This window comes from Vigna unguiculata, chromosome 8 (genome assembly GCF_037176805.1).
Source record: "Vigna unguiculata cultivar grain cowpea cultivar isolate G323 ecotype 2 chromosome 8, ASM3717680v1, whole genome shotgun sequence".
Lineage (NCBI taxonomy): Eukaryota > Viridiplantae > Streptophyta > Magnoliopsida > Fabales > Fabaceae > Vigna > Vigna unguiculata.
In genome coordinates this window covers 37,929,803-38,001,891 of record NC_140799.1, presented here as the reverse complement: position 1 = coordinate 38,001,891, position 72,089 = coordinate 37,929,803, and the positions used below count along the sequence as shown (strand labels likewise).

Sequence of the window (72,089 nt, the reverse complement as noted above, 5' to 3'; positions counted from 1 at the left end):
CTGAAAGATAATTACCTCTCTATCTATATATACATATGTATCTTACTCTTCAAAATACCATTTTGAAGAGGAAAAAATTATGATATGTAAAAAATTAAATTAATTTTCTTTATATTCATATATATAATCAAATTGATTGGAAATCTAAAAAGAAAAAAACTAAAACCATTTAGATTACACATCTCTTCAGATTCTTAGAAATTCAATTGCATAAACTCGCTTTCAATTTATGTCTAGGTTTTCATTTTGTTTAATAAAAAGAGGAACGAATCCTTAGGATTTTGTTTATATAATCGGATTCTTCATAATCTATCTGTCCAACTATATCTAAATAAATTAACTACTCGAAATCTGATTTTAATTTTGCAATGATATAAGATGGAATTTAAATAAATACTTCTAATTGTACCTCACAAAAATTAAATTCCCAAGATTATTGCTGCTGATTACTTCCTATTTCAAAGAGGCATTTAAGATTTCCGAGAATTTGCGTAGACGTAGATGTAGTTGACGAGAGAGGAGTTCACCAAGAAAGATGTTGACGATTCTGATGATTCTCCTTATTTTGTTAGGGTTTTGGTTCAGCTCAGTAAGACAAAGTAAGAGGGAGAATATGTAATGATATATGATTAGGTAGGGTAGACAACATATTTTTTTTAATTCAATATTTATTCTTTTATAATAATTATTTATTTTTTATGAAATGTAATTGTAATAAATGCTATTTTTTTTATCAAGGGACAACAAATATATTCATAAATACTATTAATTATACTTCAAAAAAGAATTAAATTATAGAAGTTATCTTTATTTGGAATAATTGAACATTGAATAACTCTAATATTTATGATTGTCTTTTATAATCATTGATAAAGATATCAAAATATTAAGTTTATTAATTTTTATAAAAAGTATTTAAAAATAATATATAAAATCATTTTTAATTCATTAAAAGTATACAAAATATTTTATATTAATACATAAAGCCATAATTTATATTTTAAAAAATTAATAATTTATATTTTAAATAATATCAACTTTAAAGAATTTTAATCATAGCATATATGTTCAAAATATTTATTATTAATCTTATTTATAAACATTTACCTACATTTCATATACTAAAAAAAATAATAAAGATATCAAAAAGAGTCTCATATCCAATATACTATCAAATCAAACTAAATTGTAAACATGTTGTAATCCACTAAGATTTTTTCATAAACAAAATATATATATATATATATATATATATATATATATATATATATATATATATATATATATATATATATATATATATATATATATATATAATTTGTGCAAATTTATTCACAATTCAACAGTTAAGAACACTGAACAGCCACATACTCAATCAAACTCACAACTTATACAACATTAGAACATGTAAGGTCTAATTTTATATTGCTCAATACCTCATTCTTGAAGTGAGAGTACCATGTGGGGGTGATTTTCTGGTGTCCATAATATTGATGTTAGGATCTTGTTATGATAAACATTTATGGTACTGCGAATAATTTTGTAAATTATATATGCACCAACCTTATTGTGTTATATAGGAACTAACCTCCTTCTACGTAAGTATTAGAATATCGACACTGCTTGTCATCAATTCCCTCCTACTTCTTAGCTATTTCAGTCCATTTTATCACCAATCTTATCAGTTTTCTGCAGTTATATAAAGTAAGATTCAACACAAATTTATATTCACAAGAATTTATCAAACTAAACATTAGATAAGAATTCAGTAAATCTGAACATAAATGAAAAACTCTACCACAGGAAGGAAGAAAGAAAAAGATTCATATATATCTATTATTTTGAAGATATAAATGAAAGTAAGGATCACAATGTGCTCAGAAGTTTCCAAGGATATATTTAAATTCAAATTGCACTTACAAAACTATCCCCAGAATTAGAAATCTGATATTATTTGGGAATGAAAGTCTGAATGGACAAGGAACCGGTTTCAATGAGAAATATAGGATCTTGAACAGATGATGTAGGAAACTGAATTGATTTTTTTCGATGAACAATAACTAATAAATAAATAAAAGAATGAGAGATTAGGGATGTCTCAATCCTTTTACAGTACACACAAAAACAAAGGAGCTAAGAAAATGAGACCTATAAATACTAAATTTCATTTTCAACATACAAAACGTTCAAACAACATCTAAACCCATAATACAAATGGGATGTATTTTATGATCTCTATAGACCTAAAATATTGTAAAGATTATATATATACAATTGTATCGTAGGGCTATCTCCCACCCAGATACATTTAATAATCTATGTATAACATACAATAAATTTGCAAAAACTGAAGTCCAACAAATTCCTATAAATCATCCATCCGACTAGAGTCAGCAAGAAATAATTTCTTTTACAGAGTAGCTGGTTTCTGATAATTCCAAGACAGAGCTCTCTGCTTTGCAAAAAGTTTGCCTAGAAACTTTAACAAAACAACATATAGCATAGGTGATGACAATAAGGAGTTAGAGTGAAAGATAATAACATTATAGCATATAAGACCCTTACTTTTATCTTACTTCTAAACTAATGTACAACAGTACAACAGATTGAATACATGATTTTGAACACAGACACCAATTAGAGTATGAAAAATTTATTTTTGGTATTTTGTTTCTCAACCATGTCCAAGTTTTTAACTGTGTTAGTCCAAAAATTTTCTCACCATCCCTTTGGCCATTTCTAAATACAATGGAATTCCTGTGGTTCCATATACGTCTAATCATAGCCACTCGCATCACCTTCCATAACTTATTTTCTTTTATATTCAAACCAGACATATAAAATTGATCAAAATGTTGTAAGGTTTGGTTATATTGTCTTGTTAACACTCCAAACCATTTAAAGCAAAGATTTCAAGCAAAGTTAGATATCATACACTCAAAGAAATAATGTTGAACTAATTCTTCGGATGCACCACACAAGGTACATAAATTGCACGATAATTGCACTTCTCTCTTACCTAAATTATCTTTTGTGGCTACGCAATTCAAATCCACTCACCAAACAAAATGTAGTGCACTGGTGATTGCTTTTAATTCCCAAATTGTTCTGAAAAAACCAATTTGTTCTCCATTGGTATTTTTTGTATGATATTGTAAGTTGACTTAACAATAAAAATTTTGGTCTCTTCCCCCTTCCATTCCCATGTGTCCTGTTCTTGAGTTGATGGTCTACAATGTGAGATTTCTTCCCTAAATCCTTAACTTTATTTAATTCTCACTCAACCATTTCCTTCTCCATCTAAATTTCCATTCCCATGTCATGTTATTTGATTCCAAATGCCCATCTCTGAGATCAACAGTTGCATATCAATTGAATTGTTATACATACCATACTAGAGTATTTTTGTGCCAATTCCTCCTATCGTGCTAGAAATAAAATTTTATCTCCTTTCCTAATCCCCACCACATTGATTCATTTTTTGTTGTAGTTTCTTTATTGAGCTCTCTCCAATCCCCATACTTTGATAATAATATATTCCTCTACACACAGTAGTTTTCAGTTGCAAATCTCCATTTTCATTTTGCTAAGAGGGTCTCATTAAATAATTGTACGTCTTTTATTTGTAAGCCTCCCTTATCTCTCGGTTTGCAAATGTTTGTCCATTTCACCCATGCTATTTTCTTTCCTCTGATCTCCACCCGCATAAAAATTGTCTTTGAATATTTGTGATTTCTTTAGTCACCAATTTTGGTGCTTTGAAAAAATATAAAAAGAAAAGAGGGAGTGCAATGATTATAGATATAATCACGATAACTCTTTCCGCAAATGATAGTTGTCTACCTTTCCACATTGCTAGTGTTTTCTTGATTTTAAGAATCACACTTTTCCACTTCTTCATCTTTCTAGGTTTACTCCCTTTTAGAATTCCTAAATACATGAATGGTATTGTCATCTTAATATAGTTCAATATGGCAGCATAACGGCTTAACTCGGTAATATTGACCCTTATCCCTCCCAATTTACTTTTAAAGATATTAACTTTTAGTTCAAAAGCTAATTCAAAACACCTTAAAATTCATTTGATTGTCATCACATTTTGCACTTTATTCTCACATATGATGAAGATATCATCTGCAAATTGCATTGCAACAAATTTATTTCAATGTCATTACTTCCCACCTTAGCACCCTATAAGACATGCAACTTTGCAACTTGTCTTGCTAGCCCCGCCAACCCTTCAACCACTATCAAAAATAGGAAAGGTGCAAATGGATCACCTTGTTTAAGTCCTCTTGTTGGATTGAATTCATCTATGAGACATCCATTTACAATGACAGAAATAGTTGGTGACATTAAGCACCATCTAATCCACTTAATCCATTTCTTGTTAAAACCCATTTTTCCATCCTATAAATTAGAAAGTCTCACCTTACTGCTTACTGAATTATAAGTTTTTTCAAAGTTCACCTTCATAAACAAACAACTTTTCTTTCTTTGTCTTACTTCATCTATTACTTCATTTGCAACCAAAACACTATCAAGTAGATTTCTTCCCACAAGAAAAGCAGATTGAGTTTCATATCTATGACACTTAAAAGGACTTTTTTCAATGTATCTGCCAACACTTTTGCTATAATCTTGTATAAACAACCTATTAGTGATATAGGTCTATATTCCTTCAATTCTTGTGCATTATCAACTTTTGGGATCAAGGTAATGAAGGATACATTACAACCTCTAGGCCATTTTCCTTCACAATGATAATAATATATTGCAGGAAACTGAATTGGTAGTGCTAAGCAGAACAAAATTGGTTGAGAGTAGTAGCAAATGCTTTTAGGATCATGTGGAAGATTAAAGCATTACCCTCTGCTCTTCATCTTGGAAAGTTCTTGGTAATAGTGGTCACTGGGACAATTTAACTCGTAAGTTGGACTGCACAATGTGCTATGTGTGGGTCGGATGAAGAATTTGCATGCCCTATGTTTTTTATCTGTCATGTGGTCTGCTCTGTGTAGAATCATTATAGTCCCTCACAATCTTATACAATTTCACATGCCAACAAAAGGAACCATGTATGGTGTTAAAGAGAAATTCATAATGAACATATACACAGATCCATCTCCATATCTATATTTTGGAGACTACATATATGCTACATGACATAGAACATATTTTCATGTAAAATACACTAACAAATGAAAAACATAAGTGTTGGTCTGATTGTCTTATCTGATACTATGCAGGAGTAGCAGAATCGTCTCTGTGTGACGGATAGAGGCATGCATATAAGAAATCACTCGCACATAATGTAGCTGTTGGGTGTAATCTCATTGAGATAAGATTATAATGAAGAGGGTTATGGAAACCATGAAGATAGAGCCTCAATTGCAGATGCAGTTTCACTAGGGTATGCAGAGACATAATTGGGTGAAGCAATTGGTTTCATGTGATTTGTGGTCTGTTAACAAACTAGTTCATGTCATTTTACATAAATTTCGGTTAATTCTCAATTATGGGTCATTTATTGTATAACTTTTTACATTTTCTTTCTTGTTTTAAAATCTTTTAACGGGGCATGTGAATAAGAAGGTTATGAAGGATGCTTAACAATCATTAGGAATACTCTCAGGCTGTTGAAAATGTTTACTGCTTGTATTACATTGCATCTTTAAATTCTGTTTTCTCAATATAACGAATCAGCAAGCTTTTATCTACATATTAGAGAAGGGAATTCAACAATGGGATGGTATCAACAAGACCTAACAATTAAAGTCAGAGTTATCTTTGCTTTGAAGTGAATTTTTTGAGTAGTTCTATTTGGAAAAAAAGAACGCCATAAATTATGGAAAGAGGTGTTAACATATTTATGATAATGTTTAATGAGAGTATTAGGACACGTTTAATTGGTATAAAAAGAGAATATCAACTTTTACTTTATCTATTGGGATGTACTATTGGTAACAAATTTGAATTACCTGGTCTTAAATTGTATTATATATATATATATATATATATATATATATATATATATATATATATATATTATTGTAAAAGAACAAAATAATCTGAGTAGAAGAGCAATTTTACAGCATGTATGTGTAGAAGGGGGATATTTTGAAGTATATATTGGAAACAGAGGAACTGTAATTTTGTCCACTTTAGTTTTTTTTTTTTTTTATGGAAATGTTTGATTCTATAAACAATGTTTTGACTATATTTGTAGTTTTAAGGCTGAAAAAAAATGGTTGATAATTGATAGAATGTCTTACTCTAATTTATTTAACTGTCAATATATTTGCTTTTATACACTTAATATATATCTTTCTAGTTCATATGTTTGAAGTTGAATATTATCCTAATTTTAGTATATTTTGTTGTTAGACTTTAAAATTGGATAAATATAATCTTTCTAATTCAATAATATTAAATGATTTTACATGTTAAATAATATTTTAAAGTGATATTTAAATTAAAAATGTGAATGTGTAAAAATGTTAAGAAAACTAATTATATTTATTGATTTTTAAAATTTAGAAGTCAAATCATATTAAAGTTGAAAAAAAAAAATTCTAATTTGACATCAAAATTTAAGAATTAAATATATATATATATATATATATATATATATATATATATATATATATATATATATTTTGAATGTGCAGCGGTGATATGTCATCTTACATGTATTTTTGAGTTTTTCTCATATTATAAATGAAAAATGCTTACACATCTTTTTTAAATACTAATTCAACCGGTTGTTTGATTAAATTGATATAATTATTAATTATATTACATTTGAACTAATATTCATTTCTAACACATCTAACACATCCAAACATTACATAACTTTTAAAAGGTTTTGTGAAATCTTCATAATCATCATAAAATTTCTAATAACATAAAATATCAATTATTATTTAATTATAATAGAGGAATATAACATTACAATTTTTTTAAAATTACTTTGATTAAATGATGTTTTAGTTAAATTAAAACAATTATAAATTAAAGTCAAAATAATTAAATATAAAATTAGAATATATAATTATAATAGTGTACATATGTGTGATAACTTAAAATTAGCTCACATCCCAAACCATAAGCTAATTAATTAAATTTAAATGTATACATGACTCCGAAAGATGACCACTTCACATATATCTCGCGGTTGGATGAACATTCTAGCAGTTGTTGCTAGCATGGAATTCTAATTCTAACTGTGATTAAATATTAAAACAAACATTCATGTTTGAATTTAAAATGAAGAACATATTTTGAGAAGTTATGATATATGCAGACATACTTTAGAACACAATTTGAAAAGGTATGTCGTTAACAATTGTTTAGAAAAGATTTTCTGTATGGCACTGTAATAAGAAGTCAATAGTTATGGTTCCAATTCAGCTAGGGCTTCTTGTTCTGTCTGGTATGAAAGACTGCGTTTTTTGCAGTAACCTCTTTTGACCCTTCATCATTTTTCTCCCTCATGTAGGGATTCCATGCTGCAATTGGAGAGAAATCAGCTGGGTTTCTGTTCGTACCACAGAACCTTTCAGAGATATTGTTGTTCAGGACTATATCAGTTGCACGAATACCACCACAGTGTTGCGTTGGACTTTCTTCTTCTTCATCAAGCCAGCCACCAAAGATTGCTGGGGCATGTGATTTTTCCATCTTAGTCTTTGAACAGTCATCAGGATCAATGCCTTCTGCAGCAACATTCAAGTCAATAGATATTCCAAGACCAACGTTTTCACTTACAATATGACAGTGATGTGGAAGGTTCAGATCAAAATCCATTCCCTTCAACTGATTAATCTCTGGGTCAGGTTCAGGTTCTACATTTACTATATTAATCTGAGATATTTGCAACAAGGCGTCTAAAGCCTCCAGTTCATTGTGCTCCCTCGTGGCGGCCTCATCAAGTTCCTGCAAGAAGATGGTGATGACATTGCAGTTTCATTTCATCTGATAAAATAAACTTCTAAACTTGCCATAGAAACTCATAAAGAGCACTACAATGGGTAAACTATTTTCTATGCTGATAAGGATTCTAACATGACAAAATAGTGTCAAAAGAAAAAGATGTTATATATGATAAAGAAAAAAAATAATTATCTAACTTGAGGGGGACTATTTGAAGAAATTAGATGCTGTTCCTCTACCAATCGTTCTTCATTTGATACTTGATTTCCAACCCTTTCAATGAAATCAGTTAATGGTACTTCATCTTCATCTACAACTAACTTCCTCTTTCTTCCTTTCGGACCATGTTTTTCCAACTTCTTTGTGTCTCCTTCACCAACTACCTTATCCATGACAGTTTGTTGTCTCTGGGAGTTTGCAGACTTATTAGAAGGATTTTGGGGTGCTGGTCTTTCTCTTCTGATATGTTCAGTTACTGGTTCATCATCTTCTGTAAGTATTTCCCTAAGTAAGCGCATCCTTTTAAACTTCATGGAAGACTTCTTTTGATGAAGATTCTGAATTTCATCTTCATTTTCTCCATTCTTCTGACTATTCCCTGCATGAACATGATCTGTAAAAGCTGGCCTCTTAAAAGATAAAAAGGGATGATTTTGAAGTTACCTGTTATTTCATTAATTGAAACCTCAGCCTCATTCCTTTGCTCTTCATTTATTGACATACGATCACTTTCACTGTCATCACTATCGCCGGTCAAGTCAATGATTTTGTTAACATCAATTTCTTTTCTTGTATGATCACTCTTATGTGTCAGAGTTTCTTTAGTTCCCTCATGGTTACTTTGAATATCATCCATGTTAAACTCATGTTCTCCAAGACATATATTACAGCTCCATGATCGGAATCTTTGGACAACTAATGGAGGAAGTGATGGTCGTGTCTCAGATCCATTTACTGGAAACCCTAAACATATGTTCAAATCTTTTTGGCGCATTTCAGCAACGAAGCCCCTGCATTTGTAATAAAGAAGTGTTACAAATATCAACCTAGCACGAGAATCATCTTTGATTTTTTACAAAACATCATAACCCCCTGCCTTAGGCATTCTTAATCTAACACCTACAAATGTTTTTTTGTGGAATTTAATGATCCTTAATCTTAATCTTAGATTAACAAAATATAGTAAATTAAATAAAGTATCTATAATTTAATGATCCTTTCTACTCCCTCTACCAACACAAAACTTATTAAGAAAATAAAAAGAAAAAAAATTATATTTATCTGGTGAATTTTGATCTTACACACACAATAGAAGTATATGAGAAAAGAAAGGAGTTACCGTAAGGAAAAATGGTTACATGGTGGACTTTCTTCTTTATTGATTTTAGAGGTATAGGAAAAATTGGTATAGAGTTTCTTAGGTTCCATGAGCTTGATGACAATTATGTGTTTCTCCTGAAGACTACAAACAACCACAGTTATAAACCAAATTGAATTTCAAAATAGTGGATAAGAAATTTTAAAAAAGAATAAAGAGTTCTAAGAAACAAGTTACATTACCCTAACTAAACGATCTATACGAAGTTTATTCAGGTATAAGAGAGACACAATAATATAAACCTAATTTGATTAAAATTGATATTTCAGTCAAAATCGGGTCAAATTTAAACTATTATATTATGTATATCACCTATATTCATCATTGAGTGGAAGACAATAGATATGAAATTGAAGATGAAATTTCTAGATTTATCTCTAAAGTGAGGAAAAAGGAAAAATCATTTCATTACGTGGGTGATGATGAGGCAGTTGTAATTGAACAGAGAAGAGTCCACGAAGAAGATATCGATATTGTTAGGGTTTTATTTGAACAGAAACAGCTCATTGGAAAAGAGAGTAAGAAGGAGATGGTGTAATGGCATGGCTGCGTGCTAGTGTTAAATAAGTTCTTCTTAAATTTTATATTTTCTCCTTTTTTATTATTATGTCTTCTTCTTATATGTATTTAAAATAAATATTACTAATTTATAATAATATATAAAAAGAATTTCATCTGTTTGTGTTCACATCTTATAATGTTAATTCTACTCTTTACAATATAATGATTTATTAAATTTTTTAAAATTAATGTTATTTTATCTATTTTTTATAAAACTGTTTATCTTTTTTTTATTCATTAACATTTAATTTCTATATTCATTTCAATTTATTTTTAATAAATATAAATTTATTTTATATATTAACTTAATAACATTACACTATTATTATATACTAACATATTATTTATATTTAAAAATATATGCTAGTTATACTTAATGATAACTAAATTTGAAATATGTACGAGTTATTGTTTTTTTTTTACTATTGTCATAATAGTGGCTGGAAAAGAAATTAAACTTAAAAGATTAATAAAATTATCAATAATATGTTTTACAAAAAAAAACATTGTTAAATCATGTAAAAAATATTAATCCATAAAACTAGATTTTTGTAGTTCAGGAATTGATTATATATCTTTCACTAAAACTAATTTAATTTAAAAAATTGATAATTGGTAAAAAAAAAGTAAAATTTGTAAGCTAATTGTTTTAATTTCAAAAACGAATCACTTTAGATAAAACTAAAAGACTAAATGTTTCTGGAGATAATTGCCTTTATATAATAGCTACTGTGAAAATAATGTGCATCTGTGTTTTGATAATAAAAGATAATAAAATTAAATTTTTTTTTTTAATTTTATTATACATTTATTTATTTTGTGATAAAATAGTTAAATTAAAAAAAAAAGAGATAGAATCAAAATAAACACAATTAAGTTTAAATATTCAGTTACTTAAAAAATCAAATTGATAAAATAATTATTTTAATTTAATATATATATATATATATATATATATATTTAAAAAATAAAACTAAAAATAAATGTGCACACCAAAACCTAAATTATTAATATAGTATATGTATAAAAAAAGTAAAATTATGATTATAAAAATATATATAAATAATTTTTACCTTTTATTGTTAATGAGTTTTATTTTTTTTAAAGTAAATTATTTTGTAATTTGCTTCAGTTTTATTTTTTTAATAAAATTGTTTTATCATAAATAGTTATATTTATGCTATATTTTTTTATTATTATAAAAAAATAATTAAAACAATTTTTGTAACTTTATTATAAATATTATAAATAGGTTTTATTTATTTTTTTAATAAAATGGTTGAATTTAAAAAAATATTAAATTAAAATAAAAACAGTTAAATTTAAATAAACAGTCACTTAAAAAATTGATAAAATAATTATTTTAATTTAAAAAATCATTTATTTAGTAATAAAATGAAAAATAAATGTGAAGACCGAAATATTAATTCTTTATATATATATAATATAAATATAATATAATATAATTATCAAAATACATATAAATATATTTTATATTTTATTTGTAAATGATTTTTATTTATTTTATAAGTGAATTGTTTATTATAAATAGTTATTTTAGTTAAAAAATAATTAAGCTAAAAAAAAAATACTCAAGTTGAAAAACAATTAAATTTTGAAAGATAAAATGAGAAAGATAATTATTTTATAAAAGTGGTACTTGTTAAAGGATAAAACTGAAATACTAAATGTGTATATAAAAAAATAATTTGTTTATAATGGTATAATTTATAATTTATTATTATTACTATTATTATTTATTTTAAAATATGTTTTTCACTAATTAAGGTTTTGATTCCGTCAACGGATAATCATTCAACCTTCAACCGTTCCACTAAAGCATTAAAGGTTAAATAAAAGTAGTTAAAGGTTGGTGCAAGACGAATGAAGTTTTATAACAATTAAAATCATTACTTGTTGTGAGGATAAAATTTTAAATTTACATATTTGACTAAGCATAAATATATATGTAACTAGTTTAAATATTTAGAGTTTATGAAAAATATATTTAAATTCTTTATTGTTTATCATTAAAATTTAACTTTAGCAATTACCATGAATAAAAAAAAAACAAAAAAACCTCGGTGTGCATATAAATTATTAAAAAAAAATCATTTTTATTCAGAACAAAAAAATAAAAAATGTATCTAACTTTCTGAGTTATTTTCTCTTTCTGATATTCAAAAATGATATATTATGATAGCTAACTACAATAGGTGTCTACCTCTCCACACCTTTCTGTACAAAGAAAGTTGATACAAGTAATCACCTTCAATTGAAAATTAAGAAAACTGAGCTTAAGGTCAAGAACAATTAGGTTTTTAATTAACTCTGCAAATGGTTGAATTAATTTACTCTGCTGTGTCAATTTTAATTAATTGATTAATTAAGTAAAAAATAATAGAGAGGTCCTACTTCTCCTTCCTTCCCTCCTATATATAGAATGTGTATTTTCATTCATTTTCAAACATATCTCATTTTCAATAGTTTTCTACTGAACATGAATTTGAAGATGAAGACATCATTAACAATTCCAGCCATGGTTGCCATGTTTCTTTTCATTTCCTTAGAGGTGGCAGCAAGTGATTTGAAACAAGGTGAGTTATACTATTCTCATGTCATGAGTGTTTTAAAGCAAGTGAATATTAATAAATAAGTTAAATAATTAAAAAATATAATATTTTTCTTGTTAGATCTTTTTATTAGAGTATAATATGTAAGTGACATTAGGTTTTTCACATAGTACTTTAACAATAACTTTTTTCTTGAAAAAATAATGCTAATTTCTTTTATTTTTTTATATTTATTCTATTCCACAACAAATATACATCAGCATTACTTTCATTTTTTGAACAATGGAAATTTCGTGTTAACTGATAATATGATTCAACCTTTTCTTATAACTTTAAATTTTATGTTCACTTCATATATTTTTCTATATCTCTTCTTCTTCTTTTTTTCATTCTCTTGTCAATCATATTAATTATTTTCTCTCAGCCAACCTATGAATTTACTCCTTAACCATTTCTCAAATTGATCATTGAAATTGATAAAATGTCAAAATAATTCTTAAAGTGATATACTGCTAAATTTAGTCATTAAAATTATATAATATAATGACAAACTGATCATTTAAATCAATAAAATAACTAAATAATTCTAAAAAGTGCAAATTATCCATCAATTTAGTTCTTGGATTGAAAATAATAAATAATTTTTCTCTAATATTAAAATTTTAATTGCACTTAAATCTTTCTAATTCACTAACTAAACATACATATATATTTTAGAAACAAATAATTATAATTGAATTTTTTATTACCATACTTTCAAAAGATAAAGTAATTGGTAATCAATCATTTACGGAACATTATTTATTTCAGAATAAATTTGTGTATATAATCAGAAAGAAAATTGATTGATGATGAATAGTCAACAATTCATTAATTTCAAAAAACACACAATTTCTTTTACTGATTCCATTAACTTGTTCATTCTTTCCTTTTTGTCTCTTCACAAAAAAAAAATGACCCTTTTATATGAAAACTTCATGAGATGATCATATATATATATATATATATATATATATATATATATATATATATATATATATATATATATATATATATATATATATATATAATAAATATTATACTCCTTTTTATATTTATTATTTTACTTTTCAATTTTTTCTTTTTTATTAAAGATTTCATGTTAATTAGAGATATATGTGATCAATTTATAGGTAAGTGACCTCACCTAAGCAAATTTGTTTTGTAAAATTGAGTGAGGTTTAAAAATTACTTCTTAATATCATTTTAAAGTCATTTAAAGTCGATTCTAATGAAGTTTGTTATTTGTTAGGTCTATCATGTTATCCACTAGTGAACTACTTACAAATATCTAATCATACGTTTAAAATGTACATATCTAATCATATGGAGTTATATTAGACTTAAAGTTCACCCATGACTTCAAAAATCTAGAGCTAAAATATCATTTGTTTAGATTTGAATATATGGTTGACATATTTATTGTAAATGTGTTTACAGAGGAAGTTCTTAAAGCCACAAATAAAGTGAGTGGTGCCAAATTAGTCGGTGGTGGTGATAGTAGTAGCGGGTTACAAGGCTCTGGTAATGGCTTACCTAATCATGGTTTTCCTAATCGTGATTTATCTAGTCATGGTCTTCCTGGGTGGGACTTACCTAACCCTAGTTTTCCTAGTCGTGACTTACCTAATCCCAGCTTTCGTGGTCGTGGCTTCCCTGGTCGTGACATACCTCGTCCTAGCATTCTTGATCGTGACTTTCCTAGTCCTAACTTCCCTAGTCGTGGATTCACTGGTCGTAATATACCTCGTCCTAGCATTCCTGATCATGACTTTCCTAGTCCTAACTTCCCTGATCGTGACTTACCTAATGGCTTTCGTGATCGTGGCTTTCCTAATCTGGGCTTCCCTAACTCAGGCTTTTCTAGAGGTGGCTATTTCGGTGAAAACTTTCCTAATCAAGAATTTCCTTACCAAGGGTTCCCTAACCAAGGCTTTTTTGGCCAGGGCTTTCCTAGAGGCAGCTATTCCGGTGAGAACTTTCCTGGTCTGGGCGTTTAGGCCTAAGAATCTTAATGTTATGGAAATGATAAAGGTTGTTTACAACCCATAATTTAGATACTTAAAATAATGTAATTCTACCAACTTAATAAACACATATTCTATCAATAAATACATCTCTCTTTTTTAAGCAAGTTTGTGCCTTCTCTCACCTTTCTTACTACTAGAGATCTTTCACGAGTAGATTTAACATTGTTCAAATATTGTTGTTTCATGAAAATGGCACTCAAATAATCCCAGAACTTTGGGAATTAAATAAAAAGTTGCAGTTGGGCACGTGGTTCAATGATTTTTGGCCCATTGTATGACTTTTGTAGTGTCTTATAGGCAATTTCTTTTTGCACCTCCATAATTTTCTGTACTTCATAATTTATTTCCATGGCTTTTTAGATTGCACAATTCGAAAGATAAAAATGAATTTTAGATTATTCATTCACTATAAAAATATCTCTACTTAACAACCAAATTTTAGTGACTTAGATATAAATAAAAAATTATAATTAGTTTTCAAAAATTCGTAAAGAGAGAAGAATCAATTCATTTGGATAATTTTTTTTTTGAAAAAATGAGTTTAAGAAAACATTTACTTTATAAAAAAAAAAACTTCAAACTTTAACCATCCAAAGCATATTCTAGTCTAAATAAATAACATTGATATAATTGTCATGATAATTTAATTTCAAGTTTCAAAATCATAAATAAGGAAAAATTATATGTCTACAAGAAAAAAAATCACAAAATCACAAAATCAAAAATTCAAACATTAATATTATTTTAACATCTTCATTCAACAAGGATTAGAATTAAAAAGAAATATATTACTATTAAATGAAATTACGATATTGCTAAATGAAAATATTTATAATTATTTGTGTATTTATTATATTGTGATAAAAATACATCTTAGTATACTAGAGAAATGGTATAATGTGGTACTAAATTAATTAATGATACAAATCCATTTTGCCTAGATAAATTTATCATGCTCATAATAATATTAAATTAAGAAAATAAATAGCTAATTGATGTAAAATTTTATAACTTATAGAACAAAATAAAATTATAAAGTTCAGAATCATATATGTATTCTAAAATCAACTTCACCCATTTAATTTAATTTCTATCAAAAACCAAATTATATTGCATTTAATTTCCAATCAATATCTAGAACTATTCGCTTTTGATTTAAAAACTTTCCAATTTAACCATTTCATACCCATTCATCATCATTAATTTATAAGAATGGAATATAACTTATAACATTACACACTTATCAAAATCATCTCAACCTGTTACATAACAACATTTCCCATTCCATAACTTTGCACGATATTTAACCCTTTAAAAAACAAAGATAAAAAATCCTTCCAAAATTTGAAATTTAAACATAAAGTAAATTATAGTTCCCCTTTGTGAATTCTTAAAAGCTAAGGAAAATGAAGATTGGAGATGATGACAACACTACAAAAAATATGTGTTTACTGACCACCCATTTTGGTCGTTAAATGATAAAAATCGGTCACAAATCATTTAGCGACTGAAATAGAGACTAAACAAAACTAGTGGTAAAAATTCTAGTCGCAAACAATTTAACGAGTTAAAAATTTCGATAATATTATTTGATCATTTTCAAAATGAAATCTTAACAACCCATCATTCCAAAAAAAATTCTAAGAATAATTAGTTCTGATCACATTAATTCCACCGTACATGTGAGTTTCAAGAGGAAGAAAAAGGAAAAAGAAACTTATTCAAGATTTTAAGATTTTCAAATTTCAAAATAAGTGTTATTTCTGTGCTCTTGTTAGTTGATCAAGCAGATCTCAGTTGAGAAGGGTTTGAAAATTAACTGTGAGAAATGGGGAAAAGGAATAAAAGGAGAAAAGTGAAAGAAGACAAAAAATATATATTTTTACTTACTTTTAGTTACTATTGAAAACAAAAAGTGAGTTTTTCAAACTTCTAAAAGCACATCTTAGACAAGTTACTTTGGGTAAAGATAAAAGGATAAATATGAATAAAAGAAATAAGAATGAATAAAGGAGATGAGTGTAATTAATAAGAAATGGGAAAAAGGAATAAAATGAGAAAAGTAAAAGAAGACAAAGAAATAATATATTTACTTACTTTTAGTAAACAAAGAAAAATAAAAGTGAGTTTTTCAAACTTCTAAAAACACCTTTTAGACAAATTACTTTAACGATAAATATGAATAAAAGAAATGAGAATAAATAAAGAAGATGAATGTGGAAAGAGAAAAATTGTGTGAAAGAGAAGAGTATTATAAAAATGAAAATGGGTGTAAATGAAAAAAAGAATGAGGAGATGAAAGAGATTAACGTGGATGAAATAAAAAAAGAAGACTAACAGGACGTGAATGATATCAATATGGATGAAGGAAATTAATGTAAGGAAATGTATAGGAAGTAAGAGATAAAAATTGTAAGCAAAAATATTTTTCATCTTTAAATTGGAATCTTTCCCTTCTATAATTTTTATTTATTCTCACAAAAACATTCGGATTCATAACATATAAATTAACATTGACTAACTTAAATAAATATTAAATATCTATTATATTTGTATCAAGCGAATAGATAATAATTTAAGTAAATAATTAAAAAATGGAATTAATGTTTAGATAATACTAACTTAAATAAATATAAATAATAAAAATAAATAATGTCATCGTTAATTGTAAGTCTTATTTCTTTTCAGCTCTTATGTGTTTGGGCCTGGCCTTTTCGCAGGCCCAAGGCCAGCCCATGGAAAGGACCCCCAACACCCTGCCCAACTCTCACACTCTCACTTTTCACCTTTTCAGAAAAAAATCAATTTCTCTTCCATCTCTCTGCTGGGACTTGAGAGCTCTGCTAGGGCACAATGGACTTTCTCCTTGAGCTAGCTAGGACCCTTTCGTTTCCAAATAAGTAACTCTTAGGGTCTCCTGGTCTTTCCCTCTTATTCTTCACTGTTTGGATACATGGGTTGGAGTAGGGTTTAACCTTATATCATGTGTTGTCCCGGTTTTCGTGTTGCAGCTTGCTACGGTAGTTCCTGAAGCTGTGGTCCTCCTTAGTTGTGGGCTTATTGCTTTTAGCGTCCAAAAAGGTAAGGGAAGCTAGGGTTTATGTTTTCTTTGAAGTATTCTGTGTATTTCTGGATTGCTCTTGTGTCTTTGGTGCTTGAACCTTGTTGTTGGATGTATGAAAATGGTTGTTGTGTGTGTGTGTGTTTGATTGAATGAGAAGATGCATGTGCTGGCAGGTGAGAAACCTGCTAATCTCGCCCAAGCGAGTAACCCTCACCTAAGCGAGAGTGGTAGGGACTCACCCCTGGATTTCATCTCGAGTGGTCGCCTAGGTGACTGACATTGTTTTTTGCGAGGCACAGTCTCGCCTAAGCGAGATGCTGTCGCCTGAGCGAGAATTCGATGAAATTCTTGCAGTGGCCACTGTTGAAATCTCGCATAGGTGAGAAGGGGTCGCCTAAGCGAAAGGAACCCTTTCGCCTGGGCGAGGACCTTTAGCTTGGGCGAGAATTCGTGACAGGGGTTGTTGTGTTGGTTGATGTGACTCCATGCTTGTGTTAATTATTTTCTTTGCTCATAATATGTGGCCATGCTCAGTATGTATGCTTGAATGGGACTGGAATGAAAGTGTTGTTATGTAATAAGCTATGATTTCATTGGATTGAACATTGGTATGCATGTGATAAGCATGAAATGAGAAACATGATATATTTGTTGGTGGAATTGCATGAGAATTGGGTGATGGATAGGCATGAGAAATGTGTTGGTGAGGGAGTTTCATGGGAAACTCCTAGTAGGTATATATATGTACATGCCTAGTGTATACCTTGATATAGGAGATGTCTAGATAAAGGAAGGTATCCTGAACTCTAATAAGCATTCACGCTCACATAGAGCATAATGGTTTATGTGGTGAGAGTGGTAGGTCCTAGTCTTGGGACAATTTGGGCCCAAGACAATAGAGGATTAACCATGTGTGTGGTTGGGTGATAACCCATTGCGTCTAGACTCTGCAGAGTTTAGAAACCAGCACAGGCGCATACTTCCTTTAGAATCCTATATTAAGTGTATGATCCGGATATCGAGTCGTAGTAACTGCATTTGATTGTTCTCACATGATCTGAGTGTTTTCTAGTTAAATGTTAATAACTTTCCTTGCCTTGTACATGCTCTATAATTTGTTAAAGAATATTTTCACACTAGCTTACCCTTTTATCTTCGTGTTGTGCTTGTTTTGTTTTCTCTTTTGCGATGATCACCCTGTTGGTGGGAGCAGATGGGAAACACGTTGAAGGTGGACCTGATGGTAACAGTGGTGCGGTGTAGAGGGCCCTATCACCTCTGGCTCTTGGGAGCAGTTTTTATGCCATCAGTGCCTTTTGTCATTCCTATTTCTAAAAGTCTTGCTTTTGTGTAACTGCTGAACCCCTGGTGTATGTTTTGTTAGAGGCATGTATGATAGATTTTCCTTAAGTACTTCTTGGATTACTGTAATGGTAAATCTTTATGTGTACTGTTTCATCTGATAACTCTTTTATTCCATTAATTATGTGATGCTTTATTTAGTAGATTATTCTATTTAAATGGGATGTTACATTAATATTTAATTTTAAAATTTTATTTCACTTAGCGTCATATAATTGACACTTAAAAAAGAAAGTTAAAATTAGTTAACATCAACTTAAATTTGATTAACCTGACTCTATTAATACATAAGATTAAGTTAGCTCTATTAACTTGTGAAGTTCACAATAAACTGATACTAATATAAATACTTTATTTTTCAAAATATTAATCATACTCAATTATTATAGTAAACTTGAGTTTAATTGATGTAATTTACATAACATAAAATTAAAAGTAATTTTTCACTTTTTAACTTGTAAAAAAATTAACCGTTTGCATGATCAACTATATCGGTTCTAATAATGTTGTATTTTGGTTGATTTTATTATTTAAAAGCTAATTTTATATTTTGTTACAGTATCCTTACCGATCTTTCTCTTCCTCTCTATCTTTTTATTATCTATCTATATTTATGATATTTATAAAGTATAAATATGTGTATTAAGTACCATACGAATCCGATATGTCGATACGTTTATTTTAAAAATAATAAGATACAAAACATAATATATTTATATTGAAAAATATACAATAATTTTCAAAAATATTTGTGTAAATTCAAATTAAAACCATATGTATTAAAGTTGTGAACATAAAAAATTTATAAATTATTATCATCATAAAAGTATCATTGTTTATAGACTAAATTTTTCATTGATAAGTAATAAAATATCTTCAATATCAGACACGGACACGGATACGTGTCGGATATAAATATGTGAACCAAATTAAAATATTAGTACAAATCTACATCTATCTATGTGTCTACCTATTTATCTATTTAAAAAATAATTCATTATTAAAATAAACATTAACAGTAAAATATAATTAATTTAAATAATATATAATGAAAAAATTCTTTCATATTTATATTTATATTTAAGACTTAAATACCTTTTTGGTTCTCATTTTGACAGAATGTTTAAAATGGTCCTCATTTTGACAGAATGTTTAAAATGGTCATCATTTTGTACCAAATGTTTAAAATGGTCCTCATTTCCGCAATTCGTGTTTTATTTGGTCCTTTTCTGTAACGTCGTTTAAATCATTAAAGGAGCATTGTACAGGTGGCACGGTTTATATTAGGGTGTGTTACGTGTTCGTTAATGATTTAAACGGCGTTACAAAAAAGGACCAAATAATAAACGAATTGCGAGAATGGGGACCATTTTAAACATTCTGTAAAAATGATAGACTATTTTAAACATTCTGTCAAAATGATAATCATCCACAACAAACACTACGAAAATTAGAACCAAAAAGATATTTAAGCCTATATTTAATTATATTTTAAAGTTACAATAAAGAAAACCTGGTACTTGTATTCACTTTAAGTTAATTAACAAATAAGACTTGTTATATTACTGTATGTTTGGATTTATAATTAGTAAAAGAGTAAATTTAATTTTTATAAATTTGTATAACGGTCTTCAAAAAGTATATACTAAAGTATATATTTCCTTTCAATAAAGACTTGAAGACCAAATAAAAAGCATAATTTACACGACAATCAAAGCAAGCAATTAGGGGTTATTATTATACTATTAGAATATCAATTACTGTATATGGCCATCTTTGATTAAAAAAAACTTCAGATTTATTGGCAGCTTTCATGAATGTCAAATGGTTATTAGGAATTATATATTTCAAGAATAAGTGAAATGTTCAGACTAAATAGATGATAAATGTATTTAATTATTTTTTAAAAAGTTATTATCATTTCGTGTGAAATAATCTTTTCTTTCTCCTTTATATATATATATATATATATATATATATATATATATATATATATATATATATATATATATATATATATTATAGAATTTTAATATAAAAAGTAATATTATAAACCGGTAAAAGACACTCAGATTTATAACCGGAACAATTAATTAGATATGCATAGGTGCACTTATTTTTTTTATTGATATTATTTACTCCAATTATACACTACAAAAAATCTCTATGATAATAAATTTTAATTACAAAAAATACGTAATTATTAAAATGATAAATTTAAATATCAATTATAAAATTAAAAATTATTGGTTGTTAATAATCATTATTACGAATAAAAAAAATAAAAATTTTGTAAAATTTATTATTATTCATCTCTGATATAACAATGTGTCACATAGGGGACTCACATGTAAATAACAAAAAAATTTACAAAATAAATTTAAATTTTATTAAAGAAAATTAAAAAAATTACATATTGACACTAGGGATAACAACATGTTGCATTATAGTGCCTACTTGCAATCCGATCCGTACAAAAAATCGTCCATTACCTACTTGTTTACCCGCTTAATAAATATCTGCAGATTTTTTTAAAATCCACACCTACCTATGGATACCCGCATACTCATAAATATTTAAAAATATATATATATATATATATATATATATATATATTTCATAATCTTCTTAAATAAAATTATAAAAATAATATAAAATATAAATTAAATTAAATTTTAATTTTAACTAAATTTAACCTAATAAAATATAATTTTAATTATAATTGTAATTAAATTTAACTTAATAAAATATAAATTAAATTTTAATTTTAATTTTTTACGAGTTACGGGTACCTGTGAATATGAAGAATATGATACCCGCACCCGATCCGTTTATAAGCAGGTATTAAAATATCATCTACCTGCTACCCGCGGATAATAAATACCCGTGAGTACTAACTATCTATTGCAAATCTTTTCTGCAGATATCCACATACGTGAGTATTTTTACCATCCTTAATTGACACGTTATATGTTGTGAGTAATTTTAAAAAAAAACATCTAATTAAAACTCGTTTTAAAAAATTGGGATGTAATTACAACAAACAGTTAAATGAATATATTTTTTCAACCAAATTAGAAACTAAGTAAGTAATTAAACCTAAATAAACTAAAAATGTGCCAATTCTCGTATTAATATTTGGATTATGATATTTTGAAAAAAAAAATTGATAAATTTTGGTAAAATTTTCTTTTCAAAGTACACCAAATATTTCTTTTTTCTCTTCAAATCATTTCAAATATTTCTTTCATTCAATAAAATACTGCCACATGGACATTATAAAAAAATTATCAAAACAAAACTATCAAAAAATAATTTCCTTAATATTTTGTCTAAAGTGCACCAAATAAGTAAAAAAAGAAAACCCGTAATTCATACCCGACAAATGACCCAGTCTAATATCCTTACCCCCGATAGAAGCCGATTAATATATATATATATATATATATATATATATATATATATATATATATATATATATATATATATTTATTTATTTATTTATTTATTTATTTTTATTTTTCTCTTTTTCATTTTTCTATTTTCAAAATTTATTGTTACGAATTGAAAGACCAGTTAGAATTTTGAAATTTTATGAAAAATAAATTGCAATGACTCCGATATAAATTTTAAAACTGCATATATAATTTGACCCATTAGATTAAATTATGGAAAGGTGATATTACGGTATAAAGTAGCATGGGGTGGCTACTTATAGTTTTGATAAATAGCACACACACGTAGCCACTCACAATAATTGCTATACTTCCGTGTCACACAACAGCCATAACTTCTAAGCACATAAGCATTGAAAATGGAGCAAGATATTGAGCTGGAAATGAACAGGAAGTCGGCTACAAAATTATGAAATTTTCTACGTTTTACGGCGCCAATTAAGAGCCTGCCAACTTCTTCCTCATCCTCTCTTATAATACACACTCATTTTCTCATCCTTAATCAACACAAACATGGCTTCCAAGACCAACATAGCATTACCTATCCTAGCTCTGCTGCCCATGCTCGTTTTTATTTCCCCAAAGGTGGCGATGGCCGCTAGGGATTTCGAAGAGGGTGAGTTATATATATCATTTTTCGAAATTCGTTTTGAGAATAATTCAAGAATGAGTCAAAATCTTATATCGAATAGAATAAATAAAGTTACACTACAAAAATAAACATCCATAACACTATTATTTTAAAATTTTTGAATTAAAATATTGTCAGATATTTTATATACGTAAAACTAATATCGTATATCCATACCACCAATTTTTGTGTGTTATACATGGTTAGTTGACTTCGGAGTTAATGCTTGCAGGGAAGTTTGTTAAAGAGAGTAATGAAGCGGGTGATGATCTTAAAATTCCAGACATACGTAATATAGGTTTTGGTGGCACTACAGGCACTGTTGGCAGCATCCCAGGCCTTGATATTTTGGGTTTCATCCCAGGTATTATCGGTAGCATCCCAGGCTTCAACGGCGGTGTCATCCCAGGCTTCAACGGCGGTGTCATCCCAGGCATCGGCGGCGGTGGCATACCAGCCATCGGCGGCGGTGGCATCCCAGCCATCGGTGGCGGTGGCATCCCAGCCATCGGTGGCGGTGGCATCCCATGGCTCAGCGGCGGTGGCATCCCAGGCATTGGTGGCATCCGAGGCATCGGCGGTGGCATCTACGGTGGTGGGTATCCTGGTCAAAGAGGATATAGAGGAGGGTTGCGTTGTCCTTATGGCTGTTGTGCTTGGGCTGGTGGATATTGCACAAGTTGCTGCACAATCTAAGGATTTCTTCACTCACAAAAATAAGATAAGATAGTGTAGTTCTATGTTTTTTGTTTTTTGTTTTTCTTTAATCAGCCAAATAAATTTTATATAATGTGCAGTTCTACGTACTTCATATTCCATGAGAGGCATGATGGAGAAGAAGGAGGCTTGTGTTTACCTCTAACCTTTCTTTTCATATATGGATATTTCTTTTCATGTAGTTTGGGACTTTATTACTTCTGTTTGTCTTTTTTCTATAATTATGATGTCATTATAAACATAGGTAATTCATATAATTATATTCTGTTAATCATAGAACATTGCAAGCCAAAGCTTAATTGAACAAGTTGATTATTGTTGATTGAATAAGTTCATAATCTATCAAACCTTTTAATCTTTGTATATGGATGCTCAGGAAAAAAAGAAGTAAGCACCAATGTGTGACCTGTAATATATATCTAGTACGTATCTTTTTCAATACTAAAATATAAAATAAAATTTATGAGTACCTTTAAAAATTAAAATTATTATGGATGCAGATAAATGAGACCTTGTGGTGTATGGAAATATTAAAAAAAAATATAAAAAAATTCAAAAACAAAATTCAAAAAATATTAAAAAAATTCAAAAAAATCAGAAATTGATACATAGTATTGACTTTAACACCGTCTGGTCAAAGTTAACGGTGAGGACCAAATTGAGTCATTTTTAAGAAAATGAGGACCAAATTAAGACAACAAAAAACGTGAGGACCAAAATGAAATTTCATGACAAATAGAGTGACCAAAAGGGTAATTTAACCATAATTATTTTATCACCATTATCAAGTTCAAATTTTTTAAAAAAGTTATAATTTTATAAAACTGATGTTTGGAAATTTAAGTTGAATGAGTGGCTTATAATTTCTTTAATTTAGCTTCTCGTTTTTTTATTACTTTAATTAATTAATTAAGTTTTTAATTTTAATTTTTTTTGTCATGTGTCATTATGTGTCGTTGTGTCACGTGTCAAGCCTATTTGGTGACACTTGTCAAAAAATTTTCTCAATCTAAATTTGGTTCTTATATTTATTATTTTGAATCTATTTCAGTTCCAAATTTTTTTAGAATATTTCAATTTCATCCCTTCAAATTAAGACTAAATTTAACTTTTATATAAATATTATAATTATATTTTTATTAATATTTATATTTTTATTAAATATTTTAACAATATTAAGTTTATTTAAATTTATATTTTATATTAAATTTTAATTAGATTTTGTTTTAAAATTTTAAACATATTTAATTTAACTTGTTATAAAATTATTTTAAAATTTTACATTGGAATTTATAAAATTGTTATTTTTAAGCCAAATCTAACATTTATATTGAAATTATTGATATATAATATTATACAAATATTTGAAATACAAATTTATTGATTTATATATTTAAAATTTTAAAATAAAATTTAAGGTAAAATATAAATTTAAATAAACTTAATATTGTTAAAATTATGTAATAGAAATATCACTTCTAATAATAATATCATTATAACATTTATATAAAAGATAGATTTAGTCTCAATTTAGAGAAAATGAAATTAAAAATTTTAAAAAAAAATTGAGATTAGAATGGAATCAAAATAACAATCAATAACTTAACATGTATCATCTCATACTACTTGACACATAGCACAATACTAAAGGTGACACATGACAAAAAAATTAAAAAGATTAAAATAATAAGAAAATGATGAGTTAACATATGACACATAGTTAATGCTATTATATGGAATGAACATAACTATTATACATTTTTTATAGATATGGATCTAATTAAGGCTAATAAAAATTTGAAAACTATTTAATATTTTAATAAAAAAATTGAGGAAAAAAATATTTTAACCTTTTCTTTATCATATTGAGGTAGGGGAATAAATAATGTCAGGTATTTATAGTGTGTCACCGTCTATGTGATTAAGAGAATTTATTTTGTTAGTCATTTTGTTATTTGCGATGAATTCGTGAAAAAATACATGAGTTTTATTTTTTTTGGTTAAATATGTTTTTGGTCTCTTAATTTTCAGTGAATTTTGGAATTAGTTCATTTTGAAACTTTGGACCAATTTAGTCCTTCATCTTTTGAAATACGTGAATTTAGTCCTTTTAATCAAATTTTGTTAAGTTTATTTGACATTTCAAGCACGTTTCATAATAGTATTTGACTTAACATTAAAACAAAAATGTGTCAAAAAGTATAAACAACTCAAATACAATCCTGAAATGTGTATAAAATATCAAATAAACCTAAAAAAATTTAATTAAAAGTACTAAATCCACGTATTTCGAAAGATGAAGGACTAAATTGGTACAAAGTTTCAAAATGGACTAATTCCAAAATTTACTGAAAGTTAAGGGACCAAAAACATATTTAACCCTATTTTTTTTACTTGTAAGTATTCATATATTTTCGTGAATATATATATATATATATATATATATGAAATTTTTAAAAATAAATATTTCAAATATAAATTTAGATAAAAATTAATTTTTAAAAACAATTCAAATTAAATTATTCAATAAAATATTAAAAAAAATTTAATTTATTTTTTTATAAAATAAATTTAAATAAGTTTTGTCAAAATATAAATTTCAAAAAAATAATTTTATAAAATTATCTCAATTTTAAATTTAAGTAAAAAATAGATGTTAAGTCAACTTTTTAACAATTATTCATAACTTTTTAAAAATTATTTTATGATTAATATTTTTTAATTAATAATTTTATTTTGAATACTTATACTTTAGAAAAACATTTAAATAAATTTATTAATAATTAATAGTGAGTAGTTAGTATCCGTATGTCATGCCTATATATATATCCGCTAAAAATATTGATGTATTACCGGTTTTACCTACTGTATATATTTTTTCTTTAATTTCTAATATTGCTTAATAAATTGGCATTTGTTTTCAGCTCCAACACGTTCATTTGACCTTGTTTATAGATCCAACAATTTTTTATGCAAAATTTCTTTTAGGATAACTGAAGTAGTTTTGATAAAAGAAGACTTAATCATTCTTTAATAATTTTTTAATCTAAAACATTTTATTCTTGTTTTAATTTTTGAAAAAGAAAACACAGGGTACATTTCTTAACCCTAATGAAGATCACCATTGGTTCTATACATAGAAAATCAACTTCAGGCTACACAACTACCGTTTTATTATCATGAATCTAATTCACACACATAATCAACGTAAACAATGAATGCTACATCCCAAAATTAAGAAGAACGTTGAGTATGGTATCAGAAATGCGAATTTGCAGTACTTTGGAGAAACCTGAATTTATTATATAGGCTGAATTGGCAAGTTGAAAATTCATTGCTACTATAAACAAAAAAAAGAAAACAACCTTTGCAATTATGAAAGGATTACAAAATACAGAGGTTTCGGGATTTGGAAGGATAAAGTCAGAAGCTTGGTGGAGAGATACTGCATAAATTACGTTGCTAAAATACATTGCATCAACATGAGTGGACTTGCAATTAGTGAATTAGATTCTAAATTAAACGCTAATATTAATAAAAAATATTGTTCTTTTTTTATTTTTTTCTATAATAAATATTTAAAACACATTTAATTATATAAATATTTTCTAAGATTTTAATTAATTAATTAATATTTTAATTGAATAAATTATAATAATTATTGTTATATTTACATGTTAAATTATTCTATTATAACTTATAATTAAAATTTAATTTGTAAGTGTTAATAATTTAAATTATAAAATATTATATATTTATAAAAATATAATATATAAAATGTAAGCATTTTAATTATTTTAATTTTAATTTTTAATTAAAATAAAAAATTACAAACAAAACGAGTCACGAGAAAATTAATTCGTCTTTTGTTAGTAAATTTGATGGATTAAGTGAGTCAGACTGTAAAGGATTGAAGGGTTGAAAATTCTAACCCGGCTCGTTCATTTTTGGCAGATTAGAGACTAGTCTGTGAGTCATAGTTTATTTTGCAACCCTAAGTGTAAAAGGAGTTTTTGCATATGAGAAACCGCGATAAAGAATAGAAGAACTGAGATAAAATTAAAAGGTTTAAATATATTATTGGTTCAAATTTTCGTAAACTTTGTTCACTTTGGTTTTCATTTTGTTGAAATATTCAAAAAGGTCATAATTTTTTGTAAATTATGGTCAATTTAGTCATTTTTAGAGATGTTATTTAAATTATTAACTGAAGGTGAACAACGGCAATCACATGTTACCTTGTATTTTTTTCTTTCAATTTTTTGAATTTTTTAATTTTAAAAAAGTTGTCCATGTGTAACATTATGACACATAATATTAAAATAAAAGAAATTACGAAATGACACATGACCGTCATTATTCATCTTTTATTTGTTAACCATTTAAACGACGTCTAAAAAATTGACCCAATTAATCACAGTTTACAAAAATTAGAACTTTTTTAATATATAAAAAAAAATAGGATTAAAATGAACAAAATTTACAAAAATTGTATCAATATGTATTTAAGCCAAAAATAAAAGATGCAATAATTTATTCCAAAACTCAACCGCTACATCCCCAAAATAAGAACGTTGAGTATGGTATCAGAAATGCGAATTTGCTGTACTTTGGAGAGACCTGAATTTATTATATATGCTGAATTGGCAAGTTGAAAATTCATTGCAACTAAACAAAAGAAAGAAAACAACCTTTCAAGTACTGCAAATTTGAAAGGATTGCAAAATACACAGGTTTCGGGATTTGAAGGATCAAGTCAGAAGCTTGGTGGAGGGATATACTGCATAAATTAGGTTGCTAAAATATATTAGATCAACATGAGTGCACTTGCAATTGGTGATAGAGAATCAGTCACACCATAAATTTAAATTATTATAATAACAAATCTTATTCAGAAGTATAGTAAAAGTGTTTACATAAGCACCCACATATAAAATTTGGTAGATATTTGTTTTAAATCATCCGAAATTAAACCCACTCAACAACTGTTTTAATAATACAATAATATATATTAGCACTATGAGTTAAAAAGTAAAATAAATTTAATTAAAATACTAATATTTTAGAATTGTTATGTATAACCATGTTAACTTTCCGTGTTAACCTCTGATGCTTGTAACGATGGTGATGGCAGCAAGTTGCAGCAGATATGCACTCGTTCCACATTTTACTATTTCATTACAGAATTACGTTCATACAAGCATCAAAAAAATGAATGCTACTTCAGAAAATTATGAAGAAAGAACGTTGAGTAGGAGAAAACTGAATTTATTATATTTAGACTAAATTGGCAAGATGAATGCTCAACACCAACTATCTCCCTCCTTCCTACTACCATATATACGGCCACTTCCTCACTAATTTTCAATTCAAAATCTCATCACAAACATTTATTTCTGAAAAATGGTTTCTGAGGAAACCTTACTCATCCTAGGCCTCTTGGCCATGGCTTCTCTCATACCCTCTCATGCGACTGCTAGGATCCTTGCTCAGGCTCCTTCCATGTCCTCTACAAAGGGTCAGTTTTACATGCATTTATGCTTTCAATAACTTTACTGAACTCATGATAAAACTCGTGGCTTGTTCCTCAATCATAGTTACTGCTTTCATTAGAAATATATATGTGTGATTGTGACATTTGCTCATGTTCTTCCATGTGTTTGTAACTGAATGCTATAGAGAAAAACGACATCAATGATATCAAACATGGAGGAAATCCAAGCATAGGAAGCGCTTTTGGGGTCTGTTCAACACTAAATTGCTTCAACTCGAGTCTTTCTCAGGATGGACAAGGTGATAATGGGGGCGGCCATCAAGGAGATCATTCTCAGGGTGGACCCGGTGATAATGGAGGCGACCATGGAAATGATCAATCAGGTAGAGGATCTGGTGATTATGGAGATAACCATGGAGGTGATAGGTCTGGCAATGGATCTGGCGATAATGGAGACAATCATGGAGGTGATAGACATGATGGTGGATCTGGTGATAATGGAGGCAATCATGGAGGTGATAGACATGGTGGTGGATCCGGTGATTATGGAGGCGACCATGGGGGTGATAGACCTGGCGGTGGATTCGGTGATTATGGAGGCAATCATGGAGGTGATAGACCTGGCGGTGGATCCAGTGATTATGGAGGCAATCATGGAGGTGATAATGGAGGAAACCATGGAGGTGAATCAAGTGGAGGATCAAGTGATCATGGAGGAAACCATGGAGGTGAATCAGGCGGAGGATCGGGTGATTATGGAGGCAACCATGGAGGTAATAGAACTAGCGGTGGACACAGTGATTATGGAGGTGACCATGGAAGTGATAAACCAGGAAGAGGAGCCAATGATTATGGAGGTGACCATGAAGGTAATAGACCTGGCGGTGGGCATGGTGATTATGGAGGCAACCATGGAGGTGGTAAACCAAGCAGAGGACACGATGATTATGGAGGAAACCATGGAGGCAATAAACCTAACGGTGGACACGGTTATTACGGAGGGGACCATGGAGATGATAAACCAGGCGAAAGATCCGGTGATTATGGAGGCAACCATGGAGGTGAAAAACCAGGCGAAGGATCGGGTGATTATGGAAACAACCATGGAGATGATAGACCTAGCAATGGATCTGGTGATAATGGAGGCAATCATGGAAGTGATTGTTAGGTTTTTACAGAGGGGGTTTCACTGGGGAGAACAACACCAATGAGAGTGGTGTCAATATCTTATGTGGTTAGGCTCAAGTCTCATTGGTGTTTGTTCTCCCTAGTGAAACCCCCTCCTTGTAAAACCTAACAAGTGGTATCAGAGCCGATGGTTAAAATCGGTTCAGACGAGTGCATGTCCCTGTATCGAAAGTCTTCCTGGCAAAGAGTTCCAGGTAAGCGTGTCCCGTTAAGATGAACGGCGGTACGAGAAGGGGTACTCGTGGTTGGGAATGCTTCCGCTGGAGGGGGAGTGTACCAATGTGGTTGAAGGGACTCACCCTTGAGGGGGAGATTGTTAGGAATCCAAGTGTGATTCTAAGTCCCACATTGGCTAGAAATGAGAGAGTAGAGCACTATATAAGAATAAAGACCCATAAACCCATTGCCTTAAGGTTTTGGGTTGAGAGTGGTGTCAATGTCTTATCTGGTTAGGCTCAGATCTCATTGGTGTTGTTCTCCCCAGTGAAACCCCCTCTGTAAAAACCTAACAGTGATAGACATGATGGTGGATCCGGTGATTATGGAGGCAACCATGGAGGTGATAGACCTGACGGTGGACACGGTGATTATGGAGGCAACCATGGAAATGATAAACCACACAAAGGACACGGTGATTCTGGAGGTGACCATGAAGGAAATAGACCTAGCGGTGGACGTGGTGATTATGGAGGCCACCATGGAGGCGATAAACAAAGCAGAGGACACAATGATTATGGAGGCAACCATGGAGGCGATAAACCTGGCGGTGGACAAGGTGATTATGGAGGGGACCATGGAGGTGATAAACCAAGTGGAGGATCCAGTGATTATGGAGGCAACCATGGAGGTAATAAACATGGGGGAAGACCCGGTGACTATGGGGGCAACCATAAAGGTGATAAACCAAGCGGAGGATCCAGTGATTATGGAGGCAACCATGGAGGTGATAAACCAGGTGGAGGACCCGGTGATTATGGAGGCAACCATGGAAGTGATAAACCTGGTGAAGGACCCGGTGGCTATGGAGGTGACCATGGAGGTGATAAACCTGGTGGACCTGGTGATTATGGACGCGACCATGGAGGTGATAGAGCTGGAGGTGGACCCGGTGACTATGGAGGCAATCATGGAGGTGATAAACCAGGCGGAGGATCCAATGATTATGGAGGTGACCACGGAGGTGATAAACCTGGTGGTGGACCCGGTGATTATGGAGGCAACCATGGAGGTGATAAACCCGGTGGAGGTGAATCAAGAAATGGCAGACCAGGTAACTGTGGAGGCGGACTTGGAGGTGGTGATTGTTGAAGCAGTCTTATCGCTGGTTACAGTGGTGAAGCTCATAGAGATTATGATGACAAATCGAGTGGTAAATAAAATGGAAACCCTCGTGGACTTGGTGTTAAGACCTATCCGAGAAACCATAATAAAATAATGTGTGAGCAAGTTATGTTAACTCCCAGAGAGTATGTTGTTATCCCTATATGAACACAAAGTAGTGGAATGATATCCACCTCATAGAACATATATCATTTAACCTAAATAATATTGTTTCTTATATACTCTCACTTATTTAAAGGAAACAAAAATGACATGCACATCAAGAAAGAGGACATAGAATTGGAAATACTATGCATCCCAACACTATAAGAAAATCTTTGATTAATTACCAATTTTAATGACAAAAAATAATTAATCACTATAGTAACTAGGGATGTCAAAAATATCCATATCCGTTGGTATCCGCGGATAAAACCCGCAACGGGTAGAAAATGGGTATTAAAAATAGATACCTGCTACCTGTGGGTATGGGTATTTTTGATACCCGCATGTTAATGGGGCGGGTACGGGTATCACAGTATCCGTACCCGTGGATACCCGTACCCGCTAAACTTTAATTCACAAAAATACCCTTATATATATATATATATATATATATATATATATATATATATATATATATATATATATATATATATATATATATATATATATATTAGTAAAAAACATTTTGTCCTAATTTTTTATAAGTTGTACATCTTGTCTTCTGTCTTCATTATTAGTATTAGTACGTTATCTTCTTCCAAGTACATTCCTTTACATTTGACATTCTTCTCTTTCCCTTATTTGAAATTGGACATATACATCAAACCCTATATAGACAGTGGCATTTATGGTATGCTTGTTATCAAATGATGGAATCAAAATAAGAATATTTGGCACGTGACAGTTGAGGTTTATTATTTGATTATTTTTCAGGAATCAGTCGAAGAAAGTAGGCTTGTCGATCAAAACACTAATTAAAGTTAAAGAATTTTCATTGTGTTGAACGTCATTTTATATTTATTTTTATAATTATTTGGACTTGTATGAACTTGAGTTAGTTTGAAATTTATTTAAAATTTATGACAATGATGTATTTTATTTTATTTTATTTGAATTTATGATTAAATATTTATTTTTTAAATAATTTTGTAAATATCCGCGGGTACCCGTGGATATCCGCGGATATGAAAAAAATAGACGGGTACCCGCATAACGGATACCCGACGGATATGGGTACGGGTACGGGGCGAATATTTATCCAGCGGATAGGGTATGGGGGAGCTACTACCCGTACCCTACCCGCCCCGTTGACATCCCTAATAGTAACCAACTTAGATACCAATTTATAAATTAAAAATTATTGATAACTAAAATAGTTTCAAAAAATCATAATTTGTCTCTAAATTAGTAACTAAAATAATTTTTATTATGAATTGGCCTCTAAATTGGTCACTAACATCAGCTACCTAGGTTTTAGCTACCAAAAAAATTAGTCTCTAATTAAAAAATTGGTTTCTAAATTGGTCTTTAAACATATATTTTATCTTAAAATTAGTCACTATTTATATTTTTCTTATAGTGCAAAGCTTAATTTAATTTGTTAGGTTGCAAAATTTAAAGGTTTAACCATTAAATTTATCACACCATAAATTTTATTATTTGGATCGATATCTTATTAGTTACTTTCCTAATTCATTGGTTGATGCATCAGCCCACAAAATACTATTTCGGAAACAAATAATGTTACATTTATTAAAACAAAAATTTTGAAAATAAACTTTCAATTGCTACATCAAACTAATGGAAAATTTTTGAAGCTTTATCTCACTCTCACAAGCCTTTGAAACCATGAAACGTTATGTACAAGATGATTCTAAGATATGGGAGAATAAACCAATGAATGGAAAAGGAAAAAAAATAAAATGAAGAAATATTACAATAGAAATGTACGATTATATTAAATAAAAAAGATATATTTTTATATAATTTTTAACTTTATTCCTTCTATTCATTTCAGAGTGAAACTTACTCACATTAAATTATTTTTTATAAGGAGAATGATATTTTGACTACAAAATTTTAAGAACTTTCTCTTAACATGAGATGTCATTTTTTAAATAGTTTTAAAATATTAAGAATAAAAAAAATAGAAAACCACTTAAAAAATGACACCTAAAAATATTAAAAATATTATCAAAATTTAATAATTAAAATAATATTTTTGTTTTGATAAGCGGGGCTACTATACTCACCCCGCAAGTTCATTGTTGTGGCATCACTACACTCTACACCACAACCAGTTTTTGTTGAGACATTCTGCCACTGGTATACACATTATAAGTCATCATGATCCTACTATTTTTATCCAGTGTAAATTCATTGCTCCATCAACATGTTAGTAGTTAATTCTTTTATTAAAATTAGATTAAGATTATTATAATTAAGATTTAAATTAATTTAAAATAAATCATTGGAATTAACATTAGTAAAATTGACATTATAATCATAATTAACATTAACATGCAAATTAGAATCAAAATTAACATTCAAATTAGAATTAAAATTCACATTATTCGAATTAAATTTACCATGCAAATAAAATTATAATAATCAAGATTAAAAGTAATATTATGTAGACTAAATTAATATTTATTTATTTTATTAGAATTTTAAATTTCTTTAATTAAATTTGAGATTGAGAACCGGTAATAAAATAGTATGAATAAAAAAAACCCATATTTTAGTTATATGATACTATAAGAAAACGAATATTTATTTTCTATTGGAAAAAAATGTTACAAATGAGTAAAATATTTTTCATATATTAGGAATTATAATTTTATTCTAAGTAAAATATTGTGTCATTTGTGTTTAGAATCATGTAACCTTGACACTTCTGAACACAATTTTTTTTGTGTTTAAAATTTCGATTTTAGTAAATATTGATCACTACGATTTCTAAAAATACAATGAGTCATACATATTGAAATCAATAGTTTCGCCATGAACAATGTCTCTAGTCATTTTTTTTTTTAATTTAGCTATGAACATGTCTAATTTGACTTAAAGAGAACCTTATTAGCTACATTTTAGTGAAACGATTTTTTTTTTTTTGGAATATATATTTGGAAACCTAAAAGTATAAATTCGTGAACATTCCTATTTTTTTATCATAAAATGTCAAATAAAAATGGATATTATTTTTGTACAATTCTTGTACATATCCTTAACGGAAGTTATTTAATGTTTAAAACTACGGTTGATGGTTTACAAACTTTATGATAAATATTTAATGATTTATTGAATGTTTTGTTTTTATTCTTATAATTTATATATATAAAAGAAACTAGAGAAGGAATTAAGTTTCATTTATCAGGATAATGATATTATGATTTTCATTTTTTGACTCTTATCTTTGACTTTCTATTGTGACTTAGTGTGAGTCATTGATTAATGTACTATTATGTTTTTACTTTGAAAGAATCAATAATTTATACTAAGCTGTCACATCAAGAAATAAAGGATGAAAGTTAAAAATTAAAATTAGTAGTCATAGTATAATTTTCCTATTTATTATCGGTTAAAGGAACTCTAAAATGAAGCAAGTAGCATTTTCAAGTTGACTTTGGTGTTTTTTATTTATTTTACAGCTAATGCCCATTAATAGTTAGATTAGTTATACGTTTACACCCGCTTTTCAAAATTAAACGTTTAACAACCCTCTTTATTAATATAAAATAATAAAAATGAATAAAAACTCATTTAAAAATTTTATTGCACAACAAATACCCATTTGTTCAAGATTTTACCCACCTATAAATAGTATAACGACAATAATTATAAAGACCTATAAATTATTGTCAGGTTTGGGTTGAAGGTGATGACAATATCTTATATGAGAGTTGACCTCATATTTTATAAGTGTTGTATAAAGTTATCTTTTTTTGAAAGATCCAACACTGACATCATAGCGGAATGTTCATCTTAGTAATCAGTTTAGATGAATTCCTATATCGAAATTTTTCTTGAGAGTTAAGCAAGTGTGTCTCATTATGTGAATGACAATACAAATAAGGGGTACTCATACTTTGTGAAATTTAAAAGCTTGAGGGGGAAGTGCATGTGAAATGACTCACACTTGAGTGAAAGATTGTTGAAAATTCAAGTGTAACTTTAAGTCCTGCATTGAATAAAATTGAGAAAATTGAAGACTATATGAGGATAAAGACCTATAAACTTATAACCTTAAGGTTTTACGCTAAAAGTAGTGGGTCAATATCTTATATTTGGATTGAATTCTTATCTTATTGGTGTTGTATCTCCAGTTATTTTTTTTTTTAAAATATCCATCATATTTTGAATCATCGACTCACCTACTTTAAACTCAAATAATAGTATTTTTTATTATATGTATTTTACTTTTAATTTAAAATTTTAATAATATTATTATTTACGTGGATGAATTGTTACACGAGTGCTTTCTTTACCGGATCAAAATAGGGATATGATATGTTAATAGCCTTTAAAATTTATACTATCATTCCATAATCATTTTCATTTTATACTTTTATTTATTTACATGGAATTTTTAAATGGACGTAAGAAAAATAAATATGGGTTGTCAAAAGTTGTTTTTTCAGTAAAAATATACTGTAATCAGCATCAAGCAAGCATTGTTACTGCAGTTTCTTTGCTCGTACAATTACTTTTTTATTATGAAAACTTAAGCAAGTCAGAGATTGAGGGGTATAAAGGTGCTCCAATTAAGTGCTCCACACCATCTCTTTCTTAATCTTTTCCTCATTCCTTTTTAATGAAAAATTATTTGTATGGCCTTGATTGTTTCAATGCCCTTAGTTGCGGTAGCTAGGGATTTACCTGAGATATTTGGTATGTATATGCCTAAGCCCTAATATTTTATGATATTGGAAATTTTCTATTGCCATTTAGCTTTCAGCATAAAAGTATTATTTATTCATGGTTGATTTGTGTTTGCAGGTGAAGCTCAGAAAATGAAAAATGGCGGTAATCGTATCGATAAAAATTGGTTGTTTGGTGATAGTGGATTTGGATGGGGAACGTCGGGTGGTGGTGGTGGTGGAGGGTCTAGTGGCGGAGGTGGAACTAGCAGTGGTAGCATGCCTGGTCATGGTGCTATGCCAGGTGGCGGAGGTGGATCAGGAACCAGCAGCGGTGGTTCTCCTGGCAGTGGTGGTGTCAGTGGATCGGGTGGCTGCAACCAGCCTAGTTGTGGAGGCCGATCTGGTGGCGGTGGATCTAGTGTGGAATATCATGTTTAAAAATAAGATAAATTACAATTACTTGAGCGACATAAATTATGCTAATCATGTCAGCAGATACTTATTATCTATCTGGAAAATTATACATTAATAAAGTTCTTTTTTTATAAAATTTTATAAATTACTAAATAACATAAAAAAATATTATTTTTATTTTTTATTAAAAAATAAAAAATTAATCTACTTTAATTCTATTTATAAAAAATTTGTTAACTTTGTCAATTTTGTCGATATCTCATTTTCTTACCTAAAAAGGTGTCCACCTTAAATTTTTTTCCTCAAATAGTAACGATACTCTTGTTACATGAACTTCAATATTTCTGTTTTCATTAAACATGATAAATTACTGTGGTCCCGTTGATAAAAAAAATACTAGTTAAGAATAATTAAGAGTATGATCAAGGATAATTAATATGTTTTAAATATTATGAAAAGAAGAATGCTAATTATCTAAGAAATTAATTAAAAATAATTAATGCGCATTAATTCTATTATTTTTACATTGAGAATAAGAATAATTAAGTTCATTAACTAAAATAATATAAATGCATATTATAAAATTTAGGTTAAATCATTTCAGAGACTTCCATTTTTGTAGTGAAATCTCAAGTAGGTCTCCCCATCTTTAGTTAACTCAATTGAGTTCTTATATTGGAAAATTTGTTGCAATAAGTTCTTTTCCGTTAGTTATACAGTAACAATGTTAATTATGTGTCACGTATCAGCACGTGGTTTTTTTGATTTTTTTTAAATTTTTTTTATAATTTATAAAAAAAATGTCATGTGTCAATCTGACATTGTGTCACATGACAGAGACTATGTGACGTGGCAGTGGCAATGCCACGTGTCACTATTGGATGTGAAAATTTTCAATGTAATTCCTGTATTTTTTTATTTTGTCTCAATTTGGTCTCAATTTTTTTAAAACTGAATCAATTTCATTCCTATATCAAGTTTAATTTTTATATAATTTTACAAAGGTATTTTTATTATAGTTGATATTTTTAACAAAATTAAGTTTATTTAAATGTATATTTTGCACTCATATTTATTTAAATTTTGTTTGAAATATTTATATATATATATATATATATATATATATATATAATTTATAGATAAATGTTAGAGTTGCTTTAAAAATAAAAGCTTTATAAATTCAAATATAAAATTTAAAAAAAAAAAGCTATAACAATTCTAACATTTGTCTATAATTGATATATAAATATTTGAAACAATGGTTAAATAAAGTTCAATACAAAATATACATTTAAATAAATTTAATTTTGTTAAAAATACCAATCATAATAATAATACCATTGTAAAATTTATATAAAAAATAAATTTGGTATAGGGATAAAATTGATTCAGTTTTAAAAAAATTAGGACCAAATTGAGACGAAATAACAAATACAGGACTACATTGAGACTTTTCACTTCCAATAGTGACATTTAATTTTTTTAAAATATATATAAAAAAAATCACATGCTGACACGTGACACATAATTAACACTTGTACAACTAACGAAAAGGAATTTATTGCAACGAATGTTCCAAAATTTCAATTGAGTCAAATAGAAATGAAGGGACCTATTTGAAATTTCGCAACAAAAATGGGGACTTCTTAAATGATTTAACCTAGAATTTATATAGACAAAACTATCATTTGAGATTGTTAAACAGTAACTTTGACACAAAATAAACACTTTAAGATTTTTAAGATCTTTGCTGAAAGTTTAGATTTTTTTTATATTATTAACTTTATGTATTTATAATTAATAATTTCAAATATTGAAAGATTTTATGTGATTTTTATATTTGGTTAAGCTAATAAGAATGTTGCAAAAGGTTATCGAGAAGTTAGAGAAGGAGATTCAATGAAGTCTCAAATTGATATTTTAATTGTTTTTTTTTTTACTTTTTAGATGTTTAACATTATTCTTTGTTAGTTTTTCTATTAATTTAAACTTTTTTATGTTTAATTATATTTCAAATCTTAGCAATATTAAAATATAATTATTTTATCATTTAATTATTTTTTAACTTTTATTCTTGAATATTAAATAAAATATTTAACACAACTGTAATACTTATGGGCATTATTGTTCTTTAAATAAAATAAAACTGCAGTAATGGTTATCATGTCAGATTTTATTCAATATCATAATTAACATAAAATATTATATGATTCAATCCATTTTAATTATCCTTAACCAGTGTCCTAGATAGCAAAACCCTTATAAAAATTTGTAGTTAATTATAATATTAAATGAATCTTTTATCATAAAAGTTATTTTATTTTATTTAAATGACAAAAAATACCCAAATGATATATAGCTCTAATTAATAATTTAATTAATGCACATAAAAAAAGTTAAAAAATAAATAAATAATAAATAATTATATTTTAGTATTTCTAAAAATTAAAATATAATTAAACATAAAAAAATTAACTTGAAGGAGTGACAAAAGATATTATAAAGGATTTTTTACATGAAAGTACAATATTTTCATCAGAGAACTCTAGAAAGACAATAATTTACAATGAGAGACTCTTCAAATTTAAAAAGATATATTGTCTTACATTTTAATAGAGATCTTAGAAATTTTAAAATATTTATTTTGTGTTAGAAATGTTGTTTATAAATTTTAAAAAACATTTTTGTCTTTATAAGATATGTTATATAAATTTATATTATTTTAACTAAAAATTAATTATTTCAATTTTTAATGTAAAAATTGATAAAATAAAAATCATTAATTATACTTTGACCTATACTTAAAACATTAATTAGCATTTTCCTTATTTTGTTTTATTTGGTGGACTCATTAACATCTATAACAAAATATAAAGGAGATTTCTCTTCTTGTGTTCACATTTTAAAATATCAATTTTATCTTTTAAATATAATAATTTTTAAATTTTTAAAAATTGACTGTTATCTTTACAAGCTTCTTATAAAATCGGCTATATCTGCTTTTTCTCTTATTCTTTATTTATTCTTTCATCTGTTATTATATATTTCACTTTATTTTTAATAAATATAATTTTAGTTTATATATTAACTTAACAACATTACAATATTATCATCTATTAATATAATATTACACATATTTAAAAAATATATAGACACATGCGGTATCACGCCTTTGTTTACTCTAATATTTAATAACCATTATTATTATTATCACATCTATTGCTTAGTGGGAAGAATGATGGACAAGCAACCTTTACTATATATTTGGCAGTTGTAGAGATATTTGATAAAGTTTTTATATAATGTTAAATTTCATTTTTCTCAAACTCTTTCTAATATTTTATTATTAAAAATAGATACCCACCGAATATATTTTAGTTAGTTATAATATAAAGAAACATAAGTTTTTAGAAATCATTATTTTGCAACGTGAAAGTTTTTTTCTATGGAATTCTCCCCGAATGAAAAATCAAATGACTCTGCGTACGATTACAATTAAAACAAACCATATTTCATATCAATTTTGTTTTTAAATATTTTGTGCAAAACATTTTTCACAACAAATTTTATAAGAAATATTTACGAAATTTATAATTTTGTAAAAAATAATTATTCACGAATGAATTAGCTGTCAATTAATATTTTTATAAAAAATAGCAGAAAAAAAGTATTTTTTATAAATATTTTTAACAAATTTTCAAGAAAAATGTCATGTAATATGAGAACTTTTAGTAGTGAAAAAAGAAATTCATAATTATTGTTTTCAATGTAATTTAGTAAGATAATAATTATTTAAAAAAAATAATAATGAAATTATATTATTTGTTAAAAATTTTAATTAAGGACCGGATAATTTATGAAGTTATATTTAAGAGTGATGATACATTGAGACGATTGAAAATCCTATCTTGAGTAGAAATAAAGTTAATTTCTAGTATACAAGTGAGTCAAAAAATCATCCTATAAGTTAATTTTGTATGGTTGAGTTAAATATAAAGTTCACTTCTTAAATAATATCATAGTTATGAGTTAGAATCTATTCTAGTGGAATTTGGTTGTTTATTGGATTTATTGTGTTACTCGTTATTCTACTATTCTACTAAATCATTTATTAATGTTTAATCTTATATGTTCAATATACATAACTCAACATTGATGAGGTATTTTAAAAATCACACATTAACTAAAAATAAAACTAATTATAACATATAAATAAGTATAAACTTAATTTATATAATACTTTTGAATATAAATATGATTATGAATTGTAAAAGGATATTTGCTCACCAACTTTTGAAAATACACTCATTTAACAGCCGTAATTATTAAAAGTTATATTAAATTAAGACGTTAGATTAAGGTTAAATATATTTTTGATAATTTAACTTTTATTGAAATTGAAATTAGTCTCTTTTTAAAATTTTGGATCAATTTAATTTTTATTTCTAGAAATGTGTTTAATATTTTAACTAAATTTTGTTAAATTTATTAACAACTAAAATGTTATCTTTGAAATATCAAATAAACAATTTTTTTAAAATATTAAACTCATATTATTTTAAAAGTTGGAATTAAATTGAATCAAAATTAAAATAAAAACTAATTTTAATTTTTCATCAAAATTAAAGAAAGGACATATTTAATCGTTAAATTAATATATAAATTAAATTATTACTATGAAAGAAAGGCCTGTTATGATACGTGAAACTACCCTTCTTTCCTGTGTCATCTTCCAATCTTTTTCCCTTTCTTTGACTGAAAGAATGTCAGAAACGCTGACGTAGAAGACATGCCAGGTTGTCATCTTTATCTTAAATGAATTCGCGTATTCAAGCTGTCAAAAAAAACATCAAATCAAGGAGAAAATGTTCTTCTTAATGGCGATGACACTGAATGCGAAACTGAAACTGATTCTTAGTTAGAAGTAAACTTGAGTTTCAATGTAGTGAAACATTGTACTTGGTGTTGAACCTGGGTGGTGCGCAATGTAACAGTTTAGAATAGCAGGTTTTTATGAAAGAGTTAGAGAAAGCCTAAAAGTTCGCGAAAAAGAGCTAAAGATATTAATGTTGCTATTCTGATGTGGTCCTGCTCACTAACTCGCATGAATTTTTTTATATTTTTCTTGCACTATATATAGGGTTTTCCCTGACCTTTGCTTTCATCCTTCTCAAGTGTTGTTATGGTTAATAACAAAATGAATCTCAAGCCTTTTATTCTGCTGTGTTTTCTATACGCAGTGGTTCTCATCGCTGCGGTTGTGGCTGATGATCCACCTCAAGAAGAGGGAAAAGGTACGAAGCTCTCGAAGCTTTATTTTAGGTTATCGATAATGCACTTTATTTTTTCGTCAATTAATTGAATTTGTTAAAGAAACGACGTGCTAATATAGTACTCGATGTTTGTTTGTGATGCCATAAGATTAATCAAAGTTTAGAAATGCATTCCTATTTGAAATTGTTTGGTGCATGAAATGCATGTAAAATTGACGTGTGTTATTTTGCTGGTGAAGCTTCAGGAATTGACGAAAACTTTACTGGAAGCGATGACGAGCAGGGACTCTGTGAGTATTTCCTTTCATTTTCTTTTAGTTACTTGGAATATTTGCAAATCATGGTAGTTAGAGGAAATAAACATGATCCATGAATCCTAAACGTGGCGATTTTGCAGTTTTGAGCGGTAGGAAACTCGTGTTAGATTATGGTACCGACCATTGTAAAGGAAGGGGAGGAAGAGGAGGTGGCAGATACGGTGGTGGTGGATCTGGCTGTGGTCGAGGAGGTGGTGGTTGTAGTGGTGGATGCCCAGGAAGAGGTGGTGGAGGCGGAGGAGGAGGAGGTGGTGGTAGTGGAAGAGGAGGAGGAGGTGGGGGAGGTGGGGGAGGTGGTGGAGGTGGAGGAGGTAGAGGTGGGGGAGGCGGTGGAGGTGGTGGAGGTGGTGGGGGTGGAGGAGGCTGGGGAAGTGGTGGAGGTTGGGGAGGTATTGGAGGTGGTGGAGGTTGGGGAGGGGGTGGAAGCCAAGGGGGAGGAAGCAGTGGCGGTGGTGGCAGTGGAAGCGGAGGTTGTGGAAGCCATGGAGGAGGAGGTGGTGGTGCCGGTGGTGGCAGTGGAAGCGGATGTGGTAAAGGAGGAAAAGGTGGCGGAGAAAGAGGAGGAGGATATTGAAAGAGATAATGAGATGCAGAATAAAGGAGAATGCATATGAAACCAAATTCCAGAGTTACACAACTTGCACTTAAATAATGTAGCTTTCAATGTGATAATTGGTTTCATTCTCCCCTATTCTTGTAATATTTTAACTTCTTATTAATAAATAATATAATATATCTACATATATATCCTCTTGATTTACAAGGAATCAACGCTATTATCTGAAACCTCCTGCAACCTTAACACATAGTTTTGGATGAGTATAGTTCCGTTGTTTATTATCTGAATTATGCATAAAAGAACGAGACTTGTTCTGGTTTCATCTTTCTTCATTCTTGTAATGTCATAAATTGGTGAGATAGGATTGTGTCAAATGTTATTTCTAGTTGTAGCAACGTTTGATGAAATCCCTACCTTTAAAAATTGAACCAAATATATATAGGTTTAAAACTTTATAATAAAGTCCCTTGCTGCAAGCTAACACGACTAACAAGTTCTTAAGTATCCTTCACTTGAAAGTCATTTATAATTATGCACCAGCACCACATTCTGTCAAAGAAATTACGGTTTCTAACTTCAAACCTTGGCAACGTTTTAATTTGGATTGGGTGATCATACGCACCTTGAATGTTTTGTTTTTGAGTAATGATGTTACATTTGGACAGCATTGTCTCATAACACATGTGCGAGAACAACGCCTGTAATTTTTGTTAATCTATATCAATATATATAATAGGATTTTTTTTCATGTGCACGGTTTAAAATATCAATTTTACTTTTTAAAATATAATTATTTATTAAATTTTTGAAAATTGAACATTATTTTTACAAATTTTTTATAAAATCGTTTATTTATGTTCTTCTCTTTTTCTCTATTTATCAACAACTATTCTCTCATCTATTCAGATATATTTCACTTTATTTTTAATAAATATAATTTTATTGATATATTAACTTAATAACATTACATTATCATTACGTATATTTAAAAAATACCTACACATAAGCGTGACAACGCCTGTGTGTACACTACTATTAATAATGACGGTTAAATTTTTTATTTTTTGCAAAAACGAATTTATTGTGTAGATTAAGCCCATGTTAAAGTTTTATTTTAAAAAAAAAAATACATTACAAGAAAATGTTTCATTAGTAACTAATTTTAGTGACCAAAAATTGTTAATCATTATAGTGACTAATTTAGATACCAATTTACAAAATAAAAAATTATTGGTTACTAAAATAGTTACTATATTATGAATAAAAAATTATAATTGGTTACTAAATTGGTTTTTAAAATTAGTTATCATGATTTTGGCTATCAAAGGAAATTGGTCACTAAAAATTAACTACCTAGATTTGGCTACCAAAATGATTTAGTTACTAAATTGGTCTCTAATTAATTAATGATTAATTTAGTAACCAATTATACTTTTTTATTTATAATAATAAGTATTTTAATAATTAATAATTTTTAATTTTTTAAATTGATATCTAAATTGGTCATTGTATAATATTTTTTTTATCACTAAAATTGATTACTAATAAAAAAATTTCTTCATATTATTTGCGTGGGTTAAACTTTGCTGAAATTTTATGTTTTAAAAATTTTGTTTAGTGAGGATCTACTCTCACTTTTTTTTTCAAAATAAATATTAAACGTGAAATTTAACCCTCACTTTTTTATTTTTATTTCAAAGGTTAATTACATGTTGCTTTGGCCCTCGCTTAGTAATAGACTGGGCCTCGCTTTTTGTTGTTTCTTTTAGGGCACAATTGTTTGGTGGATTATGAGCATTTAGCTAATTGACTGGAAATATATTCAGTTGCATCATTCAGTATTTGAAAACATTAAACAATAACATAAATTAAAAGCTCCAAATCAACTTCATTCAGAAAATAAAGTATAATTTAAATTATAATTAGTAATATTAAAATAGGGAGCATTAGAATTTGATGAATGTGTGTGAAAAATTACAAACTCCAGCTTAGAATGCAATGTCCAAATAAAAAAAAAAAAAAATAGAGGGTTACCTTTTGAAGATTGGAAGGGTGGAAACATCCAATGAAATATAACCTCTGTTCTGTCTCAAAGGAACTCACTGTAAGAGCTAACCTAGTCAATAACTTTCCGTAATTTTTGCTCTTATCATTTATTAAAAAATAGTAGTGTTAGAAGGTTAATTTGTCATTATATTTCAATACATAGTTAATTTGTTAAAATTTTAATTTATATCTTTAAAATATAACTAGAATTTTAATATTTATTATTTAAAATTATTTATTACCTGCATATAAAGTGTTTGATTTGTGTCGTCCACATCACAAATTTTCATGCCCTTATTTTGAACCTATGGAAATTTTCAGATAAAGTTGACGACTCCTCGTAGAACATTTGAGACATTGATGAACCGAAAATACAGCACGAATACCCTTTTGGTTTAATGTTTTTTGTAGAAATTATGTTAGATATTTTAAGCAATGAGTTTGCAGATTCCCTGAGTCACTTGCCACTTGCCATCTTCTGTTACACACTTGTCCCAGTTTAACCCTTCAGTGGCTCAGTCCGTGGTGATAAGGATCATTCACTCCATTTTTCTCTCTGTCTTCTAAACGTCACCATTATCGAACCAAGAGCTATCATTTACTTTCACCTCTCTTTTATCTTCTTCCATCATCACTATAAATATAGCTATCCAGAAACGCAGTGTTTCTATCTCACAACAACTTCTAAACCTATAGTTTCAATCATGAATACCAAATCCCTTTTCTTCTTTTGCTTCTTCTGCGCGTTGCTTCTCATCTCTGCTATGGCAACTGAGCCATCCAAACATGTTACAGAGGGTAAGTATATTGCATCTGTTCCTTCCTCGTATCACAAAGAACAACCACTGTTCCTTCGATATCTTAGGCCCTATTATTTAGGACTTCAAAATTTTGTTTTGTTCCTTCAATAGATTAGTTAATATTAATTAATTGAATTACTATATGAGAAAATTTTGTTATAATATATCATGTTATTGGGTATTTCTTCAATCAATAAGATTTCATAATTTAATGATATGAATATACATGTTGTTATAAATTATTTAGGTGCAATATTATTATTTATTTAAAAAAGGTAAAGAAATCGTCTTGCATTTATTTGGACTTTATCTATCTTCTCCCTGAAACAATGTATAAATTAGTGTGAATTAATGATTAAATAAGGATACTTTAATGAAAATATTAGCAAAAACTTACACATTTAAGTGAAAGGATAATAAGGAACTACAAATAAATATTATTTTCGATAAAGATAAGTTTAATTAAAAAAATATGTAATTCAAAAATAAAAATTCATATTAAAGTAAGATCAAAATATAATTTTCGTCTTACATCTCATAATTTCTAAACATAGTCATTGCATGCAATTATGTTGTTTATTTCACCTGAAGTAAGAAATTAGGCTATTCGGTTTACTTTCAGCCGTCAGCATCACCTTAGCCTGTTCATTTCTATTAATATTTTGACTATTAAATTTAACAACTTTATGTTACGATATAATATACCATATGAGATAGTATTTTCTCAATGGTTTTAAAAAATTTTAAAATAATGAAAATGAAATAAAAAATACAATTAAGAGAAAATTGTGAGAAATTTTAAAAATATTATTATAATATAAGATTCTAAGAAAAAATTGAAAAAATTGTGAAAATTTAATAGTCAATAATATATACTGTATTCTACATGCTATGCTGCACTATGTAACGTAGCGTTTGGCAGGTATTTATTATTTATTGGAACTTTCTTTATTCTCCAACATGTATATGTAAAGCAAACCACAATGTAGTCTCTTATCATGAATATTAATTATTAATCGTGTTACCGTAAGTCAATTTTATGCTTAGTTACTATACTCGTAAGTACCGAACTTACGGAAAAAGAAAAAAAAAATGAAAAAATCAATATTATATATTTAAAAATGTTTGTATATGCGTGTGCAGCAGAAGAATCAGAGACACGAGCAGGATTAGATGACTGGGGAAGAGATGGTGGAGGCCCCGGTGGAGGACCTGGAGGAGGACCCAGGGGAGGACCCGGTGGAGGACCCGGTGGAGGACCCGGAGGAGGACCCAGAGGAGGACCCGGAGGAGGACCGGGTGGAGGACCTAGAGGAGGACCCGGTGGAGGACCCGGTGGAGGACCCGGAGGAGGACCCAGAGGAGGACCCGGTGGAGGACCCGGTGGAGGACCCAGAGGAGGACCCGGAGGAGGACCGGGTGGAGGACCTAGAGGAGGACCCGGTGGAGGACCGGGTGGAGGACCGGGTGGAGGACCCAGAGGAGGACCCGGTGGAGGACCTGGAGGAGGACCCAGAGGAGGACCTGGTGGAGGACCCGGAGGAGGACCTGGAGGAGGACCCAGAGGAGGACCTGGTGGAGGACCTGGAGGAAGACCCGGAAGAGGACCCGGAGGACCTGGTGGAAGACCCGGAGGAGATTAGAGACACGGTGGAGGTTGCGGATGCTACGGTTTACGTGTGAAATCCATGTGATGACTATATGTGAAATAAGAAATAAGAAATAAAAACATGGAATCTATCTGTGTTAGAGTTGTCCCTCAATCATGCATATACTAGAAGCACATATTTTCAATATTACCACCACTTAAAATAATAATAAAATTAAAAAAAAAAAAGGAAAAAGGGAGGAGTAGCTTGTACCAAGTTTAAGTTCTTACAACTCAATATTACTCTCTCCTCTTCTTAACCCTCCACCTAAGGCATAACTTAAAATAAATTCTTGCTTTTATAACTTATTCTATTTATATTTTTTATGAAATATTAATTTTTTTCATGGAAGTTTATAAATTTTATTTTTATACTGTTTAAAATTATTAATAATAAAATATGTAATACATTGCCAATATTATATTAAAATTTAATAAAATGAAATAAATTAGTTATTTGTTGGTATATATATAATTACCATAAAAATGGCTTGCATAAAAAAATAATAAATAAATGTCTTAAAATCTAAGACAGATATTTAATAATGTATGAGATTAAATGAATATGTATGTCCACTTGTATCAACCGTATATAATACCTTTTTCTTTATATATGATAATAACTTTTACAAATAATTAATCAAACGTTTTAATATAAAAATAGCATCCATATAAGATTAAGTAGATATGAATATGAACTAGGTGAATAAGATAGGGATAATAGCTCTTGTATATTTTTATTCATCTTGTATTTGTTTCAACATTCATACGGGTATTTATTATATGAATGTCCACATATTTTTGTAATATTTATGTGTATTTACAAATATCTGTGGATATTTATAAAAAAATGGTGTAACATTTAATAATATATTTTAACCATAAATTCAAACATTTATAAATTTTAAATAAAATATAAATAACTCATTTAAATAATATTGAATAACAATTTACAAAAAAAAAATGAATTTTTTTAAAAAATTAATTGATAAAAAATAACTCATTTAATTTTCAATATGTTAATGGTTTAATCATTAGAATATAGCGAGTACAAATATTCACTGATACCATGATATTTATACTCACCTCGTTAATATGCGGATATAAAAAAGACTCATATCCATTGTTCGCAAATATCCATTTACAATATTTATTTTTTTACTGTTGCAAATTTTATCTGCATATACCATATGAATTGTTTTATATCCGTATATGTAAGATATATGATCAAATTCAGACTTAATATTACTAGACCATCTAATTTTATTTTTTTAACTAAACTTTTTATTTATTAAGTACAATTTTGTTTATTAAAAAAGTAATTTCTATTATGCTTTTTTTACTTTTGTAAATTATTTACAACTGAAATTATGTAACGAATTCTTTATAACTATTTACAAATTCATATAAATATAAATTTAAAATATATATTTAATAAAGTAATTTATTATAAATAAATATATAAATCTATAAAATTATAAAAAAATGTTTGTTAAAAGTTCGTATCTTAACAAATAAGATTATAGCACCAATTTAAAAAAAAAAATCTAAGAATTTATTGAAGTTAATAAAATTAAAAATTGGTCTATAACAGTAATATCAAATTCAATCACTTTATGTTTAGTGTTTAATTATAAAAAAGAATTTTAAATAATTAAAACTTATTTTTAAACATTAAAAAATACATGAGATCAAATTTAATATATTACCATACATAAATAAATATTTTCATCAATTTTATTTTTATATTATTTTTTTAAGGAGTAAAATAACTACTTTTTGAAAGTTTCATCAATCATACACATTCAATAAAAATAATAATAATCTTCACTGGTACTAATAAGTTTTCTACCCTTAAATGACTTCTGATTTTAATTTGTTTTTTAAGAAACCATTATTCGTTTTTGTTGATTTTTCTGTAATTTTTCTTAATAAATTTATTAACGCAAAGATGGATATATGGACTTCTCTGCCGCAACCCAAAACATGTGAAACTTGCGCTTTGCAGAGTCCATATTCTAAACGGATTCATTTTTAGAAAGCCCAATCTCACCCACACATGGCGTGTGTGAGTTTGGTGGATTAATTGGTCACAAAAAATAAAATAAATAAACTAAAAAATATGATTTAAAATGCAATTTTTCACCTATATTTAAAAATATAATTATGATTTGTTAAATAAAGAAAATTTCCAGACTGGTGACATAATTTGTATATTAACTTCGTCTGAAAAATATTTTCTACCTTATTTTTAGTTAATCTATAAGTTTATTTTAAATAAAGTATTTATTACTATTCAACAACTGAATCACAAAGTACTTAAATCATATATTATAAAAATTGTCTTTTCATATATCATACATCTTATTTATTAACATTCTATATTATATTATGGGTAACCTCAACCTCTAATCATGTTGACAAATTTACAGTTTTTAATTTTTTTCTCCAAGAGTAGAAAATAAAGTAAGTGTTCTTGGTGATCAAGAAGATAATGTAGTACGTTTATGGAGAGTTAAGAAAATGTATCTGCACTACCTTACTGACACGTAAAAAATAGACTCCAATAGTTTTACATGAAAATTGTATATTAAAAATATTATTTTTAACTCTTCAAAATTATTTATCAACTCACAATCTCTAACTAAATTCAAATATAAGATTTTAGTATTCGGTGAGTTAAATGAATCTGAGAAAAACTCTAAATAGACTCAAAATGTTAAGACCTATGTACCATGGACTTTATGAAGGTAAGTTTGATTTATTTTACTTACATATGATACGAAGAAAGGATAATATTATTATGATTTTTTTTTTTTTGACTTACATTTTTTATTTTCTGACGTAGTTTAATGTGGATACTTTTTTTTAAAAAATTAATAATTTACACTGAATTATATTAGAAAGTAAAATATATAAATAAAAAAATGAAAGAAAAAATATAATTTTCCATTGTGAAAACAGTGAACATGTTTACATGTTTGGATTAAGCTGCAGTGGTCCAACCTAACCAAAAGAGTTGATTCTATATAGTGCATTATTACTGGTAAGAGAATACTTCAAAAACAATAGAAAGCAACCATTGAAGGAGGGGGGAACATTATCAAAAAGAGAAAAAGACAAACGAAGGGATGAGAAACTATGCATGATGATCATGGATGACAGAGTACTAGAATATTGCCATGTGTGTATCTTTTTTCTGATAGAGATAATAATAACTAACTATATATATAAGAGAAAATTCTGCACAAACTTAAACTAGTAATTATACATTTTGCTTAAGATGTCTTCATTTTTTCTCTGTATTTTTATTATTCGCGTATTGGAATATACAGATGGACACAAATTTATCTGATAAGAATCAGATACTGTGAAGAATGTGGTAATAAAGCTTGGAAATGGAAACATGGGCCACACATGGCAATAAGCAAGACGCAGATTTCCCAATGGAATGACCCCATTTGCCTCCTCTTTATCACAAACTACAGTGTTCACTGCCTCTAAATTTCTAATTTTAATTCCTTGATTTTCTCATCTTCACACGTTTTCTTGTTCCTTGTTCATAGTATCTGCCACTTCCCCATTGGATCACACCATTTTCAATCTAAACCACCAATTATTATTCTCTTTCTATATTCACTCGGATAATCTCGATGCTTCTCACTCCTCACCACAATGAAATCAAAAAAGTGGAATCTCTACTTTCTCTTTAATTCGTATTTCACTTTCTTAAACGCAGACAAAATCAAAAGTTAACTATGACATAAATTCAAAGACTTTTAGTTAATTTGGGCGTGAAAGAATGAATAATGAATGTGGTAAGTGATTTCCTCATTATATATAAACCTTTTTGACCTAACTTTCTCTTCAAATGAAACCCAGAGAAGGCTCCACACAACATCTGAGACATTAACAAGATCTCATTCATTCTCACACATCTAAAATTCTGAGCCACTAGTTCTTCACAAACATGGCAAGGTACCATGATCAGTACTACTACTACTTGTGGGAGTATTTGTCTTTCCCACTCCACCTTGTGTTCTTCGTGTTCATCCTTTTCTTCGTGCTAGCATTCTCCTGGTACATAAACTACGAGTCCTTGTTCGAGGACTTGCTTGTGCAGGTGAAGATCTTTCTGGCTCTGGTTCCACTGCTGTTGCTGCTGGTGGTTCACTGCCTCTCAAGTGGAGCATCGTTCCCAATACCGTTGCCGGAAGAGAGAGAGTCGCTTCACAGAGCTGGAGGGTCTCCATGGGGAGTGGCACTGTTGCTTCTCTTTGTGTTGTTCATGATGGCTTACCAATCTTCCTTCCACCAACGTTGGTTTCCTTTGGCTACTAGATGAGGTGATTACTGTGTGTCTGTCACAAAACCTTTCTTGTTTTCTGTCAAGAGCCAACTAAACCGGTAAAAGTTATTGTAACACAGAGAACTTAGTCTGAGATATAGTTTTTCTCATATCAGAGAATAAGTGCAGTGAACTTTGCAGTGGTATCCATAGCTATAGTAGGTTACTTTTGAACGAGTATATAGCAAATTTTGAGCTCTTGAAAAACAAAATTAAGCAACTTCATGCAATGTTTGTGTGTAAGATTAACTGGGCTAGGCTATTTTCTTGTGATTTATTTTAGTTCTAGATGTATTATTACTATATATTACTCCAATTTAGTAGGTTGTTTTTCTTTCTTGTTGTGGATTAATGGCGACGAAGGAGAGTTCACATGATTCTTCTTGCAGAAGAGTATGATGAAGTCTGAGAAATTAATACAGAAATCTAGAAAGTGATACAAAAGTGGGTGGCCTTGTATAAAGAAGGAAAAGAAAGAATTCACTCACTTTTATAACTGATATACCATCTCATGCTTCACTTTAAATTTTGTTTCCCCTTTAAACGTTTATAAAAAATAATAATAATAATAATAAAAAATAAAAAAGTAGATTGCTAGTTAAAATAATCACTAGTAAAACGTTCTAAATATTTTAGATAAAATATTTTCAAAAAGTGAATTATTTTATATAGGTTGGTTGAAACACATACTTAAATTTTAAAAATATGAATATTCGAAAATAATCACTTTAAGTTCGAATCTGGTTTGGATATTTCTTTGAGAGAATTTGGGCTAACAAAAGAAAGATTTAGTTTGAAAATTGGGGTATTCTCCCTGCACCTCCAACAGTTCTCCTGTACCTCCAAAATTGACCGTTATATCCTTTTTTAACATACGAGTGAGAGTGGGTGAAAGTGGGTATACTGCATCGCCAACGTCCCTGCACCCCCAAAACGTTACTATTACTATTTCTTCTTCTCCTGTTTCTTCTCCATCCTATTCTGCTTTCATTTAAAATTTGCTCAGTTTCATTTTCTGTGGTCCGTGGTCCCTGACAACTTTAATATTTTTTTTTCTGTTTGTGATTTGAAACGGAATTTGTTTTCCGTTTCATAAACTATATCACGAAATCTTTTATGAAACGGATTGTGGCATGCGTTTCAAACTTTTACCAAACGGATTACAAAAGTTGTGCCACGAAAAAAGTCAAAATGTATGGGAAACGGAATACAAATTCCGTTTCATAACATTGTGAAACGGATTCTGTAATCCGTTTCATAAAAAAAATTGCAATTTTTTTTGAAACGAAATATAAATTCCGTTTCATAACATTGTGAAACGGATTACAGAACACGTTTCACAATGTTATGAAACGAAATCTGTATTCCGTTTCCCATAAACTTTGCTTTTCCCCATTCATAACAAAATTACACCCCACCCCATTACTTTTAAAACTTACTCTGTGGTAAATATATATATATATGACTCATGTTCGTAGCTGGTTGTGGGGATGCTGTAAGTCACCTTTCTTAATTTAATAATATAGTTTCTTACAATGACATTTGTTTTTGGTGTTTTAATTCAATGAAGGCATAAGCCTAATGCTGGTTTCTAAATTTGCATTGCTAGACTCAGACTCGGAAGAAATGTTTGTTGGATTTACTCCTTAAAATTGGTGACGGACCACTTTAAAGTTAATCATATATAGACACACATGCAACAAAAAGATTTTAGATAAATGGGACTAAAACGGATTTCATGAAAACCGATTTCACGAAAAACCAACAAAAAATAGCCAAAACGGATTCTAAAATCCGTTTCAGCATCCTCCCACACGGATTTCATAATTCGTTTCTGAAAAAAAAAAATGAAACGGAATGTATATTCCGTTTCATGCGCCCTCCACAGATTCCATAATCCGTTTCTGTTAAACAAAGAAGTTGATTATATTTGTAGCATGTTTCACAAAATAAAAAAATATACTTTTCACAGATAATTTACCTGTTATTGTAATTTCTGAGATATTGCTCATCCCAAAAGAATTTTTATTATATTTAAAAAATGTTTTTATAAAGTGTGAGTGCAGAAGAAAGGAGTGATCAGAACTGAGGGAGAAGTAATATAATATATACAAAAAAACAAAAAAAAAACTTTAGTGTGATCACGTGGAACAAAGAGTTGCTGTTTCTATCACTAGTAGTTTGAAATAACATAAAAAGAAACATCACCTTTTGAAATTTGATTTAAACATTCAGTAATGACAGATTGATATTTAAAGTGAATCATTACTATGAAAAAACAATTAAGTGAAACATTGAGAGAATGAAAATAAATTAAAGGTTATCAGTATTTTATAAATGTCAACAAATTTAATTAAAATTTTGAAACAAAAATAATATAAATAAGGTTAATTTAAGAAATTATAATTGAAGTTATGGATAACAAATCTAGACCTGCCCTCAAGCCACGAATTCCATAATCCGTTTCTGTAAAAATCAAAAAAAATAAAAAGAAACGAAATGTGTATTCCATTTCATCCTCCACCGGATTTCACAATCCGTTTCAACAAAAAAGAAACGGAATGTGTATTCCGTTTTATTGGGGTTTGTTTTGGGGGTGCAGAGCGTCAGGATAGTTTTGATTGGGGTGCAGGAGATTTTACTGTGTTTTCTCTTTCTTCGTTACCTTTTTACTATGGGCAAAGTTACAAATATATAAAATTTTGGAGGTACATGAGAAAGGGTTGGGGGTTCAGGGAGAAGCCCCTTGAAAATTTCTGCTTTTAGTAAGGAAAAATGGGTGTCTTGCATCTTCTTCTTACACCCCCATAATTTTAATCTGCACCCTCATAAATTTTTTATTCTAAAATGTAAAATTTGGAATATATTATATATTTTGAAATGTAAAATAATATATATATATATATTATGAATTGTATAATTTAAAATAAAATTTTTATATTTTAAATTGTATACTTTAGAATATAAAAAGTTATATTTTGAATTGTATTTTTTAAATATAAATTTATATTTAAATTATGTAATAAAAAAAATACAAAAACTGTATGGAGGTAGAGGTTAAAACTATGAATGTTTGTTGAGGCAACACATGATCCCTGGGACAATGTTGTAACCATTGTGGAAAGTCTTTGCGTGAAAATAGGGATTTTGAACGAACAATGGATCAAACTTGAACAGTGGACATAAACTACACTACACGTACATTTTGAAACGTTATACCGACTTTGCGATTTGGATGCTTCTGATCTCTCTGATGATAAACCCTGAAAAATGATTTACTTCTAGTTTTCAACGATTTTAAAGGTGTTTGTTTCGGAAAATATATTTTTTAATTATAAAATATCTTTTATTTTATTTTGGAATAGTGTATTACAATAGTGGAAATATTTTTGTTAACATTTTTCCATTAACTTTTATACATAATTTCGAGAAAAAAAAAACATGTAAGACACTATCTATTTTTTTTTTCTATTCAAATGATTTTCATTCAAGATTGGGGCTTCTTATTTCCGGATCTAGAAAGGAAAAAAGAAATCAGGCCCAGTGTGAAAATTGGGTTTTGGCCCAGTATTTATTCTGAGGGCAAAAGAGCAGAGGGGAAAGTTTTGAAGTTTTGCAAAGGTAGTGTGGTGAGAGACGTTGTGAGCGAGCATGGGAAGCAGAATCGGAAGAAGGGTGGTGCAGTTCGCAAACCTACCCATAAAGCTTTTGATGCCAAAAACCTTCACCAACATCCAAGAAATTGCGCTGAAAACCATTCCTTCCGCTTCGAAGATCGAAATCAAGCGCGTTCTTGAATCCCTCTACGGGTTCGAGGTCGAGAAGGTTCAGACGTTGAACATGGAGGGTAAGAAGAAGAAACGGGGCGGGTTGTTGATCGCCAAACCCGATTATAAAAAGGCTTATGTCACTCTCAAGAACCCGCTCTCCATTTCGCCCGATCTCTACCCGATCCGAATCATCGAGGAGGATAACAAGAGGATCAACAAACAAACCAAGTCCAGCGTCGTCGAGAAAGAGACCCACGACAGGAGTCACTGGCTCGATGACAGGAAAGAGGCCCAACAGACCTTCGGGGCCCAACGGTCCTTCCGGGCCCAACACCATGGGCGTTTGGGTCGCCGCGAGAGTGCCGATCATGCTAAGTTCCCCTGGTCAAGCATGAGGTCTGGTAGTAGTTCTACGAGATAGTTGATGCTGTTGTTGTTTTCTAGGTGTTGGTTGTAGCTGTTAACATATTTGGTCTGTTGAAATGTAACAGAAATGGTGTAAGGTGCGATGGGTTTCAATGGGTTTTGTTCATTAGTGGCGATTGTGCTAATAAATGTTCTACTTAAACTCGGTTGATTTTGATTAAGTAGTATCACATGTTTCTCATTCATGTATGTTCTTATTTCTTTGCCATTGTGTCAGCCATTTGTACCCAATTTTGGTGAGTGCAATATGCCTTATCCATGCCTATTGATTTCTAACTCTTACTGATTCCTAGTTTGCAGTTGTGTTTTCGCCATTGTCAACTGAACATTGATTTTAATTAAGTTGATTTCATGATATAGTTTATTTGTTTTAGGAATCTTGTTATCTCTGAAGGCTGATTGATTGAAAGCTGGACAGATTTGAATTGTGTTATCAACATTTTTTAATGTTTGTCCAGAGTTCAAAATCCACGCCAAAATACATGTTAAATACATATGGCATGTTCCATGTGTAGCTTCAGAACACGGGTTCTTGGTATAAACCTTTGGCAAATAGGATTCTTTTCATCGTTAAATGAGTTGCGTAATACCCTTTTCTCTATCCTTCCAAGATCACTCCATATCTGTGCTATTTGTCAAAAGTTTCATAAAGTAATTAAAAATGGAGTAAACTAGATTTAGTTGTTAAAAACTGTAAATCAACCGGAGTAAACTCGTAAAATCAAGGTAACCAACCAGATGAAACGAATGTTACTAAATTAACTATGTTTGGCACAGTTGGCACATCACATGCATTGAAGTTTTCGGTTATGAATCCTACTGGCCCGTTTCAGGTGACTTCTAATTGATATTCGGCTTCGTTTCAGAAGAATGATATAACTGGAATTAATACTATTGGTTGTGGCGAATCAGTGGGATACATCATCATAAAACTATGCAAGGTCCTTCTTCATGTTCCTTGTTTTGGCTTTGTTAGTGTATGCATTTACGCTTACTCGTATAATTGACATCTATTTTATTTGGCAGATACTCTGTAAATGCTCTGGTAAAGGTGATATTAACTTAAGGGTCATAAATTGTTTGATTTGATAGAGAAGTATAACTGGGATGCAAAAGGCGTTCTAGTACTTGCTGATTTTGCTGAAGAAAGCTCTCGAAAATGCATTTTATTGGTGCGCTGAGGTCATTGAAGGAACGACCGCGATGTTGATTGCTGAAGTGAAGAACCAATAACAAGTAGGGGTATATTGAGGACAAACTTTGATCCAGTAAGTTTTCCATGCTTTACTTTATCATTTTTACAGGTAGATATATAAAACTGTTTTCTCTCTACAAATGTAATGTTGATAAAGTTGTTGCTTATGTAAAGTGGTAAATGTTTTAGCTGGCCTGAACTGGCGCCGAAACCCGATTGCTCTTTGTTGGTTAGTAGAGTTATTCTGTTCAATTATTTTTTTTGTTGGTCTTCATGAATCTTCTTGTTGCATAATACGTGTTTGATCTGACTCATGTTTGCAGAGACAGGTCTTGGTTTATGTTACATTCAATTTCTTCTGCTTGCTTATGCAAAACCTAATAGTCTATACTCATTATTCTCATTTCGAACAATATTAAAGTATTTCTTACCTAGGTAACTCCCTGTACATATTGGTATATACGCAATGGCAACAATTCTCATTTTATTAACATAAGAATTTTAAATTTAGATTATACAACTATATATATAGCTATAGTTTTAGCTCTGTTAAAATATTTCTAAGCATGCAACTTGTGAATATATTCTTTCTAGCCTAAGCAATCTTCTAATATTAATCCTCTGTTATCTACAGTTAGTTGTGTCTGAGCTGAAAACTTAGATAGTTCTCATTCTTATGTTGATCACAGAACTGTAACTGCTTAATCAGTGGATATATTCTTACTGGCCAGCAAACATATGAATGTGATCATCCTCTGGATGAGAGGCTGAGGAAGAGTTATAAGATTGTGTGGATTCCCTCTCCATCTTCTGATTCATAGACTGAAGCTGATGAAAGTAGTTTTAATTTTCTGTCAGATTCCTTGCCTTGGCATGCTGTTCAGAAACAAAGTTTACTTACCTCAGCAGTGTACATAAGGGAACGATGAAATTAAAAGGATGAGCTATTCATGGTTGCGAAAGTCTCCTTCCTCCTACAAAGAATTTTTTAACTGGTTTCTGCAATATTTTTATTTTTGTTGGGCCTCGATTATTATAATTGGGCTTGATCCCAACTCTTCTGATCCTTCCACATCTTCCACAGCACCCTCAATCATCCTCTGCTTATAGTCCAACATGCGATCTCTGCATGTGTGCTAGCCTGCTTTCATTTAATATCATCACCCGAGTTGTTTTTGTTTCTGTTTTTTAAACCTTCCTACTAGAAGATTGCATGGTTCAAGCTCTGTCTCAGAAACTTAAGGGAATCCTTGCCTTTCAAATTCTCAAAATTTGAAATGAAGGAAACGCAGTTTCTCCTCCTCCCTCTCATTGTCCTCACCCCAGCCGACAACCTTTGTTTTATGCTAGCTACTTGTTAAACACTTATAGGGACAAATTTGGATACAGTACTGTTTTGTATTGTTCTCTTATCAGAATTGAAGTTGTGTTTTGGTAACTTGCATTAGAAGACTTTAAAGATTATCAAGGTAAAACTTAAATTCTAATTGGTTAACAGAAGAAACAGTACTTTTATCTAAGTTTTCTTTCGTCTATATATAAGCAAGTTAATTGGTCTGTGTCATTCATGCAGTTGGATTTGTATATATTTCAAAATGTGAGGAAGTGCTTGCAATGAGCAGAACAGAAACACCTGGGATCTGCCGATGGTACATATTGAATCAAATGGTGCACTTGGCATTTCATCACGGTATGGAGACACTTTATGCATACAAATATCTTCTAACTAAGCAACTAAAGTATATCTAAATATTACCAAGCCTGTATATATGGAGTCCCTACTCGTAAAAGAAAAGTTTATACCAATTTTGTTCGGAATATAAGGTGGAGCAAATTTTTACATAATGTCTTGGATTTTTCGTACAGTTCTTTTTCTGGACAATCCATTATGGGTCTTTTAAAGGGATCCATTTTTGGGCTCGTCAATTTTGGTATGATCTACATTCTGAAAGGGTTAAGATTTTTTTATCATGGTGCATCCTATTCCACAGCTTTTGCAGTACTGCATGCCACACAAATAAATCATGTTTTGCAAAAACTAACCTTAATTATGAGTGAGAAAGAAACTAAATTGAACTAAAACTATCAATAACCCAACGAAATTAAACGAAAAGGAATTTTCATGAGATTATTTTTTCTCCTATCTTTTCAAGAATGCGAATTTTTTCAAAAACCTGTTCTGTCTCAGTAGATTGTCTACTTGTTGAGGATGGCCAATTGAACTTTTTTCTATACCTCTGTTTTTCAAAATCAATGAATTATTTTGTTTTTATTATTTCAAAAATTTTACTTAGACTTTTAGGACTTTATTTGACATTTTCGTTTACTTTGAACAGTTTCTGATTGTATTTTCTGTGCTCCAAATTTTGAGTGATTAGATCATTTGTAGAATTGAACTTGATTTTCAAATGCTGAGCTATTTAGTCACAACTCTTAAATCCCTTTTAGCAGTTAAAAAAGGTTCCAAAAGTAGAAAAGTCTTATATAGAAGCTCATTACATGCTTGTATGATAAAATGAATGTTAATAAAGTCTACCTATTCATGTGACTCATTAAAAGGTAGTTTAAACTCCATGTCTACCATAAAACAAAGTTGTGATTCTTCTTCTATATGTCTTCATCTTCAAAGTCAATTAAGTCAAATTTTCTCATTTTGAAATTAGATTTTTCTTGATATCATTTTTGACAAACTTCTTTCCTTTGACTTTTCCTACTTTGAACATGACTTAAAATGTCCAAGTTTCTTAACTCACAGCAACTGATCTGCCTTGCGTGCTTTTTATCCTTTAGATTTTTATTTTGCTATATCATCCTTTGAATCCTCTTATTTTCCAGATCTTTTGAAATTTTCTCGTGATGAATAGTATTTGTCATCTTTGTCTAGCTCGTGACTTCTAACAAAGTGTTGGATAAATCTTCTATGTTGAATATGTTTTAACTTGATGTTTGTTTCACATGTTGTTGAGCATTTCAAGGCGAGAGGCTTTCCTTTCTTCTGTTGAACTTGTTGAAGTTCTATCTAGTAAACTTCTGAGATTCTTACTAATTTCTCCAGAGTAAAACTCTCCAAATTTGTTGTAGAGAGTTTCAACCTACAACCTCCATTATCCCAGTAAGCTTTTTGGGATCTTATCAAAATTTTCATACAAGTGTCTCACATCTCTTTTATCTCTCTTGATCTTTCTATCCATTTCACTCTTGAAACCATTTCTTTTCACTATCAACAAGAATTTTTTTTTTTGTAAAACAAAATAATCTTACACTAGCAATGTTGTTATAATGTTTAAAAATAATTATGATACAATTCAATAAATTTATCAAACACAACAATTTGTGACTACAATGACAAAATATTTTACATTGATAGTGTACAATCTTTTCCATATGTTTATACACATAAATTTACTAACATATAACTCACTTATTTTATAAAATAACTTTTAACAAAGTATACCTTAAATATATTTACAATATAATTAAAATATAACTTAGTCAAATATATTATTTAAAAATATGATATTCTATGGAAAAACATTTCAATATATATTTGATAGTATGTGGCACTTGTCTCTGAATTTTTCATTACTTTTGCACCTACTTGCCCCTCCAATGATGGTTATACACACCCGTGACAATAACAGAGGAGATATCTCAATTTTTGCTTGTTTTCCAAAATTACTCTCATAATATTACCACTTTTATAATTTGTTATATTTCATGATTTTTTTTTTACAAATGTGTTATAAAATTTATAATTCTTTCGTGGATAATTATTTTTTACAAATTTTTTTCATAAAATATTGATAACAAAATTTATAAATAATTTAAAAAAAAAATTGGCATGTGTGTTTTCTTCAGTAATGTACATATTCTTATAAAAACTACTAACAATCATAAACTTTAAAGAAAGCATTTTCTATTCTCTATCTTTTAACTTGTCTTCCTTTCTAAACAATAAAATAAGTTTTATATTACTTTTATTTTAATGCACTAAAAATACAACAGTGTAATCAAATGCTGACACATGCATATGTTTCTGCTGGGTCTTATAAAGCAACTCAATAAAATATTGAATTTGGAGAATTAGATGTTTAATAAACATAGTAATGTTGTTGAATGGAGTACTGGTTTAGGAATAGCAGATTCGATCTTATCGCGTGTTGGTTGAAGCATGCAACATCAATAATTGAGAAAATAATGTGACTGAAAATTCCACTGCATTTGATACCATTACATTCGAGTGATGCCATTGATATCTATTTTGATGTGATTGTGCTATCGTTTTAAATGCATTAGAACAACAGTATAGCAGTAGTGATACAACACTTCTTACCAAACATGGTGTGGATCCATCTTTCAGACTTTTAACTTTTTAAAACAAAAATTGCTGTGATGATAGGTACAATTCGTAAAGTTCAACACAAAAATAATTGATGTGCCTTCATAAACTATACTACAACAATAGTTTATTGCTAAGACAAGAGATAACCTTAAAATTTGAGACAGAAATACCATTCTGATTTTATTTTTTTTTTAATTTTTAATGCATGTAAGTCTTGATTGTCACTAAAATTGAAAGAGTAAGTGTTAAATATGTCTCGGTTGATAACCGAGACATAAAAGTCACACTTTTTATCTCGGCTCGATTGAATATGTTGAGTCTTAAATTGAAGTTGAATGATCAAAATAATTGTGGTCAAAATATTTCCTTACATTAGTGAAACTTTGGTAAGTACGAATTGTGTAAGTTTAAATATATATTAATTAATTTTATATTGTTGCGGTTAGTTTAGAGAGTAGAAAACTCAGGAGAAAAACTTTACATGAAAGAAGAGATCTCAGTTTGCATCACACTATTCCTTGAAGAAAATGTAATCATAGCCAAAGAGAAACAAATAAATATTAAAATTGTGACCATTTAAACTTTTGTTACTCATTTTAGTATATATCAGAGAATGAGATATAAAATAAGAGTCGGTGGACAAACTTTATTTTAATAGAGTTTGTTTCGGGTGTAAGGACCTAACACCTATCTTAAACCGGTTACTGATGTGATAATTTTTTTAGAGTAATTTATGGGAGCTCACGACCTGAACTGCTATCGTCGTTCATTCTAGTGAAATTTATTCGTCACAACATAATTATGGGGGCCTCTGACAAAATGCACGACCCTCCGATCGGACGGCTGCACCAAAACTAAATCAGTAAATTGTTGTTGATTAGGATATTATGTGATGCATTGGATTAAAACTATAATTAGGACATGAATTGTTGATGATTGGATAAAGGTATATTTGTAAACACTTATAACTTATCAATTGTATGCTTTGTAGAACTTCACATATACTAACATTGAATTATTGGTTTAGCCTTCAATGATGTCTCACCATTGACAAAGGATGACATGTTGGAGATAAGGAAAAAGTGTTCATCTTATTTGCTCAAACAATTGTAAGAAGTTTAGGCTTTTAAGAGTTTTTCCCCTTCACTTTATATGTGTTTTTAATAATTAGTTGTATGTACTTTGACTTTAGTAATTTTACTATTAATTTCGTAAGTTAAAAGATAAAACTTGTTTTAGACCTTTTTTGGATTTCAGGTGTTGATTTCATGCTAAAACAAAATGAATATTAAAAAAAACCACAAATTTACGTCTAACTATGCATTAACATACGTAAATTTACGTCTGATTGTGCACTAACAAACATAAATTTACAAGTGTCAAACATAAATTTTGACGCATGATTTTTGGACAAATTTGACGTCTGGTTAGAGTCCACCGCACATAACTTTACGTTTGTTCTCTTGGGTCAGACGTAAATTCACGTCCGATTTTTAGTCGAACTTACATTTACGACTACTGTTACTACGTCGGACGTAGAAGACCTTTTTGTGTTAGTGTAATACAATAATAATAAAAATAAATTAGACATGTATGAGTTGACAACACATAACTTTACAATAGATAATATGTGCAAGCGATAAAGAAATGGTGCTTGATGGAAAGGTTCTAAGTGATTAAAAAAGTATATAATTACAATAAGTTCACTGTGAGTGAAAATAAAAATAATGAGTAATTTGAGTGTCACTTTTTGCAAAAAAGAAAAATGGCGTTGAGTGCTATTGTTGAACGTTAGTTATCCTGTTTTGCATGTTTTTCTTGTTTGGTTGGTTTTGAATGTTTTGTGATTGATTATAAGCATGTTTATGATTTTGTTTATTAATTGGGGTGATAATATGGTTCAAGACATGTGTGATGGTGGTGTTGGAGAAATTTTAAGGAGAAATTTTTTATGGTGGTAACTTTAGTGTATGCATTTACATATGGGATTCAGTACAGGGTTTGTTGAACTTTAATAATCATTCACACTCATGTAGAATAGAATGAGTTATGTGGTAAGAGTCGTAGGAGGTCTTAATCATTTGACTTGTTTGGTCGTATTCGCAAAGGGGATTAACCTTGTGAGTAGTAGGGTGATAACCTTTTTGTTTAGGACTCTACAGAACATAAATACTACTAAAAGTGCACGTTTATAATGAATTCCTATGTCAAGGGCATGTATCTGGATAATTGAGTTTATTGTGAATTGTGTTTGTGCATATGTATATTCATTATAATTTTTTATACAAGCATAGTTTATATTTGATGTGATTTTATTGGTTTTATAGGTTAACTCTCTTTTGTACACTAGTTTACCTTTTTGTGTGCTTTGTGTTTGTTCGTCTCTTTATTTTACAATGATCACCATATTGGTGTGAGTATATGAAGTTGCAGATATAGAAACACATATGAAAGATGAGGAGTCATCAGTTATAGTAGTAGAAAGTCTTATAGAGCTTTAGTAGTAGTTAGTTTTTTGTATAGAATTTGTTGATTTAATTTGAGTGTATAAATGTTATAACTTTTATAGTTTATACACTAAATTACTTGTTTTGACTAATATGATAAAATATTTTATTTTATTAGTTTTAAGATACTAAAATGAAGATTATAATTAGTAACTTTACGTAACTTTATGATTTATCGATTTGGGTGAGTAATAAAAAAATAAATAAACTACTGATGGAATAAATGGTTTGAGATGATTATGAAATTATATAATTTATAGTAATTTATGATTATGAGTGACAATAACAATAACCGAGTATATAATTCCTTCATTTATGAAATTAAATATAAATATTTTATTAAATCTCACCTAAAAGAGAATATTTTAGTGTAGGTTATTGGAAAGGAGATTAGTGGCAATTAATGGGGAGAAAGTACGCTGCTTAGAGAGATAGAAATGATCACTTTATATAAAGAAAAGGAGATGAGTGATTGTGGAGAGAACACGAAACACAAGTAGTAAAGTTAAATTATAACAAATTAAAAAGTGAAAATATAATTGAAAATAGTTTTAGTTATTTGTTTTGTTTGAGGAGTTATAATTAATAAAGTGTTGAACGGAGTACTTTTGATATATGGAGAATGAGGTGATAGTAGAACATGTGTGATGTGTGATGTGTGAAATCACTGTCAAAATCATAAGTGTGGTGATAAGTTCAAGGTGCTAGGCCTAAAACCGATTAGGTTAATGGTGGGAAAAGTTATGATTTAATGGGGCATTTATTGGGATGATAATTGAAGGAGATAATGGTCAGGTAGTAAAGACGGGGCGTTAAGGGGAGGAAATAGGTAGAAGACAACTTTCTGGGACTCATCATGTTACATGAAACATCTTTTTGGTACTAGAACTATAAAATCATAAGGACGGGTGAAAACTATATTTAATAATGCTGTATATGTATTTCCACCCTGTGTTTTCTAAACATTTGCATCAAGGAGTAGGTAACACATCCTTGTACCAAATACTAGAAAACATCCCAAGCTTTTTTAAGGGTGAATTATGATTTTAGTTTCTGGATCTAAAATTGAAATCGGTTTCCGTCTAAAATTTCGATAAATTTTAATCTATAAATTTGAAAATTGAATTAATATAGTTTTTTTAATCTAATAATGTTAACTTTTTTTATGTATTAAACGTTTTATATGTTAGTATTGAAATTATTTATATTGTTTAACACATTTATGATTCAATATCTATTGAAAAATATGTTTGACACTTCAATAAAAATTAACATAATTGGATTAAGAAATTAAAAATATGCTTAATTTTTTTTCTACTATTTTTTATATCGTTTATATCTTTTGATACATTTCTGATTCAATTGTAATCTATTATTTTTTTCATAAAAAAAAAATTCAACATGAGGATTTATCCTTTAGTATAGTGATAAATAGCTCTGTGTTCATTAATTGTACGTTGGGATTTTATCTTTGTAAAGAGTGAAACCAATGACTATGTTTTCTCTTTCTTTTCCAAACATTTAATATTTGAAAAGAATAAAATATAATCTAAAAATGAAATTATTATAAAACATAACAAAGTGTATAAGTGTATAGTAAAAATGTAGAGGCAGTGGAAAAGGATATGGTGTTGTTGGTTTTTGGCTGCACATTGTTCCCTAGTAGGTGAAGGTACAGAGAGATGGAAAAAAGAAAGAGAAGAGAAGAAAATGAATGAATAAAAAAATGAAAAAAATGGTTGGGTTGGCTAAAAGCATTGACTGTTGTTTGCGGGGAAGACAAAGAGAACCACCCCAACGTGTGAAACAAAAATGCCTTCTTTCATGGCCCACCCACCCAAACCAAAATTAAACACACTCTTTCAACTCTCATCTCACTCTTTCTTATAAACTCAAACCACCACCATCATCTTCATCATTATCATGCTGCTTTTCATGAAGAAGAAGAAGAACAACAACAAGTTCTTCGATGCCATCGCAATTCATTTTCGACCGTTCTTCGATGATGTTTTTTGTCACCAACATGGGCCAAAGACAAGGTTTTGATGAGGACGAGGGTTCTTGTTTCTGGTGGAGAATTCACCAATGGAAGATTAGGCGTACATGGGAAAGCCAGGCATTTCTTCAACTTTTGTTTTTCTTTAATCTTCTTTTCTGTTGCAACTAATTCATCATCACTTTTTTTTTTTTTTCATTTTTGTGGCTCCAGTAACCCTTAGAAAATAGCTCCTGCTACAAGACATTTGTAAACTGTTCTAGAACATCATGGTTATCAGATTACAACACTGAAATAAACATCTGTGACTGGTTTTCCATGTTCCTCTTCATTTGCATGTTGCTCTCTCTCTCTCTTTTGCGAGTGTTATGAGTTTTTTTTTCTTCTTCTTCTTCTATACATTAAGTAATCGATTTCTTTTTTGTTTTGAGACCAAAAGCAATAAAATCTTGTTGAGATCTGCATCATTAGGAAGTTATAGAAACATAGATGTTTCTGCTAAAAGCCTAAAAACTTTGTTTTCAATATTTGCTGTCATTTTTTTTTCTGCATTAGTTTGTTGGCATTATTTCTCGTGTTTTGATAATTCAAAAACCCCACCTAACTAAACTTCGCATGTGTTTCAAAGAAAAGACGATTTAACCAATGTATGTAGTGATTATAGATGTGCATCCATGTGCTTGCTTTGATTATTGAGGTTCTACCAATTTACGTCTCTAAATGCACCAACTAATCAACGATTAATTAATTATGAGTTCGGCCTCTCCAATAACATTTTTTTTTTCTTCTTATTTTAAGTCTTTTATGTTTATACATTTTTGTAATTAGGGTAATCTTCTCTTTACAATAATACAATATATACCTCCAAACTCTTACGAATTAATATATATAATCTAAATTTTTGTCTTCATGTGTTTTTGGATAAAAGGAATGACGGAGATGTAGAAGGACGAATATAGAAAGAACCAAACGTTAGTAATTAGGGAAGTGTAATGTTAATGTTTTACCTTGTAACTAAAAGTTTGACAAGAAGAAAATGTATTTTTTATTTCACTAAATATATTTTATTCAAAAAAAAAAAAGAAGAAGAAGCTGGTAAATAGAACCCGATTTTGTTTTTTCCAAACTCTTTTTGTGTAGGTTGATATTATAAAATATTAGAATATCTAAAATAATCGCAACCACTAAATAATATTACATGCATCCAATTATTACATGCATCCAATCATATCGTGTCACATATATTATTATCTTGTAGCAGCTGACATGACATGCGACTACATGACTATTTTAGAAAAAGTAATCTTATGACAAATAAATAAAAAAGTGAAAGAAAAACCCTAAATTATATAATCATAATTATAAAAATTAAAGAACATAAATAATAAGCTAATTACGCTGTGAATTCTTTAATACCAAATGTACTTCTGTAATTGTTTAGAGAAAGAAAATAAAAATACTAATTAAATATGACTTGTAAAATGGGAATTGCTAGTTTATATACATGCTCCCTAGGCAAAAGGCAAACATTAAAAAATTAGGTTTTGAAAATGTTTACATGAATTATTTAATCATTTGGTACGGTACGTAAAAAGATTAATTTCATAACTATAACGGCAGAAATGAAACTAGAATACTCAATATTATTACATATATAAGTTTAATCTAAATTATTTAAGTTGATGCTGCTTCATTATAAAATCGGTGGGTCTGCATCTTTCATATTTGACATCAGAACTACTACGTTCTTTTAAATATTTGATCTTCACCTTTAACTTTTAAATAGATGCTTCTTACCATCCTAACAGTCATGGAAAAACAATCACTAACTACATAATATTGTTTAAAAAGAAAGGGGAACACATATATAAGAAGAGAGAGAGGTACCACATTATTGAAACATGTTCCATAACATAAAAGTTATTTGAAATATAAACTTTACAATATTATTATTAAATAATAACCTATGTATCTTTCGGACGAAGAATCATAGATGATACAATATCATCATACTTGCGTTCGACTTACATAAGAAATTGACACTACTTTCAACTAAAAACATTAAGTCAATATATGAGTATTTATATTTATATGGTACTCAACTTTCTTATTTTTAATTAATGTAAGACTTAGACTCACACTTGAATCCCAACAATCTATTTACAAATGAGAGTTTTTTACACATTGGTACACTTCCTCTCGAATTTAAAGATCATACTTTACTTATATGAACTAGTCACCAAGATTAACTATCAACTTTGATATCACTAATAAATATTTTAGGAAAGAATCATTAGAAGAATACAATAATAACGAAATTCGAGTTTAATCTAGATCAAAAATTGAAATTATTTAAAAAAAAATTAAATAATAAATTTATGAATCTTCATCTTTGTATAATTTTTACCTTGATATAAAACTTAAATCTACGTTCAGATTCCAACATCTTTGAGGATATATATACCTCCATCATGGTGCATGGTTACACATAGTTCTCAGCTACCTTTTCATATCACAATCTGTTGAATTTGTTTTTGAAGAGTAATAAATGCTGCACTGTACTTGAAATTTGGATGCACATATAATATTTTGTTCTTGGTAGAAGGTATGGAAGAGGCAATTAATCCTTTTCAGAATTCTACGGCAGACATTGCGCTCGAGGGAGTTGTTGACTTTCTTTTTTCTCTGTTGATGTTCTTACAATTGTCTCTACCCACACATTTTTTTGTTTTCTTTCAAAACACCCATACTTATGAATATATAAGTGAAGTGAGAAAGATGAGATTAAAAGGGTATTATTATTATTATTATTATTATTATTATTATTATGTCATGAAGATGTCATATGATAAAGTGGGTTTAGTTAAAGTTTAGAGTTTTAGAGGTTTTGGGGATGGGGAAGAAGAGACATTGAACGACAGAAATGCCTGGAATTCTGTAGTCGATTAAAGCTTGTCAAACTGGGTTTTGTTTAATTTTGACATTGTGTTCCATCTCTTTCACACACGGATTTAATAGTTTTGTCCCTATATGTCTCTCACTGTTTGCACGTGTACGCTTGTTTCTTCACACCTTATTTATTTCAATGAATCCTTATTCCTACCAAAATAAGCCTTTCTTAGGATGCTTTTTTGCTTCCAAAACTTTGACTCATTCAAACCTCTTCAAAATGTTATAAATCTTTCCACTTATATATTTTATATTATGTTAATATTATGTTTCGTTGTGTTTTACACGTGTTTCAAAAAGTCAATATTATGTTGTGTTTTACACTAGTGTTGGCCAAGTTTCGGTGTCATGATTTTTCTCCCAGCAATATTAAAGTGTCAATGGTAATGATAGTGATATATTATGATGAAAGTTACCAAAAATTTAAACCCTAATTTAACAATTGAAAGTCAATTTAGGAGCTTGACTGCTAATACAAAACCATGATGAAATTGATCATAAAACAAACATGTTCTAAAGAAGTAAAGGAATGAATTGGACTTGTAACATGTTGGCTTGGTGGGCCTTGGGCTGACCCATCACAATTTTGTAGATAAAAAAAATTGAAACCCTAATTGTCATAGTTGTGTAAACAAAAAACTTAATCCTTGATTGCACAACTCATCCTTCTCCACGATTACGAGACAGTCTCCATCTTTATCGTTGCAATGCTGATGTCAATGGTAGCAAATCATAAAAAACAAAATAATAATAATAATAATAATAATAAATAAAAATTTACTCTATTAATAAAATGTTAGTGAAAAAAATCATTTTTCATAATAATAATATAGTTGATTGTGAAGTCATGGATTAGTAAATAAATTGGAGGAATCGTGCAAACAGTGCAACGTGTCCATGTCTTTTTAATGGTTTGCATGTGAGTATAAATTTATTTATTTTAATAAGAGGAAATTACTCTCATCTCCCCATTAAATCACTGTCAGACCACTTTTAAATTGTCTCTTTTATATATATATATATATATATATATATATATATATATATATATATATTAAATTTTAAACCTGTTCTGATTTTTAAACAATTAATCTCTTCTATGGTTTAGATAAAATGAAAGGCAGGTATGAATAGTAGGACTGAACAAAAATGAACATTTGGGGATATTTTTTTTTTTTTTTAGTTAAAATTATATTTACAGAGGGTAGGATTTGAACTAATAATTTTAAAAATATCAAAATAACATATTTAAATTAAGAGTAAGTTTAATGTAATATAAAGTCATTATATAATTCATTCGCCACAAATTATAAAATAATATGAGGGAGTTTTCTTTCTCTTTGTACTTGAATAAAAATATAGAAAACTGTATCGTCTTTAATATCATTTCTCTTGTTAAAATATCATTTCTCTAATATAAGATATAATAATATCATTAAGACATTGCTATTATAGAATATATTTGATTTTGAAAATAAAAATAAATTTTTGATACTAACAAATTGTCTTGAAAAATACTAACAATAAATTAACTAAATTGGTATTTAATTATGACAACTAAATTATTTTTTAAGTTAAAAAATTAAATATAAAGAAAAAGAATTATAAAGATTTGTCTTATAAGATTAAGATGTACAAGTTAAAATCCTTGTATCCATTAGTCAATTTCAAATTGTGTTTATTCTTACCTATTTAAATTATTGTAAACCTCAAAATTGAAATGTCATTATTTCTCATTTTTTTCAATTGGATCAAGATGTTGACTGAGAATACTGCAAATACAGTCTGACGTTCAACTTAATAATGCGTAAGAAAAATAAATACAATAATAATGAGAGTCATAAATAATATATTTTTATATTATTTTCATGAAATATTATCTTATCAGTAAGCTGAGTAGGTCAAACTTAGTATGTGCAAGAGATTTAAGATATTTTAACTTTTGATATCTATCCTAATTATTAATTAATTATTCCTTATCATACTAAAATATGATAAACTTGAATAAACGAAATGATGTCATTTCATGTTGATGATGTCATGTATATTTCATACCTGCATAATAAATCTTGTAAGACTTTAACATTCAAACAAAAGAATTACTTAAAAAAAACATACTAGAGTTATAATAAAATAAAACCTTAAAGTTTCTTATAAGACAATTCCAATAATATGACTTATTAAATGTAAAATATGACAAATAAATTACATTGGCCAAATTGGCCAATTTGACATTAGAAATGGAAGATAAAAATAGATAGATGAATTGTGTTTAACTTAATAGTTAATAGTTTGATATAAGAACTCTTAACAAAACCACATATACATCACCTCATCAACCAAAGTCTTTATCAATTCCAATAACTAGCAATATATATAGATATATAATGGTCTTTCATCATGCTTGCGAAACTATTTTTGCTAGAAACCTCTAACCAAATGCTAAGTTCGGTTGACATCTATGCCCCCCATTAATAAAGGTACGAACATTTTGGGTTTGTATTATGTTAAAGCTTTGTTAAATATTTTTTTTTTCTTGAACAGACAGTGTATAAAGTAGTAGATACTTCTTTGTTTGACAAGAAAGTTATATAAAAATAGAGTATGAAACAAAAGACACTTTTCTTATGAGTAATTATCTACCAAAGGAAAAAGTTATTATTGTGGATAAGTAAGAAATGCTCAACAATTTTTTAGATTCTCCAGCATGGAAAAGAAAAAAAAATGTCATTATATCTAGGGGTGGCAAATGGGTTAGTCTGACCCGTTTTGACCCGGCTCACATGTATTTGCTAAAAACGGATCGGGTTGGGCTGGCCCGTCACCAATAAACAGGTTGGATATTGTAACTCATTCTGTTTTAGGACGGGCTGGCCTGCCTCTT

At 28.9% G+C, this 72,089-nt stretch overlaps 8 protein-coding genes across 10 annotated transcripts; all 8 read left to right on the top strand.

Annotated features, from left to right (window-relative positions):
• The first annotated feature begins 12,353 nt into the window (after positions 1-12,353).
• LOC114195571 (uncharacterized) lies at positions 12,354-14,620 on the top strand. Its single transcript, XM_028086088.2, has 2 exons — positions 12,354-12,471; positions 13,927-14,620. Exons 1-2 carry the CDS (start codon positions 12,375-12,377, stop codon positions 14,484-14,486), a joined length of 657 nt encoding a protein of 218 aa, XP_027941889.1. The 5' UTR covers positions 12,354-12,374; the 3' UTR covers positions 14,487-14,620.
• An 8,147-nt stretch (positions 14,621-22,767) lies between these two features.
• Positions 22,768-23,926, top strand: LOC114195487 (uncharacterized). Its single transcript, XM_028085974.2, has 2 exons — positions 22,768-23,013; positions 23,261-23,926. The coding sequence occupies exons 1-2, from the start codon at positions 22,911-22,913 to the stop codon at positions 23,722-23,724; spliced, it is 567 nt and encodes a 188-aa protein (XP_027941775.1). The 5' UTR covers positions 22,768-22,910; the 3' UTR covers positions 23,725-23,926.
• Positions 23,927-29,105: 5,179 nt separating this feature from the next.
• On the top strand, positions 29,106-31,989 carry LOC114193561 (uncharacterized). 2 transcript variants are annotated; one of them, XM_085665805.1, is made up of 3 exons: positions 29,106-29,263; positions 29,425-30,396; positions 30,987-31,989. In XM_085665805.1, exons 1-3 carry the CDS (start codon positions 29,149-29,151, stop codon positions 31,733-31,735), a joined length of 1,836 nt encoding a protein of 611 aa, XP_085521931.1. In that variant the 5' UTR covers positions 29,106-29,148; the 3' UTR covers positions 31,736-31,989. The 2 variants fall into 2 exon arrangements, with proteins under 2 accessions (XP_085521931.1, XP_027939214.1); XM_028083413.1 differs by having other exon boundaries at positions 29,425-30,401; positions 30,944-31,989.
• A 4,568-nt stretch (positions 31,990-36,557) lies between these two features.
• LOC114193431 (uncharacterized) lies at positions 36,558-37,104 on the top strand. Its single transcript, XM_028083230.2, has 2 exons — positions 36,558-36,643; positions 36,752-37,104. Exons 1-2 carry the CDS (start codon positions 36,583-36,585, stop codon positions 37,051-37,053), a joined length of 363 nt encoding a protein of 120 aa, XP_027939031.1. The 5' UTR covers positions 36,558-36,582; the 3' UTR covers positions 37,054-37,104.
• A 5,070-nt stretch (positions 37,105-42,174) lies between these two features.
• On the top strand, positions 42,175-43,364 carry LOC114195143 (uncharacterized). Of its 2 annotated transcripts, none has more exons than XM_028085531.2 (3): positions 42,175-42,323; positions 42,542-42,592; positions 42,700-43,364. In XM_028085531.2, exons 1-3 carry the CDS (start codon positions 42,212-42,214, stop codon positions 43,191-43,193), a joined length of 657 nt encoding a protein of 218 aa, XP_027941332.1. In that variant the 5' UTR covers positions 42,175-42,211; the 3' UTR covers positions 43,194-43,364. The 2 variants fall into 2 exon arrangements, with proteins under 2 accessions (XP_027941332.1, XP_085521352.1); XM_085665226.1 differs by having other exon boundaries at positions 42,183-42,323; positions 42,548-42,592.
• A 3,833-nt stretch (positions 43,365-47,197) lies between these two features.
• On the top strand, positions 47,198-47,773 carry LOC114195462 (uncharacterized). The gene is made up of 2 exons (XM_085665292.1): positions 47,198-47,572; positions 47,609-47,773. Exons 1-2 carry the CDS (start codon positions 47,198-47,200, stop codon positions 47,705-47,707), a joined length of 474 nt encoding a protein of 157 aa, XP_085521418.1. The 3' UTR covers positions 47,708-47,773.
• A 3,686-nt stretch (positions 47,774-51,459) lies between these two features.
• On the top strand, positions 51,460-52,358 carry LOC114193817 (uncharacterized). Its single transcript, XM_028083761.2, has one exon. The coding sequence runs from the start codon at positions 51,643-51,645 to the stop codon at positions 52,015-52,017; it is 375 nt and encodes a 124-aa protein (XP_027939562.1). The 5' UTR covers positions 51,460-51,642; the 3' UTR covers positions 52,018-52,358.
• Positions 52,359-55,603: 3,245 nt separating this feature from the next.
• On the top strand, positions 55,604-56,377 carry LOC114193007 (uncharacterized). Its single transcript, XM_028082690.2, has one exon. The coding sequence runs from the start codon at positions 55,672-55,674 to the stop codon at positions 56,209-56,211; it is 540 nt and encodes a 179-aa protein (XP_027938491.2). The 5' UTR covers positions 55,604-55,671; the 3' UTR covers positions 56,212-56,377.
• Positions 56,378-72,089: the final 15,712 nt, after the last annotated feature.

Excerpts from the sequence above, each read along its gene's own strand:
- LOC114195571 (XM_028086088.2), top strand. The coding sequence starts at position 12,375 with ATGAATTTGAAGATGAAGACATCATTAACAATTCCAGCCATGGTTGCC. Across the intron at positions 12,472-13,926 it reads AGCAAGTGATTTGAAACAAG|AGGAAGTTCTTAAAGCCACA; the intron begins GTGAGTTATACT and ends ATGTGTTTACAG.
- LOC114195487 (XM_028085974.2), top strand. The coding sequence starts at position 22,911 with ATGGCTTCCAAGACCAACATAGCATTACCTATCCTAGCTCTGCTGCCC. Across the intron at positions 23,014-23,260 it reads CGCTAGGGATTTCGAAGAGG|GGAAGTTTGTTAAAGAGAGT; the intron begins GTGAGTTATATA and ends TAATGCTTGCAG.
- LOC114193561 (XM_028083413.1), top strand. The coding sequence starts at position 29,149 with ATGGTTTCTGAGGAAACCTTACTCATCCTAGGCCTCTTGGCCATGGCT. Across the intron at positions 29,264-29,424 it reads TTCCATGTCCTCTACAAAGG|AGAAAAACGACATCAATGAT; the intron begins GTCAGTTTTACA and ends TGAATGCTATAG. Across the intron at positions 30,402-30,943 it reads GAGGCAATCATGGAAGTGAT|AGACATGATGGTGGATCCGG; the intron begins TGTTAGGTTTTT and ends CCTAACAGTGAT.
- LOC114193431 (XM_028083230.2), top strand. The coding sequence starts at position 36,583 with ATGGCCTTGATTGTTTCAATGCCCTTAGTTGCGGTAGCTAGGGATTTA. Across the intron at positions 36,644-36,751 it reads GGATTTACCTGAGATATTTG|GTGAAGCTCAGAAAATGAAA; the intron begins GTATGTATATGC and ends TTGTGTTTGCAG.
- LOC114195143 (XM_028085531.2), top strand. The coding sequence starts at position 42,212 with ATGGTTAATAACAAAATGAATCTCAAGCCTTTTATTCTGCTGTGTTTT. Across the intron at positions 42,324-42,541 it reads ACCTCAAGAAGAGGGAAAAG|CTTCAGGAATTGACGAAAAC; the intron begins GTACGAAGCTCT and ends TTGCTGGTGAAG. Across the intron at positions 42,593-42,699 it reads CGATGACGAGCAGGGACTCT|TTTTGAGCGGTAGGAAACTC; the intron begins GTGAGTATTTCC and ends GCGATTTTGCAG.
- LOC114195462 (XM_085665292.1), top strand. The coding sequence starts at position 47,198 with ATGACTGGGGAAGAGATGGTGGAGGCCCCGGTGGAGGACCTGGAGGAG. Across the intron at positions 47,573-47,608 it reads TGGAGGACCCGGAGGAGGAC|CTGGAGGAAGACCCGGAAGA; the intron begins CTGGAGGAGGAC and ends CTGGTGGAGGAC.
- LOC114193817 (XM_028083761.2), top strand. The coding sequence starts at position 51,643 with ATGGCAAGGTACCATGATCAGTACTACTACTACTTGTGGGAGTATTTG.
- LOC114193007 (XM_028082690.2), top strand. The coding sequence starts at position 55,672 with ATGGGAAGCAGAATCGGAAGAAGGGTGGTGCAGTTCGCAAACCTACCC.